The sequence below is a fragment of the Aegilops tauschii genome, chromosome 5, assembly GCF_002575655.3.
Source record: "Aegilops tauschii subsp. strangulata cultivar AL8/78 chromosome 5, Aet v6.0, whole genome shotgun sequence".
NCBI lineage: Eukaryota > Viridiplantae > Streptophyta > Magnoliopsida > Poales > Poaceae > Aegilops > Aegilops tauschii.
The window spans coordinates 326,093,988-326,165,445 of NC_053039.3; the positions used below are offsets into that span (position 1 = coordinate 326,093,988).

At 47.1% G+C, this 71,458-nt stretch overlaps 4 protein-coding genes and 1 long non-coding RNA gene across 5 annotated transcripts; all 5 read right to left on the reverse strand.

The window, feature by feature from the left end:
* Positions 1-17,455: 17,455 nt before the first annotated feature.
* On the reverse strand, positions 17,456-20,756 carry LOC109755377 (protein ACCELERATED CELL DEATH 6). Its single transcript, XM_020314290.4, has 3 exons — positions 19,928-20,756; positions 18,983-19,602; positions 17,456-18,876 (listed from the first exon to the last, which is right to left on the reverse strand). The coding sequence occupies exons 1-3, from the start codon at positions 20,595-20,597 to the stop codon at positions 18,148-18,150; spliced, it is 2,019 nt and encodes a 672-aa protein (XP_020169879.1). The 5' UTR covers positions 20,598-20,756; the 3' UTR covers positions 17,456-18,147.
* Positions 20,757-26,609: 5,853 nt separating this feature from the next.
* Positions 26,610-28,153, reverse strand: LOC109775762 (uncharacterized). Its single transcript, XR_012183672.1, has 3 exons — positions 27,136-28,153; positions 26,993-27,059; positions 26,610-26,907 (listed from the first exon to the last, which is right to left on the reverse strand). It is a non-coding gene; the product is annotated as an uncharacterized lncRNA (long non-coding RNA).
* Positions 28,154-28,174: 21 nt separating this feature from the next.
* LOC141022818 (zinc finger BED domain-containing protein DAYSLEEPER-like) lies at positions 28,175-33,595 on the reverse strand. Its single transcript, XM_073499089.1, has 3 exons — positions 33,516-33,595; positions 31,911-32,829; positions 28,175-28,184 (listed from the first exon to the last, which is right to left on the reverse strand). Exons 2-3 carry the CDS (start codon positions 32,825-32,827, stop codon positions 28,175-28,177), a joined length of 927 nt encoding a protein of 308 aa, XP_073355190.1. The 5' UTR covers positions 32,828-32,829; positions 33,516-33,595.
* Positions 33,596-33,807: 212 nt separating this feature from the next.
* Positions 33,808-43,144, reverse strand: LOC141022819 (zinc finger BED domain-containing protein DAYSLEEPER-like). Its single transcript, XM_073499090.1, has 3 exons — positions 42,963-43,144; positions 41,393-42,276; positions 33,808-33,870 (listed from the first exon to the last, which is right to left on the reverse strand). The coding sequence occupies exons 2-3, from the start codon at positions 42,272-42,274 to the stop codon at positions 33,808-33,810; spliced, it is 945 nt and encodes a 314-aa protein (XP_073355191.1). The 5' UTR covers positions 42,275-42,276; positions 42,963-43,144.
* A 110-nt stretch (positions 43,145-43,254) lies between these two features.
* LOC141022820 (zinc finger BED domain-containing protein DAYSLEEPER-like) lies at positions 43,255-52,589 on the reverse strand. Its single transcript, XM_073499091.1, has 3 exons — positions 52,408-52,589; positions 50,838-51,721; positions 43,255-43,317 (listed from the first exon to the last, which is right to left on the reverse strand). Exons 2-3 carry the CDS (start codon positions 51,717-51,719, stop codon positions 43,255-43,257), a joined length of 945 nt encoding a protein of 314 aa, XP_073355192.1. The 5' UTR covers positions 51,720-51,721; positions 52,408-52,589.
* Positions 52,590-71,458: the final 18,869 nt, after the last annotated feature.

The following is a 71,458-nucleotide window of genomic DNA, read 5'->3' on the forward strand; positions in this document are numbered from 1 at the left end:
GAGTTCTTTAGTAATTTGATTAATTGAACTTAATTTATCATGAACTTAGTTCTGATAGTATTTGCATATCTATGTCATAGATCAATAGCTCGCGATGTAGCTCCCCGTTTATTTTTGATATGTTCCTAGAGAAAAATAAGTTGAAAGATGATAGTAGCGATGATGCAGACTGGGTCCATGGTCTGAGGATTGTCCTCATTGCTGCATAGAAGAATTATGTTCTTGATGCACCGCTAGGTGACAGACCGCTTACAGGAGCAGATGCAGACGTTATGAACGTTTGACAAGCTCGATATGATGACTACTTGATAGTTTAGTGTGCCATGGTTTACGGCTTAGAACTGGGAATTCAAAAGAGTTTTGAATGCCACGGAGCATATGAGATGTTCCAAGAGCTGAAATTGGTATTTCAGACTCATGCCCATGTCGAGAGGTATGAGACCTCTGACAAGTACTTTGCCTACAAGATGGAGGAGAATAGCTCAGCCAGTGAGCATGTGCTCAGAATGTCTGGGTACTACAATCACTTGAATCAAGTGGGAGTTAATCTTCCAGATAAGATAGTGATTGACAGAGTTCTCTAGTCACTATCACCAAGCTACTAGAACTTCGTGATGAACTATAATGTGCAAGGGATAACGGAAAAGGTTCCCGAGCTCTTCGTGATGCTGAAATCGGCGAAGGTAGAAATCAAGAAAGAGCATCAAGTGTTGATGGTTAACAAGACAAGTAGTTTCAAGAAAAAGGGCAAAGGAAAAGAAAGGGAACTTCAAGAAGAATGACAAGCAAGTTGCCACTCCCGTGAAGAATCCCAAAACTAGACCTAAGCCTGAAACTGAGTGCTTCTACTGCAAGGGAAATGGTCACTGGAAGCGGAACTGCCCCAAATACTTGGCGGATAAGAAGGATGGCAAAGTGAACAAAGGTATATTTGATATACATCTTATTTATGTGTACTTTACTAGTGTTCATAGTAGCCCCTGGGTATTTGATGCCGGTTTAGTTGTTAAGATTAGTAACTCAAAACAGGAGTTGCAAAATGAACAGAGACTAGTTAAGGGTGAGGTGACAATGTGTGTTGGAAGTGATTCCAAGGTTGATACGATCACCATCGCACACTCCCTCTACCTTCGGCATTAATTAGTGTTGAGCCTAAATAAATGTTATTTGGTGTTTGCGTTGAGCATGAATATGATTGGATCATGTTTATTGCAGTACGGTTATTCATTGAAGTCAGAGAATAATTGTTGTTCTGTTTACCTGAATAAAACCTTCTATGGTCATACACCCAAATGGTTTATTGAATCTCTGTCATAGTGATACACATATTCATAATATTGATGCCAAAAGATGCAAAGTTGATAATGATAGTGCAACATATTTATGGCACTGACGTTTAGGTCATATTGGTGTAAAGCGCATGAAGAAACTCCATGCAGATGGTTTTTTTTAGAATCACTTGATTATGAATCATTTGATACTTGTGAACCATGCCTCATGGGCAAGATGACTAAAACTCCGTTCTGCGGAACAATGGAGCGAGCCACTGACTTATTGGAAATAATACATACCGATGTATGTGGTCTGATGAGTGTTGAGGCTCGCGGTGGGTATCGTTATTTTCTGACCTTCACAGATGATTTGAGCAGATATGGGTATATCTAGTTGATGAAACACAAGTCTGAAACATTTGAGAAGTTCAAAGAATTTCAGAGTGAAGTGGAGAATCATCGTAACAAGAAAATAAAGTTTCTACGATCTGATCACGGAGGCAAATATTTGAGTTACGAGTTTGGCCTTCATTTAAAACAATGTGGAATAGTTTCACAACTCATACCACCTGGAACACCACAGTGTAATGGTGTGTTCGAATGTCGTAACCGTACTTTATTAGATATGGTGCGATCTATGATGTCTCTTAACGATTTACCACTATTGTTTTGGGGTTATGCATTAGAGACAGCTGCATTCACGTTAAATAGGGCACCGACTAAATCCGTTGAGACGACACCGTATAAACTATGGTTTGGCAAGAAACCTAAGCTGTCATTTCTTAAAGTTTGGGGTTGAGATGCTTATGTGAAAAATCTTCAGCCTGATAAGCTCGAACCCAAATAGGAGAAGTGCGTCTTCATAGGATACCCAAAAGAAACTGATGTGTATACCTTCTACCACTGATCCGAAGGCAAGATCTTTATTGCTAAGAATGGATCCTTTCTAGAGAAGGAGTTTCTCTCGAAAGAACTGAGTGGGAGGAAAGTAGAACTTGATGAGGTAATTGTACCTTCTCTCGAATTGCAAAGTAGCACATCAGTGAAATCCGTTCCCGTGATGCCTACACCAACTAGAGAGGAAGCTAATGATGATCATCATCATGCTTCAGATCAAGTTACTACTAGACCTCGTAGGTCGAATAGAGCATGTTCCGCACCAGAGTGGTATGGTAATCCTGTCCTGGAAGTCATGTTATTAGACCATGGCGAACCTACGAACTATGAAGAAGCTATGATGAGCCCAGCTTCCGACAGATGGCTTGAGGGCATGAAATCTGAGATATGATCCATGTACGAGAGCAAAGTATGGACTTTGGTGGACTTGCCCAATGATCGGCAGGTCATTGAGAATAAATGGATCTTCAAGAGGAAGACAAACACTGATGGTAGTGTTACTATCTACAAAGCTCGACTTGTCGCAAAAGGTTATCGAAAAGTTCAAGGTGTTGACTACGATGAGATTTTCTCACCCGTAGCTATGCTTAAGTCTGTCCGAATCATGTTAGCAATTGCCGCATTTTATGATTATGAAATCTGGCAAATGGACGTCAAAGCTGCATTCCTTAATGGATTTCTTATTGAAGAGTTGTATATGATACAACCAGAAGGTTTTGTCGATCCTAAAGGTGCTAAATAAGTGTGCAAGCTCCAGCAATCCATCTATGGACTGGTGCAAGCATCTCGGAGTTGGAATATACGCTTTGATAAGGTGATCAAAGCATATGGTTTTATACAGACTTATGGTGAAGCCTGTATTTACAAGAAAGTGAGTGGGAGCTCTATAGCATTTCTGATATTATATGTGGATGACATATTGTTGATTGGAAATGATGTAGAATTTCTGGTAAGGATATTTGAATAAGAATTCTTCAATGAAAGACCTCGGTGAAGCTGCTTACATATTGGGCATCAAGATCTATAGAGATAGATCAAGACGCTTGATAAGACTTTCAATTAGTACATACCTTGACAAGATTTTGAAGGATTTCAAAATGGATCAGTCAAAAAAAGGAGTTCTTCCCTGTATTAAGGTGTGAAGTTGAGTAAGACTCAAAACATTACCACGGCAGAAGATAGAGGGAGAATGAAAGTAATTCCCTATGACTCAGCCATAGGTTTTATAAAGTATGCCATGCTGTGTTCCAGACCTATTGTGTACCTTGCCATGAGTTTGGCAAAGGGGGTACAATAGTGATCTAGGAATAGATCACTGGACAGGGGTCAAGATTATCCTTAGGTACCTAAAGAGGACTAAAGAAATGTTTCTCGATTATGGAGGTGATAAAGAGTTCATCGTAAAGAGTTAGGTCGATGCAAACTTTGACACTGATCTAGATGACTCTAAGTCTCAATTTAGATACTATTGAACGTGGGAGAAATTAGCTAGAGTAGCTCCATGAAGAGCATTGTAAACATAGAAATTTGCAAAATACATACGGAACTGAATATGGCAGACCCTTGACTAAACTTCTCTCAAGCAAAACATGATCACACCTTAGTACTCTTTGGGTATTAATCACATAGCGATGTGAACTAGATTATTGACTCTAGTAAACCCTTTGGGTATTGGTCACATGGCGATGTGAACTATTGGTGTTGAATCACATGGCGATGTGAACTAGATTATTGACTCTAGTGCAAGTGGGAGACTGAAGGAAATATGCCCTAGAGACAATAATAAATTCGTTATTTTATATTTCCTTATTTCATGATAAATGTTTATTATTCATGCTAGAATTTTATTAACCGGAAACTTGATACATGTGTGGATACATAGACAAAACACCGTGTCCCTAGTAAGCCTCTACTAGACTAGCTCGTTAATCAAAGATGGTTAAGTTTCCAAACCATGGACATGAGTTGTCATTTGATAACGAGATCACATCATTAGGAGAATGATGTGATGGACAAGACCCATCCGTTAGCTTAGCATAATGATCGTTCAGTTTTATTGCTATTGCTTTCTTCATGTCAAATACATATTCCTTCGACTATTGACCGGAGGAATGCCTTGTGTGCTATTAAATGTCACAACGTAACTGGGTGATTATAAAGATGCTCTACAGGTATCTCCGAATGTGTTTGTTGGGTTGACATAGATTGAGATTAGGATTTGTCACTCCGAGTATCGGAGAGGTATCTCTGGGCCCTCTCGGTATGCACATCATAAGAAGCCTTGCAAGCAAAGTGACTAATGAGTTAGTTACAGGATGATGTATTACGGAACGAGTAAAGATACTTGCCGGTAACGAGATTGAACTAGGTATGAAGATACCGATGATCGAATCTCGGGCAAGTAACATACCAATGGACAAAGGGAATAACGTATGTTGTCATAACGGTTCGATCGATAAAGATCTTCGTAGAATATGTAGGAGCTAATATGAGCATCCAGGTTCCGCTATTGGTTATTGACCGGAGAGGTGTCTCGATCATGTCTACATAGTTCTCGAACCCGTAGGGTCCGCATGCTTAACTTTCGATGATGATTTTATATTATATGAGTTATGTGTTTTGGTGACCGAATGTTGTTCGGAGTCCCGTATGAGATCACGGACATGACAAGGAGTCTCAAAATGGTCGATAGGTAAAGATTGATATATAGGACAATAGTATTCGGACATCGGAAGTGTTCCGGAGGGTACCGTGTACATATCGGGTCACTGAAAGGGGTTCCGGGCACCCCCGACAAAAGATATGGGCCTAATGGGCCAAGAGGGGGAAACACAACAGCCAGCAGGGGCTTCTGCGCCCCACATATGGGCCGAACCAGAGGAGAAGGAAAGAGGGGAAGAGAGAAGGAAGGGGAGGGATTCGTCTCCCCCTTCCTTCCCTCCTCCCTCCTCCTTCCTTCCCCCTCTGGAACTTATGGAAGGGGGGAGGCCGAATTGGGGAGGCGCCCAAGTAGAATTCCTCCTACTCGGGGCGCCCCCTTGCTGCTCCCCTCCCTCTCCCACCTATATATACATGAGGAGGGGGCACCTAGAACACACAACAACATCTGTTAGTCGTGTGCGACGCCCCCCACCACAGATTACACCCTCAGTCATATTCTCACGGTTCTTAGGCGAAGCCCTGCGCGAATCACTTCACCATCACCATCACCACACCGTCGTGCTGACAGAACTCATCTATTTCCTCGACACTTTGCTGGATCAAGAGTTCGAGGGACGTCATTGAGCTGAACGTGTGCAGAACTCAGAGGTGCCGTACGTTCGGTACTTGATCGGTCGGAACGAGAAGAAGTTCGACTACATGAACCGCATTGTCAAACGCTTCCTCTTTCGGTCTTAGAGGGTACGTAGACACACTCTCCCCCTCTTGTTGACATGCATCTTCTAGATAGATCTTGCGTGAGCGTAGGATTTTTTTTTGAAATTGCATGCTACGTTTCCCAACAGCTAGTGCTTTCCCCGGAGGAGGAGCTGTCGTCGCTGGAGGCGACGCGACCGTCGTGAAGGGCAAGCTCACCATCATCACTGTCACTGTCGCTTTCCGGGCAGCACCCGGAGCGCTGGCCACCTTCCCCGAACACCCTCACGTAGAGGGTCGCGACGCCGTCGTACCTGAAATGGAGGGTGCATCTCCCGTGCAAGCCCCGCGCACGGGCGAACTGCCACCCGCGGTTCAGGAACACGTTGCCAGCGGCGATGACTTCAACATCCACCCATGAGGCCTTGCTGCAGCAGCCGTCGGCCTGCAGGCAGAGGCCACCAGGCTCTCCGGCCGGCAGCGCGCTCGCGAAGAAACACGGAAGCTAGAACCAGATACCCGTTGGCCTCCCCAACCACACGATGAATTCCGGAGATGCGTCGGCTGAGTGGGAGCACGGTCATGGCGGTCGGGAAATCGCCATGCGCCTCTCCCCATCGCTAAGGTCGCCCCGTCCGCGGCAACTCCTACCGCGAGAAGAAGCACCACCACGGCCGCCGGAGGCAAAACCGGCCGTTGAAGGGGTGCGCCCGCGCCCCCGAGGGGCTGCCGCCGGAGTCGCCGCATGCTTTCGGGGCCGCCCACGGCCTCTCTTAGGCGGCGGCGAGCCTGGCCCCTCCTTGGGGGCCTTCCCTTTCTCTACCGTGAAAAACCTCCTCACAGGCGCCATGGGCGTTTCGGCAAGACGGCGGGACAAGAAGGAAGAAGGAGGAGCAAGCAGCGAGAAGACGGAGATGAGCAGGGGGCTCCGTGCCCCCTCCATTTATAGCCAGAGGAAGGCCAACCGCCGGCCTCCCATGATCCCTAGTAATGATGATTTTTTGCAAGGAACGGGGTGTTGTCAAGTCGAACGGTTGCCAAGGCAACGTGGGGAAGTGCAGGCGCCCACGTCCCATCAAGCGCCACATGTCGACCCAGTCCGCAGGCGATTGGGGCCCGCGGCGCTTTGCCCTTTCCCTTTGGCATCGCCCCGAAGCCAAGTCCGAGCACGCCTTGGACCCGGGGGCTACTGTCGGTGTTCTAGGAACCAGGGTACCCAGACTTTCCTGCCTGCAGCCCGTGGTGTGACTCCATTAACAGCCTGGTATGGCCCATCTTCAACATCGACAAGGCAAGACCCTCATGAGGGTCCAAGCCTCGCGAGGTGGACGACGCCAAGACCTCCAGAGGGAGCGGTCTCCCTGGCCTGGCTCCTGAGGAGCGGAGATTCCTATGCAGGCGCTCACTTCATGAGGTTAAGGTGACGTAAGCCATGACGACAAAGCCAGGCGGGCGCCAGCGGGCGCGGAGCAGCAGGTTTCCTCATCGGTGCTAAGGAGGCAAGCGCAGGCGCGGAGTCCCGAGGAATCAGCCAAAGGTTTCCATTCCCGTGCTACAAGACCAAGACCGCCAGGGCGGCAGGATGGAGGTCATCGCCGAGCCCACCATGGTGTCACAAGCAGAAGCTTTGCAGGCAAAGACCACCTTTCGTCAGGATAGGATGTACTTCTTGTCCCCCTTCAAACTGGTCGTTGTGGGATCCCTTCCCGCCTTCGTTTTGGAGGAAGAGGACCGAAGCCACTATAAATATAACCTAGCCACCACCATAGGAGGGGATCGAACCCGAACACTCACTAGCTCACACCAACACAAGAATTGACCTCCTGAGGTTGTTCTTCCTCTGTACTAGTTCATCCTCAGCCCCTCGCAAGGCCAATCCACCCCAAAGCATGAGTAGGGTCTTACACGGCAAGGTGGCCCGAACCTGGGTAAATTGCTGCATCCCCTTTCCTTTCCTGTTCATTGAGCTAGGCTGTGAGAGCAACGAGTTGGTAGGCTAGAGAGGTTGAGTTCTTCGCACGCACCCCAGAGTTTTAACCTTTTCGGGTCTGCGGAGCCCTGAATCCGACACAAGTATAGTAGGACACACTCAGCAGACTATAAGCCATCACACGTCACTAGAATCCCAGCTGGAGGGGAGAGAATGGAGGAAAGATAAGGGAGCGGGCGCTTCACTAGTCGCCCGACTACAGGGCAACAAACAAGAAAATGTAACCTATATGCATAGTGGCATGAGAGCTAAAAAGCAAGCTCTTCCAATCAAATGTGTTTCCTTGCCTTCTTTTACATGCAGACATTAAATGTTACATCCAATCTACTCCCTCAGATCTTAAATATTTGTCTTTTTAGAGATTTCAAATGGACGACCACATATGGATGTATGTAGACATATTTTAGAGTGTAGATTCACTCATTTTGCTCCGTATGTAGTCACTTGTTGAAATCTCTATAAAAACAAATATTTAGGAACGGAGGGAGTAATAGCTACCTTACAGTCAATGTATTACACTAATGGGCTTTTATGAAGGCTTTAAGTGACATGGCACTGATATATAGCCAGCAGTGGGCTTTCTTATTAGCCATGTTGTAAGCTATTCGAGGCACAGACACGAACCAAGCAGGGTGCATCCAAACTTGCCTGGTCATGCAAAAAGGAGTGCCTCCTCCGGCTACTGTCTGACACATTTTTTATTCAAGCATGTCGATTAGGTCACCAACCAAACAACCCCGGACAGATGGGAATGGATCTAGGCGCAAGCGGGTGTCGTCGTAAGTGAATCCTGAGCAACATCATCATCGGCGGTGGTGGCGGAGGTCGTACAGAGAGCACTCGATGCGGCACTACTCGACGATGTCGAGAGGTCACCATGTTGATGTAAGCTACTCCCACCATTCCCCTCAGGCCTTCCACTATGTAGTCGATGCCCAATGCATTAAAATATTACCGGCTAGGTAGCGATGCCTTGAGGATTTTATTTGGCACCATCTCACAATGTTGCGCTTGTAGCCTGATAAAAAGTGGGGCCCAGCTGCCCTATTCACCTGACTTTCTTCAACCTGGTTAGCTCCTGTAGTGGGCCATGAGCTACTTGCTTTGGCTCCCTGATTTTTTTATGACACCACCTGAGCAATGGAGGGCACCGGTGCCAAATGAATCAAAAATGGATTTGGCACCACTTTTGGCCTACATAGTGAAGGGCCTTACTATGCCCCAATCACAAGTTTCGCTACATTTTTTCCGATTAGGGGTTGCCCTCCAATTTCATTACTAAAATTGATAAGACATGGTTTTACTACATCTCCTAGAAATTTTTCTATGACATGGCCCCACCTCGCTCACCGCCGGTCGTCGCGATGGGCTTCTGGCTTTTGGAAGTGGGTGTCAGGCAAGAAGGCCAAGCACGACCACGAGGCAGGCTCGTCGTCCGCCTTGTCGGGAAGCGCGACCACTCACTCCACCTCGCCGGCGGCATTTTCGATCTCCCCTCCCGCGGCTCTGAGGTGCTTCCGGTCGTGTACGTCTGCCGCCGATACTGGCAGACTGGCACCCTGTTGACGTGGTCCGATGCCCACCTCTCTAATGGGTGGTATCTGAGCATGGATCGGGTGCCGACCCCCCCCCCCCCCCCCCCCCGTGCCGGCGAGCGGCCGCGCCCGCCTGGAGGAGATCACCCGCCGGCACGCCCACATCCCGCGCCAGTACCTCAGTACCTCGCCGACCGACGCTACGACATCGACTCGCTGCTCTGGGACACTTGGTTCCAATACAAGCATGACATGCGCCACCAAACCTAGTTTGCAGGCCGTGCTCGTAGCCCGCCCCGCGCGTCGTGTCTGCGCGCGCCGAGCCCACCCAAAGTGCGCGGCCTAACTCGTGTGCGCGGACTCACGCCGACACCCTCTCCCTCCTCCTCCTCGTTGCCGCCACCGCCGGCTTCCACCATGATAGCCGAGGAGAAGCGGCTGGTGTGGGTCGTCATGGAGGACTCCGAGAGGGAGTACAAACGTTGCGAGGAGGCGCAGTGGGTGGATCTTGAGGAGATGCTGGTGCTCTCAGCCGCCAGGTATGTATACGTGTCGGAGCTGGACGTTAAGAAGGAGATGAAGGAGGAGGTGATGGAGGACCGGTCGCCCACCCCGGTGTGGAACAAGGCGGTGTACGAGCAGTTGTGGTCGTGGATGCGGCACTGCTCGACGATGCCGAGAGGTCGCTATGTTGATGCAAGCTACTCCCACCATTCCCCTTACTATCGAAAACATATAATAGAACACCTGCACCCAGACCCTCCCTATCTAGCCATCCATTCTGCGCATCGCGATTCGTGCAAACACATTTCTCTTTTTTATTTCTCTCGCATAAAACATGCTTTGAAGGTCAAACCTTTGCAGTGTGGCAAAGTTTTCTATCTAGAATCTAGGATAAATCTTTCAGATTTTTTGGTCAAATATAAATATACAAATTATGATTTTTCTAGATTAAAAAAACATATTTTGTATATTTATGTTTGACAAAAAATTCTGAAAGATTTATCCTAGATTCTAGATCGAAAGCTTTGCCACGCTGCAAAGGTTTGAACTTCAAGACATGTTCTATGTGAGAGAAGCAAAAAAGAGAAAATTTTATATAGAAAGTTAGTTGTGTTGCACAGATCTTAAAGCAATATTGAACAGCCAGGATAGCAGGGCCCGGGTGCAGATGTTTTAAAAATCCACGTCCCCTTTACTATGCCCCAATCACAGGTTCCGCCACAACTCTTTTTTCGAATTGAGGGGTTACCTTGCCCCTTAATTGATAAGACATGGTTTCACTACATCTCCTAGCAATTTCTCTGAGATCTGTCTCTTGTCACATCTCCTAGAAATTTCATTGTGAGATGTAAATCCATTTTGACCTCGGATTTCGAATTTCACCCATAAAAAAGACTCCCTTTTTTCTGAAACTGAGACGGCTACTAATTCCAGCCGGCACTGGGTTTGATCCGATTCCTAGTCTGAGTCACCGGGCTTATATATTCGCGACCGCTGCTCGTTCCAATTCTAATCAGGGCTTTCCTTGATAAGGATCTGAAGGGCACAAACATGGCAGTGCGCAACAAGAAGATCAACACTGATAGGGTGCTGCACAGGCACCGCACCATCGCGAATAAGACGGGGTTCGGGTCAGACAAGAGGTTGTGCAGGCCAGCCCTCCCTGAGATGCCAGACGAGCTTGTTTTGGAGATCCTCCTCCGTCTCCCAGTGAGATCACTCCTCAAGTTCAAGTGTGCATGCAAGTACTGGCACGGCACCATCTCAGGCCCATCCTTCATCCGGATGCACCTTGAGCGCTCCGTGTCCAGCCAGCAGCGGCAATCCTGCTACCTCATCACCCCGCATTTGCTGGATCATGCCAGCAATGATCTATGGCCGAAGACATTCTCAAACAACATCCGCTTCTACAGATGGCAGCACGAGAGTTGTCAAGCCAGCGCCAGTCTAGTGTATGCAAGGAACTTTCAGATTCGGGTCGGTCTACAGGTTTGCACATTGCGACGGCCTTGTGCTGCTGCCCACGGATAATAACATGTATGTGATAGACCTTTGGATCGGAGTAGGCTAGTAGATCCGGTGAACCTACTTTGTCCAGCAGCGGATGAACTCGAGCCGGAGGTCATCGTGATGCTAGGGCACACGGCGATGGCAGAGATCGGTAGGGATTGTAGGTGGGGATTGTGGCAGCGATTAACCTCGTGAGTCGTGCCCCGGCCCCCACCTCTGTTTATATAGCGCGGGCCACAGGAGCCCACCAACCATGGTTTGGTTGGGTGCCCCCGATCAGGGCGCGAGTCAGGGGCCCGTTCAACCCGTTGGGTTCGAACGGGAGAGAGATCAACCTAACATTCTCCCTCTTGATCTCAACTTTACTTTTAACTTTATACTTTCTAGTTTATCTGTTTCATCACATATTGGTACATAGAGCATGTTTTATCATCACGGCTTAATTGCCGTTAGAATCATACAGCTACAACATACGTTATGTTCAGAAACAAATTCTGTTCCTTTTGGGCCTATCCAGGAATCATAAGGCTTTCCCTTAAACCCATGCCGGCTAAGTGTTCCTTGAACACATTGGGTGGTAAGCCTTTCGTTAGCAGATCCGCAAGCATATCCTTTGTCCTTATATGCTCGAGACTTATAGTTTGATCCTGGATTTTATCTTTCACAACATAATACCTTATCTCTATTGTTTTGGCAGTATTACTCGACTTGTTGTTGTGAGCATAGAATACTGCGGGCTGGTTATCACAGTACATCTTTAGTGGGTTTGTGAATGCAATCTACCACTTTCAAGTCGGGTACAAATTTCTTTAGCCATATCGCCTGCCCCGTGGCTTCGAAGCATGCTATGAATTCTGCATACATCGTGGATGATGCAACTATCGACTGTTTGGAACTTTTCCACGAAATAGCTCCCCCAGCGAGGATGAATATGTATCCAGACGTGGATTTTCTATCATCTCTGTCCCCCGCAAAATCTGCGTCTGAATACCCTTTTATCTCTAAGGAATCACTTCTCCTGTATATTAGCATGTAGTCCTTCGTGTCTTGCGCATAACGCAATGCTTTCTTTACCATCTTCCAGTGCTCTAGGCCTGGATTCTCTTGATATCTACTGAGTACCCCGGTGATAAAAGCTAAGTCAGGGCGAGTGCACACTTGTGCATACTGTAAGCTGCCAACTGCCGAAGCATATGGTACTGCTTTCATTTGATCGATCTCATATTGGTTCTTGGGACATTGGAATTTCCCAAAACTATCGCCCTTGACTATTGGAGCAGGTGTGGCTTTACTCGCATGCATATTATACTTTTTAAGAATCTTTTCTAAATATGCTTTCTGAGATAGTCCTAAGACTCCATTGTTCCTATCTCGGTGAATTTCTATGCCCAAAACATATGATGCTTCACCAAGATCTGTTATGTCAAAATTGGAGGATAAGTATTTCTTTGTTTCTTGTAGTAGACTAACATCACTACTAGCAAGCAGGATATCATCCACATACAAGATTAGGAAAATATATTTCCCATTTTTAAACATTGCATAAATGCAATTATCCTCAATATTTTCTTTAAATCCAAAACTTTTAATCGTTTGATTAAACTTTAGATACCACTGCCGAGAGGCTTGTCTTAATCCATAAATGGATTTCTTCAGGCGGCATCCCATATTTTCCTTGCCTTCCATGATAAAACCCTTGGGTTGTTTCATGTAGACCTTTTCTTTTAAATCACCATTCAGAAATGCCGTCTTAACATCCATTTGATGTAACTCTAAATCAAAATGAGCAACTAATGCCATTATGATTCTGAAGGAATCCTTACATGAGACTGGAGAAAATGTCTCATTGTAATCTATCCCTTCTCTTTGTGTAAATCCTTTTGCCACGAGTCATGCTTTATACTTTTCTATATTACCTTTAGAGTCATACTTAATTCTGTAGACCCATTTACAGCCTACTGTTTTGGCTCCTTTGGGAATTTCCTCTAAGTCCCAAACATCTTTGGAACTCATCGATTTCATCTCGTCTTCCATTGCCTTCATCCACTTCGATGAATGAGGGCTTCTCATGGCTTCTTCATATGAGGTGGGATCTTTTTCCATATGAACCATTTCTGTGTTATAAACTTTAAAGTCAGTAGAAATGGCTGACTTTCTTGGTCTTGTAGACCTTCTAAGGGCCTCCGTTTTTGGCACATTTTGTGCCTCAACTTCTGGCACTTCTTCTAAAATTTGCTGTTGCACCTCCCTTTCATGCTCAACAACGGGTTCAGTTGGCTCCTGACGGACAGGTTCCGGGTCTTCCCCCATAACTGTCATGGGTGGAGTTGCAACTGGTAGTGAGAAAAATGGCTCCTGAATCATCGGATTAGGTGCATGCACCCTCTTCTCCTCAAGATCAATTTTCCGAGCTACCAAGCTCCCCCTCATCATTTCGTCCTCTAAGAAGACTGCATGCCTCGTTTCTACAAACTTTGTATATCTGTCAGGGCAGTAGAAACGAAAACCTTTTGATTTGTCTGGATAGCCAATGAAGTGGCAACTTACTGTTTTGGGATCTAACTTTGCAATGTTTGGATTAAACATTTTGGCCTCAGCAGGGCACCCCCACACCCTGAAGTGTTGTAGGGAGGGCATCCTTCCTGTCCATAGCTCGTACAGTGTTTTGGGCACCGACTTGCTTGGTACTCTATCGAGAATGTGAATGGTGGTTTTAAGCGCCTCCATCCATAATCCCAATGGCAAGTTGGAATAACTCATCATGTTGCGCACCATATCCATAAGTGTACGGTTGCGCCTTTCAGCTACTCCATTCTTTTCTCTCAGAGTGGGATACATTAAAAGCACATGAGTTATCATATTTTTTCTCTTGCCAGAATTTCTCCCGCCATACGGGATTTTTGACATAATATTATGTCAGCTTTACCCCGTTACGCAGGTATTTTCCCAGACTTTTTCCGCCATGCAGGTTTTATCATAATCATCTTTTCCCGCCATGCGGGTAATTCCCTGTAAGGGAACATAAATGCCAGAATTGGCTCTTTTGACTGCATATTCAATCATCAAATTTAGGAATAAATCTGAATGCTCTTTGACACACATGCTTGATCCGACGTTGGTCAAATTAAACACGCATGTTACTTTTTTCATCTCAAATCATGTTGACTGAAAAAACAACTTCTTCATAGAGAGTACATGAAAGACATTCATCAACCAAGACTCTGAATGATTTATCTCTTTTCTTTTTATGCCATTCTTTAGAGAGAACATACTCCCTCACGTTATGACTTTTCTTGGTCATCTTTTGGGTCACAAGTACCCAGCCATTCGCTTTCACGAATGAAAGCATGCAAAACTTTTAGTCTGAGAAAACTTAGCCAATAATCAACAATGATGGGCATAAAAAATAACCCTACGTTGGTCTGGTTAAAAGAAATGCACATTAAACTTTTGAAACTTTCTTTTATATTCTAAATCACCATTGTGGCAGAATTAGAATAAACATCATCCTTATACATTAATTCCATATCACCGTTGGGCGGAAATGGAAATAATGCATATAACTTATAAACAATGTGATGATAGTATTTCTATTAAACAACTTTGCTAAGAATTAATCTTCACCATCAACTTTATTGCATCGGGAACAAGAAATATACATTTCTCTAGTTCAAGAGCATTTCTTGATCTTTATCCGTTCTCTGAAAATTGACCACTTTGATACAAAACTTATCAGAGATTTAAACTTTGAACATAAGACTCATAGAATTATAGCATTGTTATCATCAACGTTGGTCAGAAAATAACAATACCACATTTTAACTTTAAAACAAATATCTTTCTTTTGTCATAGTGCAAACTATCTGCATCTTATTTCACCCACGGGGGAAAAACATTGCTAAGAACATTTCTTCCAATTAAATTTTCCGTTGGTTCCAATTTAATTGGAGGATAAAACTTTTACTTTGCAGCGGAAACTTTATAATATTCTATTCAAAAATAATTCTGTACTCTTTTACTCTCTAAGCAATTTTAACCGGTTGGTTCAAAAATGCATTAGAGAAGCAACAATTTAATATCTTACTTTAGTTCGATTCACTTTTAAAAGAGCACCTTTAAATTTCAATAATAAAACATGATCATGTTATTAACAACGTTGGTCATAAAAATAACATAATCATATTCATTTTAATAATCTCTTCAACATGCTCTTAAAACCTTCATTCTATATAAACTTTTATTTTCTTTGTAAAAGAGCATTAATTATTTACGCAGCGGAAAAACATGAATAAAAATTCACGAACTTTTTACTTTTACAGAAACTTTTCTATGACCGAATAAAAAATCAAGAACTTTTTTAGTTCTACAGAAACTTTTACTTTATAAAATACATAAAATTTTCTTTTTCTGAAAATTTTCTATTCTCTGAATAAACAGTATTAGCTGCAGCAGAGAAAAATGCAGCTGGCCCGGCCTACCGCAGCCCAGCCGCCCTTGGCTCAGCGCGGCCCAGCCGCGCGGCGGCGCCCGCAGCTGCTGGGCTCGGCCTAGCGCGCGTGGCGGCCTTGCCGCAGCCGGCCTCCTGCCACTTACGGCCCAGAGGGCCCGTGGCCAGCTAGGGTTTGACTCCTGGCCGTCGGATTCAATCCGACGGTACAGCGCGCGGATCGGGCGAACAAAAACGCCCCCCGTCGATCCGGCCGTAACCCTAGCGCAGTCCGCCCCCACGCGCCTCTCTCGCTCGCTCTGGTGTGAGCACGGAGCTGCGCCCCGGCCTTCCTGTCCGGCCGCCGGCGGCGGCGGCGAAAGCCACCGCGCCACCGCGCCGCGCGCGCGTCCTCTTCCTTCCCCTTTCTCTGTTTCTCCCCATCTCCTGCAACAGAGAGCGTGAGAGAGAGCAGAGAGGCGCATGCCGGCCTTCCCGATGCGGCGGGTGGAGCCACGCCGGCCACCGGCGACGGCGTCGAGCCGCGCTGTGCGAGCCTTCCCTTTCCCCCTTCCTTTCTCTTTCTCTTTCTCTGTTTCACCCATCCACCACCTCCTTCTATTAGAGAGAGAGAGCCGTGAGCTGCGGTGCGCGATACGGCGGCGCCCTCCCTGTCACCTTTGCCGGCGTGCGCGAGCACCTCGATGGTGAACGCGCCGCCGTCAAACGGCTCGGTGGTGGTGCCTGTACTTTGCCCCTGTGGGGGGTTGGTTCTTCGTCCCTGTCGCCTCGGCTTGCCGATGCGCGACGGGATCGAGAGGAACAGGCGCGGCCTTACGGCGGCGCTCTTTTCTTCTTTGCCCTTCTAGGGTTCTTTGGGGAAGGGGGATCTCTTTTTCTGTTTCTTTTTCTGTTTTTGTTTCTTTGTACCGAAATTAACTAGCCCGGTCTGGTTGATACCATTGATAGACCTTTGGATCGGAGTAGGCTAGTAGATCCGGTGAACCTACCTTGTCCAGCAGCGGATGAACTCGAGCCGGAGGCCATCGTGATGCTAGGGCACACGGCGATGGCAGAGAGTAGGCGACGGTGGTGAACTTCCCGTGAGCACCGCGCTAACCCTAGATCGGTAGGGATTGTAGGTGGAGATTGTGGCAGCGATTAACCTCGTGAGTCGTGCCCCGGCCCCCACCTCTGTTTATATAGCGCGGGTCACAGGGGCCCACCAACCATGGTTTGGTTGGGCGCCCCTGATCAGGACGCGAGTCGGGGGCCCGTTCGATCCGTTGGGTTCGAACGGGAGAGAGATCAACCTAACAGTATGTTGTCAACCCCGCCACAAGGGACCTGCTTACTTTGCCCGAGAGCCCCCGGCGTATGCTCGAGCCATCCTCCTTCTACCGTGGGAATGTTGGTTTCGGTCGTGACCCTTGCACAAACAAGTACAAGGTAGTTCAGTGCTTTCGCCATTCCACGGATAATGGCCTAGGGAGCTACAGCACTGGAATGGAGGTTTTTACAATAGGAAGCAACATGAACAGCGGTTCTGCAGCATGGAGGGACGCCATGCCACCATACCCTGTTGGTAATTGGAGAAACGCGACTTTCTTCAAGGGGTCTCTGTTCTGGATCCTCCGCAAGCTCCGTCAGAGGGAGCCCCCGGAGACCCGTCTACTTCGGTTCTGCCTGCAGCCTGAAACGTTTAGCTTCACCCCGCACCCTCCGTGCCCTGCGCTTGACCACCAGAACTTTGCCATGAGTGAACTAGATGGTGAACTGTGCCTTGCTCAATATGAATCTTCACATCGGGTCGTGATCTGGATGACGAGCGATGGTGAGGATCCGAAATGGAACCGGCGATACGTCCTTGATGTGGAGCCATGCGTCACAATAGCTATTTCGCAGTCTGGACTTCTTTTGAAGAGAGTGAACCATATCATCTCACGGTACAACTTCCAGAATCAGAGCGTGGAGGATGTGGCTGGGTTGGAAGCTCTGGGGTACCATGGACCCGGGGCGCGTACTGTGGAGTACAAGGGAGCAAACTTGTTCTTCTTCGATATGATTCCGTACACAGAAAGTCTCATTCCCCTACACCATGCAAGATGAAGTGCGACACTGAATTTATGTAACAGTTATCTTGTGTATTATCCTCTTTTTTTTTCAAACATGTATGAATGGAAGTTGTATTTGAGCCACTGCGCACTAGTGGCAAATCCCTGACTGAATAAATGTTTGAGCGGCATATTACTTCTATTTACCTATGCTCATATTGATGTCCATTTAGAGTGGCAAAAGCAAAATGGACAAAAACCAGTGTGGCCAAAACAATAAATTTCCCATCACAAGTCACCTTGTAGATACTACAGGAGGTTATTATTAGCTCTGGGAGCATCGTATAAGATTGAAAAAGAAAACAAGAAAGACGTTACGGGGAAACCACAAATAATAAAATTAGTAGAACCAACCTCAACACAAGGAGTCCAAAAAACAAGCGATAATCTTGCTTATTAATATATAATATCATATTTGAGTAAAAAAATACATAGCCTCCTCTTCTTATAATCCAGTGGCCAGCTGGGTTTTGAATGCGCTGCAACTTCTTAAAAGTAGAAATCATGCCCACAAGACCCCTTGTGGATCGACCATGCTTCAAGCTCAAGTGACCAGTTTCTCTGCTACAGGTACATAATGCCACATGTGTCGCCATGCGTATTCTTGCCATCCAAAGATTACCATGAGGGGCCAAATTGTAAGCAACATTACCTTCGGCATCTCCGATCTTAGCATTACTGGCAATATTCCTACTCTACCACATACCACTATCATGAATTTGACAAGCTTCTCAACTAATGATGGCATGTAGAGGATTTCTAATGAAGAAAACACCACCATGACCATAATAGCAGTTCCAGAAATAACTGGGGTGATCATGATGTATATAGCCAATACGAAGGCCGTCCCCAAAGATAAGACTCCATTGAAAGATAACCATATGGATATATTGTAGTGCATGTAGCGCATGGGTATTTCAACTGTAGGTGTTCCTGCAAACACAAGGCTTAGGACGGCCAAAGACGAGCATATAAATGCCAGTGCATTCGCCATCAAGAATCCTTGGAATACTTTTTCGGTAGACAGAGTTGGTGTTCCTCCCTTAAGGTGGTCATCTGCTCTGTAACCCCCAGGTAAGGCGAAAGCAGCACCAAAAGCCATTGTTGTAATTAATACTAAGCCAAGGCCGAGAAATTGCGTTGAGTTTGATATTACCGCATCAATCTTAGCGTCAGATTGGGTACTAGGTCCCTTTTTCATGATATCTCGCCGACAGATATGAAGTGTAGCATCGGCAGATATGAGAGCTTGTTGTATCAAAATCCGCGAGTGCTGCAGATCAGAAAAAAAAAAGCAATATCAAGTTATCAACTTTCTATTTTTCTCTCTCTGAATCTAGGAAATAAGGTACTGAACGAAAGGAATGGACGTGGTTTACCAACAGGCAGTACAACCCGGTGGGAGTACTGCTAACTGAAATTTCTCGCGGGGTATGTTGCTTGTTGTTTGGTAGATTCAAATCTACTTCTTTGTTTGCGAAGAGACAAGTGAAACTCCACCAGTCCCCAACCTCCACAGCTAGATGTAGTGCAGTGTTTCCTTCATTATCTTGCTTGTTCATAATTGACGAAAACATGGGTGTCTGGCAGGCATACCGAACTATATCATATCTTTTCTTCATGACAGCAACATGGAGAAAAGTTCTTCCATGGGTGTCACGTAAGCTGGCGCAACCTGGGCACTTTAAAAGTAAGATGATGACAGATGAAAGTCTCCCCGCTAAAGCAGCGACATGTATGGGGAATGACCCTTGTTCGTCCGGTTGATATGCTGAATATGCATCCGCCTCCAATATTAGCATGGTAAGGTCCATTGGTGTTTCCACCACGTTCAGAAAACTTGTAATACTAGTTCCATTTATCACTGGCACGGCATATTGGGGAAGCATACCACGTGTCCCCGTTTCTAATGATACCGCAAAGTGTAGAGGTGTGTTTCCAAGTTGGTCTCGCTTTTTAGTAAGCTCCTTGTTCCAGTTCAGTAATAATTCTGTCATATCTGCAATTTGATCCTCTCTGTGTCAAACAGCGCTATAGGCAAAAATGCATGTGTAAAGGTACATTTGGAAATGTTTGATCATTGAGTAGAACTCTTTATTGTTATATGTAGAAGAATGACTTTGATAAATAAATATTTACCCTAGGTGTGAATAATTGCTATGCACTCAAGTGAAATTAATGCGTGTGTGAAAGAAAATCGCACACCCCTAAACTTGATCATTTTTTATGATCACAGCAGTGGCATAGAACAAACATGGCTATGCTTGATCATTTCGGTATGACGGAGGAATCTAATGCGCCAAGTTGGGAAGTGATTAAGGTACCTCTGCTTCGAAGAACTGCAGCATGAAGCGCATTCTGTCCATCTGGCCCGGAGTATGACAGCTTCTTGTCTCTCTCGTGGAGCTCCCGCGCAATTTCCTCATGTCGCAGAGAGACGGCGAGGAACAACGGCGAGGTTCCGTCGTCCGGGACGCGAGCGAGGAAGGGGTCCGCTGCCATTAGCTCAGCCACCGTGGGCATCTGACCGGCGCGTATCGCCTCGTGCAGGGCCGTCTCCCCGAGCCCGTTCTGCATCCTCACCAGCGTCTCCACCCTCCCGTCTTCGCCGGCGACCTCTTCCCCTCTCGCCAGCTCAACGAGGAGGGCGGCCATCGCGGCGTGGCCGGCCCTGGCGGCGCGGTGCAACGGCGTGCCGCCGCCGCCGTTGCGCGCGCCCAAGAGGTGCGGCGCCTTGTCGTAGACTGCCCTGGCTTTCTTCAGGTACCCGTAGGCTGCTACGATGTGGAGTGCGGAGTCCCCGTCTGGGGTGACCCCTTCCAGGAGCAAGGACGACGCCGGTGGGCGCGCGGGGCGGTCGACGTCGACGACGACCTCAATAGGCACGTCAGCCGCTCCTCCGTTCAGAAGGTTCGTCAGTTCGCTGCAGCTGCCATGGCATGCTGCCTCCAGCAGCTCGGGATGCATGCTAGGTGCGTTTGCCACAGCAGCCATGCTGCCGGTGTGTGTGTGTGTGTGTGTGTGTGTGTGTGTGTGTGTGTGTGTGTGTGTCACTGTCACCACAGTGACGACTCTAGGTAAGGAATTGCACAAAAGCAATCTAAATCAGGAGAGCATTCCTTTATGCTTGGCTTGCAAGGCCTTGTTTGCATCCGCCAACACTCAATGAATGGGCAGCAAAAAAAAATGAATGGGCAGCAAAAAAGTGGTTTATGCAGCCACTCAAAGTATCAGTCTGGCTCTGGTATGGTCATTCTGATTAATGAAAGAGCTTTGCTACACCTAGATAATTTATGACTGAGCTGGCCTGGCCTGATTGGATTGGTAGAAAAAAGGCCCAGAAAATGGTATCTGATCCAGTAACAATGCATACAGCTTCCTTTGCATGTTGTCTTCGTAACAATGGATGCTCTTTACCAAAAAGGCTTTCACCCCGCTTTATATAGACCATCTCCTCAAAATTATGCAGCTACGAGAAAACCAGCATTTGATGAACAATCACATGTCAAAGTCTGTTTCAATTAAAAAGAATCGTTCCAAAGCTCTAAAAAGGAGATGGTCAAGCAAGTTAATCACGTTAAGAAAGATGGTCGCAAGAGTGCTAATGCAGATTTGATTTTAAAAGATAAAGAGCCAAATTAAAGAATTGACATTGGTTACAAAAGGCAAAGAAGTGAAGCAATTGATTGTTGAACATCAAGATGCCAAAACTGAAGAAAATAAGTTGAGAGTGCATAGTGTCAGAAAGGAATTGTTATTGCTTGAAAAAGAATCACAGTCGAGGTGCCCACTCGGCTTATCAAATTGATGACATCAGCAGATGACGTGGCTTCACCAAAACGCAGGAAAAACCATGTAGTGGGGGCTCCTATTTAGATATAGAAGATGTCTATTCAAAGAGAAGATTCATATGATAAAACACATTATACATCAATACTAACAAATATGCAATAGTCGGCTTAAAAAAAGCAATGCACAGAGAAACAAGTAATCGAAAATATGCAGTAAAAAAATTATGGCATTCAATAGTTACTTAGTAAACCATGCAATAGATGAAGACATGTGGTACAACATGCAATATTAACATAATGAAACATATAGCAGACATATACCAGAAACACCAGACATGATATAAACCAGAGAGCAGCATGAGCAGGCCCTGGCTCCTCCTCCCTTTTCGGTGGTCAGGAGGACCGCGTCTCCTACGACGACGACGACCCATTCTTCGCCGAAGGGTGGGGCGGGAGGAGGGCTCGGGCAGGCGGCCCCTGCCATCCTCTCTCCCAGCGTACCCGTTGCTATGGGTCGCACTTGTCCGAGGAGTATGGGAGCCCGCAGCCGCCTACTCCGGTAACCTTGGTTGACCCTTCGCGGGTTTCAGCGCGAGGAGTTACTAGGGAGGAGGTCGTTGCTTTTGGCAGGATCCCGGACCCGGCCTCGACGGGGAGGCGGATGAGTGCTCGCATTCAGGAGCTTCCGGAGGTCGATGACATGCAGCAGAGGTGCGCTATGAGGGCGGCCAAGCTTCATGATGCTGAGATCTCTACTGGTATGTCCGTCAACATATCTAATTCTTTATTGCATTTTTCTAATGAGGAAATTATAAATAATGCAAACCAATTAGGAGTTTCACTAGGGGCTACTGATAGTGAGATTTCCAATTCGGTGAATGATTTGTTAGATTTGGAGGCGGAGCGTGCCTTAGAGACTATTCGTAATCTTGCCGCGGTTAAACCCATGAATGATAATGAGATTGATGCATTAGGGGTCAGAGTGCTCGATAATATGTGTGTGGATCTAGCACCCTCCAATCATGAGTCTGAGGACGATGATATGCCCATAGATAATGCAGTTGTTTGTACCGCTGAGCCCGGTTATGAGGATCGGGAGTCAGGACCTAGTAAACCAAAGCGCAAGTGGAAACGGAAAATTTATCCCGATTCTGCAGTTCGTAGGAGTGCTAGGATTCGGACTACTAAAAAATTTCATGATGAGTGATGAAAGGAATCTTTTGGAATAGCAGAGGTCTGAAAGACTTGGCTAAAAGAAGGTTTCTTGCTGAGGCATCTCTGGAGCATCGTTTAGATTTTATTGCTCTATCGGAAACTGGTAGAGACAACTTTGCGCCCCAGTTTCTTTCCTCTCTTGCGGGTGGTGTTGATTTTGATTGGCATTGCCTCCCTCCGCGAGGAAGAACGGGTGGTATCTTGCTGGGTGTGAGATGCGATTCGCTTGAAGTCCGTAGTGTAGTGATGGGCGACTTCGCGGTTAAGTTTCGAGTCAGGTCTAAGGTTGATGGTTTCAACTGGGCGTTGGTGGCGGTTTATGGTGCTGCACAGCCCGAGCTTAAACCGGAGTTTTTGGCGGATCTTGTTCGGATTTGTGGGTCCGAGCAGCTTCCAATCTTAGTTGGGGGTGATTTCAATATCATTAGGAGGAGAGAGGAGAAGAATAATGATAACTTTGACGGCAGGTGGTCGTTCATGTTCAATACTATTATTGAAAGCTTGGATCTGAGGGAGATAGAGCTTTCTGGTAGAAAGTTTACCTGGGCTAATTCTTTGCCCAACCCGACTTACGAAAAGCTTGATCGAGTTCTCGCGAGTGTGGAGTGGGAACAGAAGTTCCCGCTTGTGACGGTTCAAACTCTTTCGCGGGGTTTTTCCGATCACACACCCTTGTTCGTAGACTCAGGGGAGCCGAACCACGTGGGAAACAAAAACACCTTTTCTTTCGAGATGGCCTGGTTCGAACGCGAAGGGTTCTTGGACCTGATCGCTAGGGGATGGGCGAAGGGTGTAGGAGGTAGGACTGCGGTCGAGCGTTGGCAAAATAAGATTAGGAATTTGAGAAGCTTCCTACGGGGTTGGGCTAAGCACCTTAGTGGGGTGTATAAGATTGAGAAGGACAGGCTCCTCTCTCTTATACAGACCCTGGACATTAAGGCCGAATCCACGATTTTGATGCCTGCTGAGCTCCAGGTTAAAACTGAGGCAGAGAAGAGGTTGAAAGAACTTCTCCGCGAAGAAGAACTGAAGTGGGCTTTGCGGGCTAAGGTCCGCAAAGTGGTCCAAGGGGACGCGAATACTCAATTCTTTCATCTGATTGCTAATGGTAAGCACAGAAAGAAGAGAATATTCCAACTTGAACAAGATGAGGGCACTATTTTAGGACAAGATAACCTAAAAACTTATATAACCGAGTATTATAGGCAGTTATTTGGACCTCCGGAGGATAATTGTGTATCCCTCGATGAGTCCAGGACTGAGGATGTGCCTCAACTATCGGCTGCTGATAATGATATTCTGGTTGCCCCGTTCTCGGAGAAGGAGGTGTTTGATGCTATTGCACAGTTGAAAAATAATAAGGCTCCCGGACCGGATGGATTCCCGGTTGAGTTTTACAAGAAGTGCTGGCATATTATTAAGGGGGATTTGCTACCTATGTTTCATGATCTGTTCTCTGGACAGCTTCAATTATTTCACTTGAATTTTGAAACTATCACATTGCTTCCTAAGAAAACGGATGCTGTGAGAATTGAGCAGTTCAGGCCGATCTGCCTTCTCAATGTTAGTTTTAAAATCTTCACCAAGGTCGGGACTAATAGGCTCACACAGATTGCGCATTCTGTGGTGCATCAATCCCAAACTGCCTTCATGCCGGACAGAAACATCCTTGAAGGGGTGGTCGTCCTTCATGAAACGCTCCATGAAATCCATTCCAAGAAATTAGATGGTGTAATTTTTAAGGTGGATTTCGAGAAAGCGTACGATAAGGTTAAATGGCCATTTCTCCAACAGGCATTGCGTATGAAAGGTTTTGATGAAGCCTGGCGCCGCCAGGTTGAATCATTTACGCAAAAAGGGAGTGTGGGAATTAAAGTGAATGGCGATATTGGTCATTACTTCCAGACACATAAAGGCCTAAGACAAGGAGATCCGATGTCCCCTATCCTGTTTAACATTGTGGTTGATATGTTAGCCATCTTGATAGGAAGGGCTAAGGAGAATGGTCAAGTAGGTGGCTTGGTACCTCATCTGGTTGATGGAGGTGTATCCATCCTTCAGTACGCTGATGATACAATCATCTTTATGGAGCATGACTTGGCCAAGGCGAGAAATATGAAGCTGGTGTTATGCCTTTTCGAACAATTGACCGGGTTAAAGATTAACTTTCATAAGAGCGAGTTGTTCTGCTTTGGTAGAGCCAAAGACGAACAGGAGGCTTATAGGCAATTGTTTGGGTGCGACTTAGGGGATTTACCTTTCTCTTACCTAGGTATTCCAATCCACCATCGAAAGCTGACTAACAGAGAATGGAAGTGCATCGAAGACCGGTTTGAGAAGAAACTGAGTTGCTGGAAGGGCAAGCTCATGTCATACGGAGGCCGATTAATTCTGATTAATTCGGTGCTCACGAGTATGCCTATGTTTCTCTTATCGTTCTTTCAAGTCCTAGTTGGTGTTAGGAAAAGACTGGACTTTTATCGATCGCGTTTCTTTTGGCAAGGTGATGATCTAAAAAGAAAATACAGACTTGCAAAATGAGATATCATCTGTAGACCGAAAGACCAAGGGGGTCTTGGTATTGAAAATCTTGAAGTTAAGAACAGATGCCTTCTTAGCAAGTGGCTGTGGAAGCTTTCTTTTGAGACTGATGCCATGTGGGCCCAAATCCTTCGCAGCAAGTACCTACAGACAAAATCCTTGTCCCAGGTCACAGTCAGGCCAACTGACTCGCCTTTCTGGAAAGGACTGATGAAAGTCAAACAATCTCTGTTTAATAGGACAAAGGTTGTTATTGGCAACGGCGCTAGTACACGCTTCTGGGAGGATACTTGGCTCGGCGAGACACCCTTGGCCATTCAATATCCGTCTTTATATCGCATTGTTCAACGACGTGAGGTGTTCGTTGCTACGGTGTTTCAATCTATCCCCCTTAATATTCAGTTCAGACGGTCGTTAGTGGGCAATCGTTGGGAAGATTGGCTCCTTCTAGTTCGGAGACTAATGGATGTACAGCTTTCTCAACAACCCGATGAATTACGCTGGAAACTGACTAGGTCTGGAGTATTCACGGTTAAATCAATGTATATTGATGTAATTAATTCGAGCTCCATTCCTACCTCCAAGCATGTTTGGGCTGTCAAAGTTCCTTTGAAAATAAAAGTGTTTATGTGGTTTGTCCATAAACAGGTTATTTTAACCAAGGATAACTTGATTAAGCGTAATTGGACAGGACCTACGAGGTGTAGCTTCAGTGATCGAGACGAGACGATCAAACATCTCTTTCTTGATTGCCCGTTTGCCAGAGTCCTTTGGCGGACGGTTCACATTGCCTTTAATATTACTCCACCGAATTATGTCACTACGTTATTTGGGACATGGCTCACTGGGATTGAGCCTGACTTAGCGAGACATATTCGTGTTGGAGTTTGCGCTTTGTTGTGGACTATCTGGACTTGCAGAAATGATTTGGTTTTTAACAGAACATCACGTATTCACTTTTTGCAGGTTATTTTTCGAGCCATGGCCGTGATCCGTTCATGGTCGCTACTCACTCCGATGGAGGCCAGGGAGCATTTGGTTACTGGATCTATCCGCTGGGAGATGGTAGCTCGGGATATCTTCAACCGGTTTGGATGGCGGTCATGTAATAGGATAGGCAATTAGTTTACCTATCTATCTTTAGCCAGCCGGTTGTGGCGTCTTATCTTGGCTAGTTTGTGTTCTAGCCTCTTTAGCTCTGTGTGAGCTGTCTTTTTAGTACTTTTCAGTCGGAGATTTTGAAACCTTGTTGGAACCTTTTATTTAATTAATAAGATGGCCGTATGCATCACTCTGATGCAGAGGCCGGGGCGATCCCCCTTTTCGAAAAAAAAGATGAGCAGGCACGCTGGTGAATCATAGTTTCAGAAGAAGTCTGACCTTGCTCGACGAACAAGCCAAACTGGCGCACAAACCACCAAATGGTATTCTAGTCAAAGTAAACTAATATAGGGCTGGAGAAAATGGAATGAATGCAATGCGCTTGAAGAGGATACGAGTAAGCATCCAAACAAAACAGCCAAGGATAACCAGATGAAATGTATACAAGGAATAGTGCTCTAACTTTTGCACCAAAATAAATCATCAGATGGCGTACAAAGGCCTGACCACTTCCATTTGTAACTAGAACTACTAATATATGAACTTAGCATGCTCCAAAGATTCCAAGTTATCGGATGAACTTATCAGACTGCCGCAAAATTGTCTGAAGTCTAGACAAAAGTCATGTGAGAGGATTCCATTGCCGTTCTTGAATACTGCAGTGGAAAGGCAACACTGAGCCATTGCTAGTAGCACATGTTACATTCATAAATTAGGAAAAAGAGAAGGAAATCAGCTTACATGGAACATTCGGAAGGTCGGAGTATTCACTCAAAAAGAGCACCGTTTGGCATTTCGCTTAAAGAACCTATGATAACATAAAGGCTGAGGTTAGTGCAGGCCTGTAATCAGATAACAATCGGAAAAGCAAGTGTATGTCGTACCATAAGATGTGAGCCAATCCTGAGTACAGACAGTCTCCTCAACCCAGTGTTTACTAGACTGACAAATTGTTCGTCTTGCAGTCCTTATTGCTACACCGCATTCAGTACTGGCTGGTATTGCCAATATATCACGTGCCATCCGAGCGATTGTGGGGTAGGTCAGACTATGTTCCTTCCACCATTGTAGAACGGTTTGCTCAGCCGTACAGGGACCTGGCTCTTGCAAGTACTGATGAAGCTCTATCATTGGACGCGTGCTAAATGGATAGGTAATATGATGATAATATTGCATCAGCATATCATCTCCCTTCACAACAATGTTCCTGCTAGTTTTAGGCCCAGATGTGATGCTAGTGTCTTCCACCTGATCAGAATATTCATAGAAGAGGTTGATCAACATGTCATGCACTTCCTGAAAATAATCTTCTATATCCTTGTCCAATTCGTGCCTCAAGCAATAATTGTACAACTTCGGACGCAGACAAGACTTGATGCATTCCAGACGCTTTGAAGGATCCATGATCACAGGTAGACAGATATTTAAGCAATAGAGATTCCAGCATTCTGTAAATTTCTGTTGCATCTCTTTTAGCTCTTTCGAAACTGTTTTGTCCCCATAAAAACTATCCTCTGGATGTAGAGCTCGTTTTGCACCCCATAACTGGTCAAGGAGGTCGGCTGGGCAATGACAAGTGTTCATCTCATCCATGTATATATGCAACCTCTGCAATATCTTACAGATACGTTGCGCGTTGCTCCACTCTTCAGCTGAAGGTGCATATCCACAGTTCAGAAACCGTACGGCTGAAGGGATGTGGCCCTTTGTGTACTTGGAACACTTTGTTGACTTCTCCATGACTTTGTGCAGTTCATCCACCCCCACATGTATGACCTTATTAACTAGATGAGTTGGAGACCGTGCCACAAACAAGCTACGGTTTGCAGACATAGATGAGGTATGTTTTGCAGACATACACGAGCTCCGGTTTGCCAAGCGAAGGTTCCATTCTTGGAGACTGGCTTTGTGGACCTGCGAGGTTCAGTAGTAACTTCATCCGAAGCTTCATGATCATCATCATTAACTTCCTCCCCAGTCGGTGTAGGCACCACAGAAACATTTTCCCGCGCTGCGCTACTTTCCGGTTCGGAAGGAGTGACTATCACCTCATCAAGTTCCACTTTCCTCCCACTCAATTCTTTCGAGAGAAACTCCTTCTCTAGAAAGGACCCGTTCTTGGCAACGAAGATCTTGCCTTCGGATCTGAGGTAGAAGGTATACCCAATAGTTTCCTTAGGGTATCCTATGAAGACGCATTTCTCCGACTTGGGTTTGAGCTTTTCAGGTTGAAATTTCTTGACATAAGCATCGCATCCCCAAACTTTTAGAAACGACAGCTTAGGTTTCTTCCCAAACCATAATTCATACGGTGTCGTCTCAACGGATTTCGACGGAGCCCTATTTAAAGTGAATGCGGCAGTCTCTAGAGCATAGCCCCAAAATGAGAGCGGTAAATCGGTAAGAGACATCATAGATCGCACCATATCCAATAGAGTGCGATTACGACGTTCGGACACACCATTTCGCTGAGGTGTTCCAGGCGGCGTGAGTTGTGAAACGATTTCACATTTCCTTAAGTGTGCACCAAATTAGTGACTCAAATATTCTCCTCCACGATCTGACCGTAAGAACTTTATTTTTCTGTCACGTTGATTCTCAACCTCACTCTGAAATTCCTTGAACTTTTCAAAGGTTTCAGACTTGTGTTTCATTAGGTAGACATACCCATATCTACTTAAGTCATCAGTGAGAGTGAGAACATAACGATATCCTCCGCGAGCCTCAACACTCATTGGACCGCACACATCGGTATGTATGATTTCCAATAAGTTGGTTGCTCGCTCCATTGTTCCAGAGAACGGAGTCTTGGTCATCTTGCCCATGAGGCATGGTTCACACGTGTCAAATGATTCATAATCAAGAGACTCCAAAAGTCCATCTGCATGGAGCTTCTTCATACGCTTGACACCAATGTGACCAAGGCGGCAGTGCCACAAGTATGTGGGACTATCGTTATCAACTTTACATCTTTTGGTATTCACAGTATGAATATGTGTAACATCACGTTCGAGATTCATCAAGAATAAACCATTGACCAGCGGGGCATGACCATAAAACATATCTCTCAAATAAATAGAACAACCATTATTCTCAGATTTAAATGAGTAGCCATCTCGAATTAAACGAGATCCAGATACAATGTTCATGCTCAAAGCTGGCACTAAATAACAATTATTGAGGTTTAAAACTAATCCCGTAGGTAGATGCAGAGGTAGCGTGCCGACGGCGATCACATCGACCTTGGAACCATTCCCGACGCGCATCGTCACCTCGTCCTTCGCCAGTCTCCGTTTATTCCGTAGTTCCTGTTTTGAGTTACAAATATGAGCAACCGCACCGGTATCAAATACCCAGGAGCTACTACGAGTACTGGTAAGGTACACATCAATTACATGTATATCACATATACCTTTTGTGTTGCCGGCCTTCTTGTCCGCTAAGTATTTGGGGCAGTTCCGCTTCCAGTGACCACTTCCCTTGCAATAAAAGCACTCAGTCTCAGGCTTGGGTCCATTCTTTGACTTCTTCCCGGTAACTGGCTTACCGGGCGCGGCAACTCCCTTGCCGTCCTTCTTGAAGTTCTTCTTACCCTTGCCCTTCTTGAACTTAGTGGTTTTATTCACCATCAACACTTGATGTTCTTTTCTGATCTCCACCTCCGCTGATTTCAGCATTGAATATACCTCGGGAATGGTCTTTTCCATCCCCTGCATATTGAAGTTCATCACAAAGCTCTTGTAGCTTGGTGGAAGCGACTGAAGGATTCTGTCAATGACCGCGTCATCCGGGAGATTAACTCCCAGCTGAGACAAGCGGTTGTGTAACCCAGACATTCTGAGTATGTGCTCACTAACAGAACTATTCTCCTCCATTTTACAGCTGAAGAACTTGTCGGAGACTTCATATCTCTCGACCCGGGCATGAGCTTGGAAAACCATTTTCAGCTCCTCGAACATCTCATATGCTCCATGTTTCTCAAAACGCTTTTGGAGACCCGGTTCTAAGCTGTAAAGCATGCCGCACTGAACGAGGGAGTAATCATCAGCACGCTGCTGCCAAGCGTTCATAACGTCTTGGTTCTCTGGGATTGGTGCTTCACCTAGCGGTGCTTCTAAGACATAATCTTTCTTGGCTGCTATGAGGATGATCCTCAGGTTCCGGACCCAGTCCGGATAGTTGCTGCCATCATCTTTCAGCTTGGTTTTCTCTAGGAACGCGTTGAAATTGAGGACAACGTGGGCCATTTGATCTACAAGACATGGTGTAAAGATTTTAGACTAAGTTCATGATAATTAAGTTCATCTAATCAAATTACTCAATGAACTCCCACTCAGACAGACATCCCTCTAGTCATCTAAGTGAAACATGATCCGAGTTAACTAGGCCGTGTCCGATCATCACGTGAGACGGACTAGTCAAGATCGGTGAACATCTCCATGTTGATCGCATCTTCTATACGACTCATGCTCGACCTTTCGGTCCTCCGTGTTCCGAGGCCATGTCTGTACATGCTAGGCTCGTCAAGTCAACCTAAGTGTATTGCGTGTGTTCCGAGGCCATGTCTGTACATGCTAGGCTCGTCAACACCCGTTGTATTCGAACGTTAGAATCTATCACACCCGATCATCACGTGGTGCTTCGAAACAACGAACCTTCGCAACGGTGCACAGTTAGGGGGAACACTTTCTTGAAATTATCATAAGGGATCATCTTACTTACTACCGTCGTTCTAAGCAAATAAGATGCAAAAACATGATAAACATCACATGCAATCAAATAGTGACATGATATGGCCAATATCATTATGCTCCTTTGATCTCCATCTTCGGGGCACCATGATCATCTTCGTCACGGGCATGACACCATGATCTCCATCATCATGATCTCCATCATTGTGTCTTCATGAAGTCGTCACGCCAACGATTACTTCTACTTCTATGGCTAACGCGTTTAGCAACAAAGTAAAGTAATTTACATGGCGTTATTCAATGACATGCAGGTCATACAAAATAATAAAGACAACTCCCATGGCTCCTGCCGGTTGTCATACTCATCGACATGCAAGTCGTGATTCCTATTACAAGAATATGATCAATCTCATACATCACATATATCATTCATCACATCTTCTGGCCATATCACATCACATAGCACTTGCTGCAAAAACAAGTTAGACGTCCTCTAATTGTTGTTGCAAGTTTTTACGTGGCTTGTATAGGTTTCTAGCAAGAACGTTTCTTACCTACGTAAAACCACAACGTGATTTGCCAATTTCTATTTACCCTTCATAAGGACCCTTTTCATCGAGTCCGTTCCGACTAAAGTAGGAGAGACAGACACCCGCTAGCCACCTTATGCAACTAGTGCATGTCAGTCGGTGGAACCTGTCTCACGTAAGCGTACGTGTAAGGTCGGTCCGGGCCGCTTCATCCCACAATACCGCCGAAACAAGACAAGACTAGTAACGGCAAGAAGAATTGGCAACATCAACGCCCACAACTGCTTTGTGTTCTACTCGTGCATAGTAACTACGCATAAACCTGGCTCTTGATGCCACTGTTGGGGATCGTAGCAGAATTTTAAAATTTTCCTACGCTCACCAAGATCCATCTATGGAGTATACTAGCAACGAGGGGAAAGGAGTGCATCTACATACCCTTGTAGATCGCGAGCGGAAGCGTTCCAATGAACGTGTCTGCTTCTCAAGATATGTGTCTGCTTCTCCCATTCATCATCAATGTAATGAACACTCAAGCATAGGAACGCTGAGAACAGATCATAGTGCCACACATAAGCACTCAAGCAAACCCGACTGCGTAAACTTGCCAACTTCTCCTTCAGCTTGGTCTTTTCTTTGTCAAACAGTTCCCTGGAGTACCTGTACATGTCAACTTTGGCCGGCATCTTCACCATAGGATTCAAGCTAGCAACAAACTTACAGAATCTATCATGGATCTGTATCGATGGCGGGTACCCGTGGACAGAAAATATCCTGACAAGTTCCTCATGGGGCTCAATCTGACCAACCTTCAGATTCTTCTGATTCATGTTAGCGAGAATGTCCTGGTCAGGCACTGCAGGTTCCTCATGGGACTGATTCTTCCGATCTTTGTCAGTGGGAGTGTCACATGAAGCAAGATTCTTCTGCTCATGTGTCCCAAGCTCCCCGTGAGACAAATTCTGATCAACCTTCTGACTTTCCTCATTCGTATCGATGAGAATGTCAATCAGGACAGGAAACTTCTCCTGGGGCAATGCCTTTGCTGCGTCTGAGGATTTATGTTGGCCCGCCGACAAGAACGGGGGCTTGTGTTGCATTGGCCTCTTCTGGGCTCTGGGAGTGCACTTGGCCTGGTGCTTTCGCAGGTTGCCGGTGCCGCTGCTGAAGACCTGGTGGCAGTGCATGCACTCGGCCCGCGCGAGCTTCCCGTCGATGTAGATGGGCGTGAAGTCGTCCCACACCTTGGATCGGAGCCTTTTCAGCTTCAGACCCGAGAACACTGGGCCAGGGGCGCTGCCTGTGCTCTCCTCTTGTTCATCCATGGCATTGGAATTGTCAGGCTCTTCTTCCATGCCTACGCATCAAGAAAGGCAGAACCCATGAGTAACGGAGTCGCCTGAGTAAACTGTCCTAGCTTAATTGCACAGAAATGTTGCAAAGAGAATGTGACTCGCTGAACAGACAGACACAAACCAAATGCGGCGCAAGATTATTTTCCACGAGTGGGGCAACACTAATAGAATCGGTGCATATGGAGTGCAGGGGACTCGAACAGATCGGACTCATGAGGGAAGTAGACAGGTAACATCAGAACCGCAGGGCGACAGGCACTACTTACAGTATTACAGAGCACAGCAGCTACCAACGCCGTTCAAGCAGCAAACGGGAATAAACAGACATATTTGGAGAAGGCATGCTACAAAGACATGATATCTACTACGAGTACTTGCTTCAACCCGGATGCTGTAGCGTCTAGATACATCCATTTCCGAGACAAGTAATTCCGAACGGAGGGAGTAGAACATTACCATTTCACTAATGACTAATCTCTCCCCTTCCTTTCCGGCGCGGCCGGGACCGGGACCAGGACCATCACACTCCTCATCCAAACCAAACGGTTCATCGCAATTTTTCTCCAAGCGCATCGCATTCGACAGGAACGATCGAACGGAGAAACCAGAAGTACGATCCGACGAAGGGGGAAAAAAGCAAGTAGCGGTGCATTATCCAGCAAGAAAAGGGAAACTAAGAAGAGCGTACCGGTGCTCGCAATCCCAGGGTACGGGAGAGACTCCGCCGATCGGATACGACGCGACGGTATCGCTCCGCCGCGGCCTGCTTCTCCCTGGACCTCAGAATCCTAAACGAGACGAGGAGGGGGGCTGAGGGGAGGGTAATCGATTTTATTTTATTTTTGATCTATCTTGGTGGGCGGTGGCGGCAGAAACGAGAGGGAAACTGAGGGAGTGGCGAAACATTCGCGCCGCCGCTTTTCCTTTCCTCCCCGGCGAGTGCGCACATTCTGGGCTCAAATTCCTCGTGAGCCCATACCTCAAACCTTGAACAGGAAGCCCGGCACTTCGGCTCGGGCCGGACCGGCTGGACCTTGTGCTAACTGCACAGAACACAAAAAGAATATTTTTTAGAGCAACTCCAAAGGGCCGACCCATTTCGTCCGCCTGCGTCTGTTTGGGTCGGCGCGGATAAAAGTGGCGGCCCAACGCGCCGACCCAAACCCAGATCACGTCCGCGTCGCGTCCGCGCCGACGCATTTGCGGCCCAAATTTGCGCCCCAAATGCGTCGGCGCGGACGCCGAACGGACGCTTCGCGCGTCTTCTCGCTATCCGCCGCGTCCCCACATGGCGGCCGTCCAACTACCCGCTGTCCACGCGGTCAGCTTAATTTATGACGACCGGCCTACGCGTCAGCGACGGCGCTCGTCCTTTTTTAAGCCGACCGTGCGGCGGGGCTTGTTGGGGATCGTAGCAGAATTTTAAAATTTTCCTACGCTTATCAAGATCCATCTATGGAGTATACTAGCAACGAGGGGAAAGGAGTGCATCTACATACCCTTGTAGATCGCGAGCGGAAGCGTTCCAATGAACGTGGATGACGGAGTCGTACTCGCCGTGATTCAAATCACCGATGACCGAGTGCCGAACGGACGGCACCTCCGCGTTCAACACACGTGCGGTGCAGCGACGTCTCCTCCTTCTTGATCCAGCAAGGGGGAAGGAGAGGTTGATGGAGATCCAGCAGCACGACGGCGTGGTGGTGGATGTAGCGGGTCTCGGCAGGGCTTCGCCAAGCTTCTGCGAGAGGGAGAGGTGTAGCAGGGGAGGAGGAAGGCGCCCAAGGCTGTAATACTACTGCCCTCCCTCCCCCCCCCCTTTTATATAGGCCCCCTGGGAGGGGGGGCGCCGGCCAGAACCCATCTGGATGGGGGGGCGGCGGCCAGGGGGGTAACTTACCCCCCAAGTCAAGTGGGGCGCCCCCCCCACCCTAGGGTTTTCAACCCTAGGCGCAGGGGGGAGGCCCATGGGGGGCGCCCCAGCCCACTATGGGCTGGTTCCCTTCCCACTTCAGCCCATGGGGCCCTCCGGGACAGGTGGCCCCACCCGGTGGACCCCCGGGACCCTTCCGGTGGTCCCGGTACAATACCGATAACCCCCGAAACTTTCCCAGTGGCCGAAACTGGACTTTCTATATATAATTCTTCACCTCCGGACCATTCCGGAACTCCTCGTGACGTCCGGGATCTCATCCGGGACTCCGAACAACTTTCGGGTTTCCGCATACTCATATCTCTTCAACCCTAGCGTCACCGAACCTTAAGTGTGTAGACCCTACGGGTTCGGGAGACATGCAGACATGACCGAGACGCCTCTCCGGTCAATAACCAACAGCGGGATCTGGATACCCATGTTGGCTCCCACATGTTCCACGATGATCTCATCGGATGAACCACGATGTCGAGGATTCAATCAATCCCGTATACAATTCCCTTTGTCAATCGGTATGTTACTTGCCCGAGATTCGATCGTCGGTATCCCAATACCTTGTTCAATCGATAAGTCTCTTTACTCGTACCGCAATGCATGATCCCGTGACTAACGCCTTAGTCACATTGAGCTCATTATGATGATGCATTACCGAGTGGGCCCAGAGATACCTCTCCGTCATACGGAGTGACAAATCCCAGTCTCGATCCGTGCCAACCCAACAGACACTTTCGGAGATATCCGTAGTGCACCTTTATAGTCACCCAGTTACGTTGTGACGTTTGGCACACCCAAAGCACTCCTACGGTATCCGGGAGTTGCACGATCTCATGGTCTAAGGAAAAGATACTTGACATTGGAAAAGCTCTAGCAAACGAAACTACACGATCTTTTATGCTATGCTTAGGATTGGGTCTTGTCCATCACATCATTCTCCCAATGATGTGATCCCATTATCAATGACATCCAATGTCCATATTCAGGAAACCATGACTATCTGTTGATCAACGAGCTAGTCAACTAGAGGCTTACTAGGGACACGTTGTGGTCTATGTATTCACACATGTATTACGATTTCCTGATAACACAATTATAGCATGAACAATAGACAATTACCATGAACAAAGAAATATAATAATAACCATTTATTATTGCCTCTAGGGCATATTTCCAACAGTCTCCCACTTGCACTGGAGTCAATAATCTAGTTACATTGTGATGAATCGAACACCCATTGCGTCCTGGTGTTGATCATGTTTTGCTCTAGGGAGAGGTTTAGTCAACGGATCTGCTATATTCAGGTCCGTATGTACTTTACAAATATCTATGTCTCCATTTTGAACACTTTCACGAATGGAGTTGAAGCGACGCTTGATATGCCTGGTCTTCCTGTGAAACCTGGGCTCCTTCGCAAGGGCAGTAGCTCCAGTGTTATCACAGAAGAGAGTCATCGGGCCCGATGCATTGGGAATCACCCCTAGGTCGGTAATGAACTCCTTCATCCAGACTGCTTCCTGTGCTGCCTCCGAGGCTGCCATGTACTCCGCTTCACATGTAGATCCCGCCACGACGCTTTGCTTGCAACTGCACCAGCTTACTGCTCCTCCATTCAAAATATACACGTATCCGGTTTGTGACTTCGAGTCATCCAGATCTGTGTCGAAGCTAGCGTCGACGTAACCCTTTACGACGAGCTCTTCGTCACCTCCATAAACGAGAAACATATCCTTAGTCCTCTTCAGGTACTTCAGGATATTCTTGACCGCCGTCCAGTGTTCCATGTCGGGATTACTTTGGTACCTTCCTACCAAACTTACGGCAAGGTTTACATCAGGTCTGGTACACAGCATGGCATACATAATAGACCCTATGGCCGAGGCATAGGGGATGACACTCATCTTTTCTCTATCTTCTGTCGTGGTCGGGCATTGAGCCGTGCTCAACTGCACACCTTGCAATACAGGCAAGAACCCCTTCTTGGACTGATCCATATTGAACTTCTTCAATATCTTGTCAAGGTATGTACTCTGTGAAAGACCAATGAGGCGTCTTGATCTATCTCTATAGATCTTGATGCCTAATATATAAGCAGCTTCTCCAAGGTCCTTCATTGAAAAACACTTATTCAAATAGGCCTTTATACTTTCCAAGAATTCTATATCATTTCCCATCAATATAATGTCATCCACATATAATATGAGAAATGCTACAGAGCTCCCACTCACTTTCTTGTAAACACAGGCTTCTCCATAAGTCTGTGTAAACCCAAACGCTTTGATCATCTCATCAAAGCGAATGTTCCAACTCCGAGATGCTTGCACCAGCCCATAGATTGAGCGCTGGAGCTTGCATACTTTGTTAGCATTCTTAGGATCGACAAAACCTTCCGGCTGCATCATATACAACTCTTCCTTAAGGAAGCCGTTAAGGAATGCCGTTTTGACGTCCATCTGCCATATCTCATAATCATAGTATGCGGCAATTGCTAACATGATTCGGACGGACTTCAGCTTCGCTACGGGTGAGAAAGTCTCATCGTAGTCAACCCCTTGAACTTGTCGATAACCCTTAGCGACAAGTCGAGCTTTGTAGATGGTCACATTACCATCCGCGTCCGTCTTCTTCTTAAAGATCCATTTGTTTTCTATGGCTCGCCGATCATCGGGCAAGTCAGTCAAAGTCCATACTTCATTTTCATACATGGATCCTATCTCGGATTTATGGCTTCTAGCCATTTGTCGGAATCCGGGCCCGCCATCGCTTCTTCATAGTTCGAAGGTTCACCGTTGTCTAACAACATGATTTCCAGGACAGGGTTGCCATACCACTCTCGTGCGGAACGTGTCCTTGTGGACCTGCGAGGTTCAGTAGTAACTTCATCCGAAGCTTCATGATCATCATCATTAACTTCCTCCCCAGTCGGTGTAGGCACCACAGGAACATTTTCCCGCGCTGCGCTACTTTCCGGTTCGGAAGGAGTGACTATCACCTCATCAAGTTCCACTTTCCTCCCACTCAATTCTTTCGAGAGAAACTCCTTCTCTAGAAAGGACCCGTTCTTGGCAACGAAGATCTTGCCTTCGGATCTGAGGTAGAAGGTATACCCAATAGTTTCCTTAGGGTATCCTATGAAGACGCATTTCTCCGACTTGGGTTTGAGCTTTTCAGGTTGAAATTTCTTGACATAAGCATCGCATCCCCAAACTTTTAGAAACGACAGCTTAGGTTTCTTCCCAAACCATAATTCATACGGTGTCGTCTCAACGGATTTCGACGGAGCCCTATTTAAAGTGAATGCGGCAGTCTCTAGAGCATAGCCCCAAAATGAGAGCGGTAAATCGGTAAGAGACATCATAGATCGCACCATATCCAATAGAGTGCGATTACGACGTTCGGACACACCATTTCGCTGAGGTGTTCCAGGCGGCGTGAGTTGTGAAACGATTTCACATTTCCTTAAGTGTGCACCAAATTAGTGACTCAAATATTCTCCTCCACGATCTGACCGTAAGAACTTTATTTTTCTGTCACGTTGATTCTCAACCTCACTCTGAAATTCCTTGAACTTTTCAAAGGTTTCAGACTTGTGTTTCATTAGGTAGACATACCCATATCTACTTAAGTCATCAGTGAGAGTGAGAACATAACGATATCCTCCGCGAGCCTCAACACTCATTGGACCGCACACATCGGTATGTATGATTTCCAATAAGTTGGTTGCTCGCTCCATTGTTCCGGAGAACGGAGTCTTGGTCATCTTGCCCATGAGGCATGGTTCACACGTGTCAAATGATTCATAATCAAGAGACTCCAAAAGTCCATCTGCATGGAGCTTCTTCATACGCTTGACACCAATGTGACCAAGGCGGCAGTGCCACAAGTATGTGGGACTATCGTTATCAACTTTACATCTTTTGGTATTCACAGTATGAATATGTGTAACATCACGTTCGAGATTCATCAAGAATAAACCATTGACCAGCGGGGCATGACCATAAAACATATCTCTCAAATAAATAGAACAACCATTATTCTCAGATTTAAATGAGTAGCCATCTCGAATTAAACGAGATCCAGATACAATGTTCATGCTCAAAGCTGGCACTAAATAACAATTATTGAGGTTTAAAACTAATCCCGTAGGTAGATGCAGAGGTAGCGTGCCGACGGCGATCACATCGACCTTGGAACCATTCCCGACGCGCATCGTCACCTCGTCCTTCGCCAGTCTCCGTTTATTCCGTAGTTCCTGTTTTGAGTTACAAATATGAGCAACCGCACCGGTATCAAATACCCAGGAGCTACTACGAGTACTGGTAAGGTACACATCAATTACATGTATATCACATATACCTTTTGTGTTGCCGGCCTTCTTGTCCGCTAAGTATTTGGGGCAGTTCCGCTTCCAGTGACCACTTCCCTTGCAATAAAAGCACTCAGTCTCAGGCTTGGGTCCATTCTTTGACTTCTTCCCGGTAACTGGCTTACCGGGCGCGGCAACTCCCTTGCCGTCCTTCTTGAAGTTCTTCTTACCCTTGCCCTTCTTGAACTTAGTGGTTTTATTCACCATCAACACTTGATGTTCTTTTCTGATCTCCACCTCCGCTGATTTCAGCATTGAATATACCTCGGGAATGGTCTTTTCCATCCCCTGCATATTGAAGTTCATCACAAAGCTCTTGTAGCTTGGTGGAAGCGACTGAAGGATTCTGTCAATGACCGCGTCATCCGGGAGATTAACTCCCAGCTGAGACAAGCGGTTGTGTAACCCAGACATTCTGAGTATGTGCTCACTAACAGAACTATTCTCCTCCATTTTACAGCTAAAGAACTTGTCGGAGACTTCATATCTCTCGACCCGGGCATGAGCTTGGAAAACCATTTTCAGCTCCTCGAACATCTCATATGCTCCATGTTTCTCAAAACGCTTTTGGAGACCCGGTTCTAAGCTGTAAAGCATGCCGCACTGAACGAGGGAGTAATCATCAGCACGCTGCTGCCAAGCGTTCATAACGTCTTGGTTCTCTGGGATTGGTGCTTCACCTAGCGGTGCTTCTAAGACATAATCTTTCTTGGCTGCTATGAGGATGATCCTCAGGTTCCGGACCCAGTCCGGATAGTTGCTGCCATCATCTTTCAGCTTGGTTTTCTCTAGGAACGCGTTGAAATTGAGGACAACGTGGGCCATTTGATCTACAAGACATGGTGTAAAGATTTTAGACTAAGTTCATGATAATTAAGTTCATCTAATCAAATTACTCAATGAACTCCCACTCAGACAGACATCCCTCTAGTCATCTAAGTGAAACATGATCCGAGTTAACTAGGCCGTGTCCGATCATCACGTGAGACGGACTAGTCAAGATCGGTGAACATCTCCATGTTGATCGCATCTTCTATACGACTCATGCTCGACCTTTCGGTCCTCCGTGTTCCGAGGCCATGTCTGTACATGCTAGGCTCGTCAAGTCAACCTAAGTGTATTGCGTGTGTTCCGAGGCCATGTCTGTACATGCTAGGCTCGTCAACACCCGTTGTATTCGAACGTTAGAATCTATCACACCCGATCATCACGTGGTGCTTCGAAACAACGAACCTTCGCAACGGTGCACAGTTAGGGGGAACACTTTCTTGAAATTATCATAAGGGATCATCTTACTTACTACCGTCGTTCTAAGCAAATAAGATGCAAAAACATGATAAACATCACATGCAATCAAATAGTGACATGATATGGCCAATATCATTATGCTCCTTTGATCTCCATCTTCGGGGCACCATGATCATCTTCGTCACCGGCATGACACCATGATCTCCATCATCATGATCTCCATCATTGTGTCTTCATGAAGTCGTCACGCCAACGATTACTTCTACTTCTATGGCTAACGCGTTTAGCAACAAAGTAAAGTAATTTACATGGCGTTATTCAATGACATGCAGGTCATACAAAATAATAAAGACAACTCCCATGGCTCCTGCCGGTTGTCATACTCATCGACATGCAAGTCGTGATTCCTATTACAAGAATATGATCAATCTCATACATCACATATATCATTCATCACATCTTCTGGCCATATCACATCACATAGCACTTGCTGCAAAAACAAGTTAGACGTCCTCTAATTGTTGTTGCAAGTTTTTACGTGGCTTGTATAGGTTTCTAGCAAGAACGTTTCTTACCTACGTAAAACCACAACGTGATTTGCCAATTTCTATTTACCCTTCATAAGGACCCTTTTCATCGAGTCCGTTCCGACTAAAGTAGGAGAGACAGACACCCGCTAGCCACCTTATGCAACTAGTGCATGTCAGTCGGTGGAACCTGTCTCACGTAAGCGTACGTGTAAGGTCGGTCCGGGCCGCTTCATCCCACAATACCGCCGAAACAAGACAAGACTAGTAACGGCAAGAAGAATTGGCAACATCAACGCCCACAACTGCTTTGTGTTCTACTCGTGCATAGTAACTACGCATAAACCTGGCTCTTGATGCCACTGTTGGGGATCGTAGCAGAATTTTAAAATTTTCCTACGCTCACCAAGATCCATCTATGGAGTATACTAGCAACGAGGGGAAAGGAGTGCATCTACATACCCTTGTAGATCGCGAGCGGAAGCGTTCCAATGAACGTGTCTGCTTCTCAAGATATGTGTCTGCTTCTCCCATTCATCATCAATGTAATGAACACTCAAGCATAGGAACGCTGAGAACAGATCATAGTGCCACACATAAGCACTCAAGCAAACCCGACTGCGTAAACTTGCCAACTTCTCCTTCAGCTTGGTCTTTTCTTTGTCAAACAGTTCCCTGGAGTACCTGTACATGTCAACTTTGGCCGGCATCTTCACCATAGGATTCAAGCTAGCAACAAACTTACAGAATCTATCATGGATCTGTATCGATGGCGGGTACCCGTGGACAGAAAATATCCTGACAAGTTCCTCATGGGGCTCAATCTGACCAACCTTCAGATTCTTCTGATTCATGTTAGCGAGAATGTCCTGGTCAGGCACTGCAGGTTCCTCATGGGACTGATTCTTCCGATCTTTGTCAGTGGGAGTGTCACATGAAGCAAGATTCTTCTGCTCATGTGTCCCAAGCTCCCCGTGAGACAAATTCTGATCAACCTTCTGACTTTCCTCATTCGTATCGATGAGAATGTCAATCAGGACAGGAAACTTCTCCTGGGGCAATGCCTTTGCTGCGTCTGAGGATTTATGTTGGCCCGCCGACAAGAACGGGGGCTTGTGTTGCATTGGCCTCTTCTGGGCTCTGGGAGTGCACTTGGCCTGGTGCTTTCGCAGGTTGCCGGTGCCGCTGCTGAAGACCTGGTGGCAGTGCATGCACTCGGCCCGCGCGAGCTTCCCGTCGATGTAGATGGGCGTGAAGTCGTCCCACACCTTGGATCGGAGCCTTTTCAGCTTCAGACCCGAGAACACTGGGCCAGGGGCGCTGCCTGTGCTCTCCTCTTGTTCATCCATGGCATTGGAATTGTCAGGCTCTTCTTCCATGCCTACGCATCAAGAAAGGCAGAACCCATGAGTAACGGAGTCGCCTGAGTAAACTGTCCTAGCTTAATTGCACAGAAATGTTGCAAAGAGAATGTGACTCGCTGAACAGACAGACACAAACCAAATGCGGCGCAAGATTATTTTCCACGAGTGGGGCAACACTAATAGAATCGGTGCATATGGAGTGCAGGGGACTCGAACAGATCGGACTCATGAGGGAAGTAGACAGGTAACATCAGAACCGCAGGGCGACAGGCACTACTTACAGTATTACAGAGCACAGCAGCTACCAACGCCGTTCAAGCAGCAAACGGGAATAAACAGACATATTTGGAGAAGGCATGCTACAAAGACATGATATCTACTACGAGTACTTGCTTCAACCCGGATGCTGTAGCGTCTAGATACATCCATTTCCGAGACAAGTAATTCCGAACGGAGGGAGTAGAACATTACCATTTCACTAATGACTAATCTCTCCCCTTCCTTTCCGGCGCGGCCGGGACCGGGACCAGGACCATCACACTCCTCATCCAAACCAAACGGTTCATCGCAATTTTTCTCCAAGCGCATCGCATTCGACAGGAACGATCGAACGGAGAAACCAGAAGTACGATCCGACGAAGGGGGAAAAAAGCAAGTAGCGGTGCATTATCTAGCAAGAAAAGGGAAACTAAGAAGAGCGTACCGGTGCTCGCAATCCCAGGGTACGGGAGAGACTCCGCCGATCGGATACGACGCGACGGTATCGCTCCGCCGCGGCCTGCTTCTCCCCGGACCTCGGAATCCTAAACGAGACGAGGAGGGGGGCTGAGGGGAGGGTAATCGATTTTATTTTATTTTTGATCTATCTTGGTGGGCGGTGGCGGCAGAAACGAGAGGGAAACTGAGGGAGTGGCGAAACATTCGCGCCGCCGCTTTTCCTTTCCTCCCCGGCGAGTGCGCACATTCTGGGCTCAAATTCCTCGTGAGCCCATACCTCAAACCTTGAACAGGAAGCCCGGCACTTCGGCTCGGGCCGGACCGGCTGGACCTTGTGCTAACTGCACAGAACACAAAAAGAATATTTTTTAGAGCAACTCCAAAGGGCCGACCCATTTCGTCCGCCTGCGTCTGTTTGGGTCGGCGCGGATAAAAGTGGCGGCCCAACGCGCCGACCCAAACCCAGATCACGTCCGCGTCGCGTCCGCGCCGACGCATTTGCGGCCCAAATTTGCGCCCCAAATGCGTCGGCGCGGACGCCGAACGGACGCTTCGCGCGTCTTCTCGCTATCCGCCGCGTCCCCACATGGCGGCCGTCCAACTACCCGCTGTCCACGCGGTCAGCTTAATTTATGACGACCGGCCTACGCGTCAGCGACGGCGCTCGTCCTTTTTTAAGCCGACCGTGCGGCGGGGCTTGTTGGGGATCGTAGCAGAATTTTAAAATTTTCCTACGCTTATCAAGATCCATCTATGGAGTATACTAGCAACGAGGGGAAAGGAGTGCATCTACATACCCTTGTAGATCGCGAGCGGAAGCGTTCCAATGAACGTGGATGACGGAGTCGTACTCGCCGTGATTCAAATCACCGATGACCGAGTGCCGAACGGACGGCACCTCCGCGTTCAACACACGTGCGGTGCAGCGACGTCTCCTCCTTCTTGATCCAGCAAGGGGGAAGGAGAGGTTGATGGAGATCCAGCAGCACGACGGCGTGGTGGTGGATGTAGCGGGTCTCGGCAGGGCTTCGCCAAGCTTCTGCGAGAGGGAGAGGTGTAGCAGGGGAGGAGGAAGGCGCCCAAGGCTGTAATACTACTGCCCTCCCTCCCCCCCCTTTTATATAGGCCCCCTGGGAGGGGGGGCGCCGGCCAGAACCCATCTGGATGGGGGGGCGGCGGCCAGGGGGGTAACTTACCCCCCAAGTCAAGTGGGGCGCCCCCCCCACCCTAGGGTTTTCAACCCTAGGCGCAGGGGGGAGGCCCATGGGGGGCGCCCCAGCCCACTATGGGCTGGTTCCCTTCCCACTTCAGCCCATGGGGCCCTCCGGGACAGGTGGCCCCACCCGGTGGACCCCCGGGACCCTTCCGGTGGTCCCGGTACAATACCGATAACCCCCGAAACTTTCCCAGTGGCCGAAACTGGACTTTCTATATATAATTCTTCACCTCCGGACCATTCCGGAACTCCTCGTGACGTCCGGGATCTCATCCGGGACTCCGAACAACTTTCGGGTTTCCGCATACTCATATCTCTTCAACCCTAGCGTCACCGAACCTTAAGTGTGTAGACCCTACGGGTTCGGGAGACATGCAGACATGACCGAGACGCCTCTCCGGTAAATAACCAACAGCGGGATCTGGATACCCATGTTGGCTCCCACATGTTCCACGATGATCTCATCGGATGAACCACGATGTCGAGGATTCAATCAATCCCGTATACAATTCCCTTTGTCAATCGGTATGTTACTTGCCCGAGATTCGATCGTCGGTATCCCAATACCTTGTTCAATCGATAAGTCTCTTTACTCGTACCGCAATGCATGATCCCGTGACTAACGCCTTAGTCACATTGAGCTCATTATGATGATGCATTACCGAGTGGGCCCAGAGATACCTCTCCGTCATACGGAGTGACAAATCCCAGTCTCGATCCGTGCCAACCCAACAGACACTTTCGGAGATATCCGTAGTGCACCTTTATAGTCACCCAGTTACGTTGTGACGTTTGGCACACCCAAAGCACTCCTACGGTATCCGGGAGTTGCACGATCTCATGGTCTAAGGAAAAGATACTTGACATTGGAAAAGCTCTAGCAAACGAAACTACACGATCTTTTATGCTATGCTTAGGATTGGGTCTTGTCCATCACATCATTCTCCCAATGATGTGATCCCATTATCAATGACATCCAATGTCCATATTCAGGAAACCATGACTATCTGTTGATCAACGAGCTAGTCAACTAGAGGCTTACTAGGGACACGTTGTGGTCTATGTATTCACACATGTATTACGATTTCCGGATAACACAATTATAGCATGAACAATAGACAATTACCATGAACAAAGAAATATAATAATAACCATTTATTATTGCCTCTAGGGCATATTTCCAACAGTCTCCCACTTGCACTGGAGTCAATAATCTAGTTACATTGTGATGAATCGAACACCCATTGCGTCCTGGTGTTGATCATGTTTTGCTCTAGGGAGAGGTTTAGTCAACGGATCTGCTATATTCAGGTCCGTATGTACTTTACAAATATCTATGTCTCCATTTTGAACACTTTCACGAATGGAGTTGAAGCGACGCTTGATATGCCTGGTCTTCCTGTGAAACCTGGGCTCCTTCGCAAGGGCAGTAGCTCCAGTGTTATCACAGAAGAGAGTCATCGGGCCCGATGCATTGGGAATCACCCCTAGGTCGGTAATGAACTCCTTCATCCAGACTGCTTCCTGTGCTGCCTCCGAGGCTGCCATGTACTCCGCTTCACATGTAGATCCCGCCACGACGCTTTGCTTGCAACTGCACCAGCTTACTGCTCCTCCATTCAAAATATACACGTATCCGGTTTGTGACTTCGAGTCATCCAGATCTGTGTCGAAGCTAGCGTCGACGTAACCCTTTACGACGAGCTCTTCGTCACCTCCATAAACGAGAAACATATCCTTAGTCCTCTTCAGGTACTTCAGGATATTCTTGACCGCCGTCCAGTGTTCCATGTCGGGATTACTTTGGTACCTTCCTACCAAACTTACGGCAAGGTTTACATCAGGTCTGGTACACAGCATGGCATACATAATAGACCCTATGGCCGAGGCATAGGGGATGACACTCATCTTTTCTCTATCTTCTGCCGTGGTCGGGCATTGAGCCGTGCTCAACTGCACACCTTGCAATACAGGCAAGAACCCCTTCTTGGACTGATCCATATTGAACTTCTTCAATATCTTGTCAAGGTATGTACTCTGTGAAAGACCAATGAGGCGTCTTGATCTATCTCTATAGATCTTGATGCCTAATATATAAGCAGCTTCTCCAAGGTCCTTCATTGAAAAACACTTATTCAAATAGGCCTTTATACTTTCCAAGAATTCTATATCATTTCCCATCAATATAATGTCATCCACATATAATATGAGAAATGCTACAGAGCTCCCACTCACTTTCTTGTAAACACAGGCTTCTCCATAAGTCTGTGTAAACCCAAACGCTTTGATCATCTCATCAAAGCGAATGTTCCAACTCCGAGATGCTTGCACCAGCCCATAGATTGAGCGCTGGAGCTTGCATACTTTGTTAGCATTCTTAGGATCGACAAAACCTTCCGGCTGCATCATATACAACTCTTCCTTAAGGAAGCCGTTAAGGAATGCCGTTTTGACGTCCATCTGCCATATCTCATAATCATAGTATGCGGCAATTGCTAACATGATTCGGACGGACTTCAGCTTCGCTACGGGTGAGAAAGTCTCATCGTAGTCAACCCCTTGAACTTGTCGATAACCCTTAGCGACAAGTCGAGCTTTGTAGATGGTCACATTACCATCCGCGTCCGTCTTCTTCTTAAAGATCCATTTGTTTTCTATGGCTCGCCGATCATCGGGCAAGTCAGTCAAAGTCCATACTTCATTTTCATACATGGATCCTATCTCGGATTTATGGCTTCTAGCCATTTGTCGGAATCCGGGCCCGCCATCGCTTCTTCATAGTTCGAAGGTTCACCGTTGTCTAACAACATGATTTCCAGGGCAGGGTTGCCATACCACTCTCGTGCGGAACGTGTCCTTGTGGACCTGCGAGGTTCAGTAGTAACTTCATCCGAAGCTTCATGATCATCATCATTAACTTCCTCCCCAGTCGGTGTAGGCACCACAGGAACATTTTCCCGCGCTGCGCTACTTTCCGGTTCGGAAGGAGTGACTATCACCTCATCAAGTTCCACTTTCCTCCCACTCAATTCTTTCGAGAGAAACTCCTTCTCTAGAAAGGACCCGTTCTTGGCAACGAAGATCTTGCCTTCGGATCTGAGGTAGAAGGTATACCCAATAGTTTCCTTAGGGTATCCTATGAAGACGCATTTCTCCGACTTGGGTTTGAGCTTTTCAGGTTGAAATTTCTTGACATAAGCATCGCATCCCCAAACTTTTAGAAACGACAGCTTAGGTTTCTTCCCAAACCATAATTCATACGGTGTCGTCTCAACGGATTTTGACGGAGCCCTATTTAAAGTGAATGCGGCAGTCTCTAGAGCATAGCCCCAAAATGAGAGCGGTAAATCGGTAAGAGACATCATAGATCGCACCATATCCAATAGAGTGCGATTACGACGTTCGGACACACCATTTCGCTGAGGTGTTCCAGGCGGCGTGAGTTGTGAAACGATTTCACATTTCCTTAAGTGTGCACCAAATTAGTGACTCAAATATTCTCCTCCACGATCTGACCGTAAGAACTTTATTTTTCTGTCACGTTGATTCTCAACCTCACTCTGAAATTCCTTGAACTTTTCAAAGGTTTCAGACTTGTGTTTCATTAGGTAGACATACCCATATCTACTTAAGTCATCAGTGAGAGTGAGAACATAACGATATCCTCCGCGAGCCTCAACACTCATTGGACCGCACACATCGGTATGTATGATTTCCAATAAGTTGGTTGCTCGCTCCATTGTTCCGGAGAACGGAGTCTTGGTCATCTTGCCCATGAGGCATGGTTCACACGTGTCAAATGATTCATAATCAAGAGACTCCAAAAGTCCATCTGCATGGAGCTTCTTCATACGCTTGACACCAATGTGACCAAGGCGGCAGTGCCACAAGTATGTGGGACTATCGTTATCAACTTTACATCTTTTGGTATTCACAGTATGAATATGTGTAACATCACGTTCGAGATTCATCAAGAATAAACCATTGACCAGCGGGGCATGACCATAAAACATATCTCTCAAATAAATAGAACAACCATTATTCTCAGATTTAAATGAGTAGCCATCTCGAATTAAACGAGATCCAGATACAATGTTCATGCTCAAAGCTGGCACTAAATAACAATTATTGAGGTTTAAAACTAATCCCGTAGGTAGATGCAGAGGTAGCGTGCCGACGGCGATCACATCGACCTTGGAACCATTCCCGACGCGCATCGTCACCTCGTCCTTCGCCAGTCTCCGTTTATTCCGTAGTTCCTGTTTTGAGTTACAAATATGAGCAACCGCACCGGTATCAAATACCCAGGAGCTACTACGAGTACTGGTAAGGTACACATCAATTACATGTATATCACATATACCTTTTGTGTTGCCGGCCTTCTTGTCCGCTAAGTATTTGGGGCAGTTCCGCTTCCAGTGACCACTTCCCTTGCAATAAAAGCACTCAGTCTCAGGCTTGGGTCCATTCTTTGACTTCTTCCCGGTAACTGGCTTACCGGGCGCGGCAACTCCCTTGCCGTCCTTCTTGAAGTTCTTCTTACCCTTGCCCTTCTTGAACTTAGTGGTTTTATTCACCATCAACACTTGATGTTCTTTTCTGATCTCCACCTCCGCTGATTTCAGCATTGAATATACCTCGGGAATGGTCTTTTCCATCCCCTGCATATTGAAGTTCATCACAAAGCTCTTGTAGCTTGGTGGAAGCGACTGAAGGATTCTGTCAATGACCGCGTCATCCGGGAGATTAACTCCCAGCTGAGACAAGCGGTTGTGTAACCCAGACATTCTGAGTATGTGCTCACTAACAGAACTATTCTCCTCCATTTTACAGCTGAAGAACTTGTCGGAGACTTCATATCTCTCGACCCGGGCATGAGCTTGGAAAACCATTTTCAGCTCCTCGAACATCTCATATGCTCCATGTTTCTCAAAACGCTTTTGGAGACCCGGTTCTAAGCTGTAAAGCATGCCGCACTGAACGAGGGAGTAATCATCAGCACGCTGCTGCCAAGCGTTCATAACGTCTTGGTTCTCTGGGATTGGTGCTTCACCTAGCGGTGCTTCTAAGACATAATCTTTCTTGGCTGCTATGAGGATGATCCTCAGGTTCCGGACCCAGTCCGGATAGTTGCTGCCATCATCTTTCAGCTTGGTTTTCTCTAGGAACGCGTTGAAATTGAGGACAACGTGGGCCATTTGATCTACAAGACATGGTGTAAAGATTTTAGACTAAGTTCATGATAATTAAGTTCATCTAATCAAATTACTCAATGAACTCCCACTCAGACAGACATCCCTCTAGTCATCTAAGTGAAACATGATCCGAGTTAACTAGGCCGTGTCCGATCATCACGTGAGACGGACTAGTCAAGATCGGTGAACATCTCCATGTTGATCGCATCTTCTATACGACTCATGCTCGACCTTTCGGTCCTCCGTGTTCCGAGGCCATGTCTGTACATGCTAGGCTCGTCAAGTCAACCTAAGTGTATTGCGTGTGTTCCGAGGCCATGTCTGTACATGCTAGGCTCGTCAACACCCGTTGTATTCGAACGTTAGAATCTATCACACCCGATCATCACGTGGTGCTTCGAAACAACGAACCTTCGCAACGGTGCACAGTTAGGGGGAACACTTTCTTGAAATTATCATAAGGGATCATCTTACTTACTACCGTCGTTCTAAGCAAATAAGATGCAAAAACATGATAAACATCACATGCAATCAAATAGTGACATGATATGGCCAATATCATTATGATCCTTTGATCTCCATCTTCGGGGCACCATGATCATCTTCGTCACGGGCATGACACCATGATCTCCATCATCATGATCTCCATCATTGTGTCTTCATGAAGTCGTCACGCCAACGATTACTTCTACTTCTATGGCTAACGCGTTTAGCAACAAAGTAAAGTAATTTACATGGCGTTATTCAATGACATGCAGGTCATACAAAATAATAAAGACAACTCCCATGGCTCCTGCCGGTTGTCATACTCATCGACATGCAAGTCGTGATTCCTATTACAAGAATATGATCAATCTCATACATCACATATATCATTCATCACATCTTCTGGCCATATCACATCACATAGCACTTGCTGCAAAAACAAGTTAGACGTCCTCTAATTGTTGTTGCAAGTTTTTACGTGGCTTGTATAGGTTTCTAGCAAGAACGTTTCTTACCTACGTAAAACCACAACGTGATTTGCCAATTTCTATTTACCCTTCATAAGGACCCTTTTCATCGAGTCCGTTCCGACTAAAGTAGGAGAGACAGACACCCGCTAGCCACCTTATGCAACTAGTGCATGTCAGTCGGTGGAACCTGTCTCACGTAAGCGTACGTGTAAGGTCGGTCCGGGCCGCTTCATCCCACAATACCGCCGAAACAAGACAAGACTAGTAACGGCAAGAAGAATTGGCAACATCAACGCCCACAACTGCTTTGTGTTCTACTCGTGCATAGTAACTACGCATAAACCTGGCTCTTGATGCCACTGTTGGGGATCGTAGCAGAATTTTAAAATTTTCCTACGCTCACCAAGATCCATCTATGGAGTATACTAGCAACGAGGGGAAAGGAGTGCATCTACATACCCTTGTAGATCGCGAGCGGAAGCGTTCCAATGAACGTGTCTGCTTCTCAAGATATGTGTCTGCTTCTCCCATTCATCATCAATGTAATGAACACTCAAGCATAGGAACGCTGAGAACAGATCATAGTGCCACACATAAGCACTCAAGCAAACCCGACTGCGTAAACTTGCCAACTTCTCCTTCAGCTTGGTCTTTTCTTTGTCAAACAGTTCCCTGGAGTACCTGTACATGTCAACTTTGGCCGGCATCTTCACCATAGGATTCAAGCTAGCAACAAACTTACAGAATCTATCATGGATCTGTATCGATGGCGGGTACCCGTGGACAGAAAATATCCTGACAAGTTCCTCATGGGGCTCAATCTGACCAACCTTCAGATTCTTCTGATTCATGTTAGCGAGAATGTCCTGGTCAGGCACTGCAGGTTCCTCATGGGACTGATTCTTCCGATCTTTGTCAGTGGGAGTGTCACATGAAGCAAGATTCTTCTGCTCATGTGTCCCAAGCTCCCCGTGAGACAAATTCTGATCAACCTTCTGACTTTCCTCATTCGTATCGATGAGAATGTCAATCAGGACAGGAAACTTCTCCTGGGGCAATGCCTTTGCTGCGTCTGAGGATTTATGTTGGCCCGCCGACAAGAACGGGGGCTTGTGTTGCATTGGCCTCTTCTGGGCTCTGGGAGTGCACTTGGCCTGGTGCTTTCGCAGGTTGCCGGTGCCGCTGCTGAAGACCTGGTGGCAGTGCATGCACTCGGCCCGCGCGAGCTTCCCGTCGATGTAGATGGGCGTGAAGTCGTCCCACACCTTGGATCGGAGCCTTTTCAGCTTCAGACCCGAGAACACTGGGCCAGGGGCGCTGCCTGTGCTCTCCTCTTGTTCATCCATGGCATTGGAATTGTCAGGCTCTTCTTCCATGCCTACGCATCAAGAAAGGCAGAACCCATGAGTAACGGAGTCGCCTGAGTAAACTGTCCTAGCTTAATTGCACAGAAATGTTGCAAAGAGAATGTGACTCGCTGAACAGACAGACACAAACCAAATGCGGCGCAAGATTATTTTCCACGAGTGGGGCAACACTAATAGAATCGGTGCATATGGAGTGCAGGGGACTCGAACAGATCGGACTCATGAGGGAAGTAGACAGGTAACATCAGAACCGCAGGGCGACAGGCACTACTTACAGTATTACAGAGCACAGCAGCTACCAACGCCGTTCAAGCAGCAAACGGGAATAAACAGACATATTTGGAGAAGGCATGCTACAAAGACATGATATCTACTACGAGTACTTGCTTCAACCCGGATGCTGTAGCGTCTAGATACATCCATTTCCGAGACAAGTAATTCCGAACGGAGGGAGTAGAACATTACCATTTCACTAATGACTAATCTCTCCCCTTCCTTTCCGGCGCGGCCGGGACCGGGACCAGGACCATCACACTCCTCATCCAAACCAAACGGTTCATCGCAATTTTTCTCCAAGCGCATCGCATTCGACAGGAACGATCGAACGGAGAAACCAGAAGTACGATCCGACGAAGGGGGAAAAAAGCAAGTAGCGGTGCATTATCTAGCAAGAAAAGGGAAACTAAGAAGAGCGTACCGGTGCTCGCAATCCCAGGGTACGGGAGAGACTCCGCCGATCGGATACGACGCGACGGTATCGCTCCGCCGCGGCCTGCTTCTCCCCGGACCTCGGAATCCTAAACGAGACGAGGAGGGGGGCTGAGGGGAGGGTAATCGATTTTATTTTATTTTTGATCTATCTTGGTGGGCGGTGGCGGCAGAAACGAGAGGGAAACTGAGGGAGTGGCGAAACATTCGCGCCGCCGCTTTTCCTTTCCTCCCCGGCGAGTGCGCACATTCTGGGCTCAAATTCCTCGTGAGCCCATACCTCAAACCTTGAACAGGAAGCCCGGCACTTCGGCTCGGGCCGGACCGGCTGGACCTTGTGCTAACTGCACAGAACACAAAAAGAATATTTTTTAGAGCAACTCCAAAGGGCCGACCCATTTCGTCCGCCTGCGTCTGTTTGGGTCGGCGCGGATAAAAGTGGCGGCCCAACGCGCCGACCCAAACCCAGATCACGTCCGCGTCGCGTCCGCGCCGACGCATTTGCGGCCCAAATTTGCGCCCCAAATGCGTCGGCGCGGACGCCGAACGGACGCTTCGCGCGTCTTCTCGCTATCCGCCGCGTCCCCACATGGCGGCCGTCCAACTACCCGCTGTCCACGCGGTCAGCTTAATTTATGACGACCGGCCTACGCGTCAGCGACGGCGCTCGTCCTTTTTTAAGCCGACCGTGCGGCGGGGCTTGTTGGGGATCGTAGCAGAATTTTAAAATTTTCCTACGCTTATCAAGATCCATCTATGGAGTATACTAGCAACGAGGGGAAAGGAGTGCATCTACATACCCTTGTAGATCGCGAGCGGAAGCGTTCCAATGAACGTGGATGACGGAGTCGTACTCGCCGTGATTCAAATCACCGATGACCGAGTGCCGAACGGACGGCACCTCCGCGTTCAACACACGTGCGGTGCAGCGACGTCTCCTCCTTCTTGATCCAGCAAGGGGGAAGGAGAGGTTGATGGAGATCCAGCAGCACGACGGCGTGGTGGTGGATGTAGCGGGTCTCGGCAGGGCTTCGCCAAGCTTCTGCGAGAGGGAGAGGTGTAGCAGGGGAGGAGGAAGGCGCCCAAGGCTGTAATACTACTGCCCTCCCTCCCCCCCCTTTTATATAGGCCCCCTGGGAGGGGGGGCGCCGGCCAGAACCCATCTGGATGGGGGGGCGGCGGCCAGGGGGGTAACTTACCCCCCAAGTCAAGTGGGGCGCCCCCCCCACCCTAGGGTTTTCAACCCTAGGCGCAGGGGGGAGGCCCATGGGGGGCGCCCCAGCCCACTATGGGCTGGTTCCCTTCCCACTTCAGCCCATGGGGCCCTCCGGGACAGGTGGCCCCACCCGGTGGACCCCCGGGACCCTTCCGGTGGTCCCGGTACAATACCGATAACCCCCGAAACTTTCCCAGTGGCCGAAACTGGACTTTCTATATATAATTCTTCACCTCCGGACCATTCCGGAACTCCTCGTGACGTCCGGGATCTCATCCGGGACTCCGAACAACTTTCGGGTTTCCGCATACTCATATCTCTTCAACCCTAGCGTCACCGAACCTTAAGTGTGTAGACCCTACGGGTTCGGGAGACATGCAGACATGACCGAGACGCCTCTCCGGTAAATAACCAACAGCGGGATCTGGATACCCATGTTGGCTCCCACATGTTCCACGATGATCTCATCGGATGAACCACGATGTCGAGGATTCAATCAATCCCGTATACAATTCCCTTTGTCAATCGGTATGTTACTTGCCCGAGATTCGATCGTCGGTATCCCAATACCTTGTTCAATCGATAAGTCTCTTTACTCGTACCGCAATGCATGATCCCGTGACTAACGCCTTAGTCACATTGAGCTCATTATGATGATGCATTACCGAGTGGGCCCAGAGATACCTCTCCGTCATACGGAGTGACAAATCCCAGTCTCGATCCGTGCCAACCCAACAGACACTTTCGGAGATATCCGTAGTGCACCTTTATAGTCACCCAGTTACGTTGTGACGTTTGGCACACCCAAAGCACTCCTACGGTATCCGGGAGTTGCACGATCTCATGGTCTAAGGAAAAGATACTTGACATTGGAAAAGCTCTAGCAAACGAAACTACACGATCTTTTATGCTATGCTTAGGATTGGGTCTTGTCCATCACATCATTCTCCCAATGATGTGATCCCGTTATCAATGACATCCAATGTCCATAGTCAGGAAACCATGACTATCTGTTGATCAACGAGCTAGTCAACTAGAGGCTTACTAGGGACACGTTGTGGTCTATGTATTCACACATGTATTACGATTTCCGGATAACACAATTATAGCATGAACAATAGACAATTACCATGAACAAAGAAATATAATAATAACCATTTATTATTGCCTCTAGGGCATATTTCCAACAGGGCCATCCTTATCCAAACTCGCCGTCCACGTCTGCCCACCTTTGCTCCCTCGTCGCCGGCAAACCCTAGCCACCACAACCACAGTGAGATGGGCCTCTTCTCCGGCGCCAGCGGCAGCAAGGCCAAGGGCAAGTCCCCCGCCAACCCTTTCCTCTCAGAGTTCCTCCCACCTCCGCCGGCGCCTCGCCCGCAGAGGCAGCGCGTGAACGTGCCAGTGCACCAGGCGGAGTGGCACTGGCAGAACCGCCAGCCTCTGCCGTATCCGGACGTGACGCTGCCGCACGACTGGCATCTGGATCCAGATAGGATCCCAGTGCCGGCGGCGCCGCGGACGGCTCGTGCTCATGCGGAGGAGGTGCTGCGCCGGAGCAGCGCCTCGACAAGGCCTACGCAACCGACTCGCCCAACTGGGCGAGGTGGTTCGCTTTCGAGCACGAGGAGGCGAGGCGACGGGGCGTGCGCGAGGTCGACCGGAGGCCAACGCCGCTCGTCGTCCGCAAGGAGGACCAGGCGGCGGAGGACGCCTACCAGGCGGCCCTTGCGGCCGTCTACCGGGAGAGCGAGGAGGACGAGCGGAGGCGGAAGAGGAGGCCCAGTACGAGGCGGCAATGGCGCAGGCCCTTGCTCTCTCCGCGGCGGGCGACAGCGTGGTGCCGCCGGTGGCCCCGCCATCCCCCATCAAGCCGGAGCCGCAGCCGGAGCCCGAGCCCATCGCGCGCTTCTCCTGGAGGGGAGTGGTGCGCGAGTGGGTGTCCACGCCACCGGTTTGGCTGGGGGCGACGCCGGCGCAGGAGCAGGCGTACCTCGAGATGTGGCGCCAGCGCCGGCTGGCAGAGGAGCGCCGTCGCGGCGAGTACGAGGAGATGCTCGAGCGCGACCTCGAGGAGGAGGCGCGCCAGGCCGCGGCTGCACAGGCGGCCGCACCCCCCCTGCCCCGGCACTGCCTGCGCCGGCACAGCCCGACATGGCGGCGCTCTGGAACACGGCGTTCGCCTGGGCCGGGCCGGCGACGACGCTCATCGACCTCACGGACCCCGAGGACGACGACGGCGCCGCCTAGGGCAGCGCGCCGCCTCGTAGTTTAGGCTATTTTTTTAATGTAAATGTGGACGCGTGGACTCTCGCCGGCCTTCGTGGCCGGCTTTAATGTTTAATTAATGCTGTTTTTTTTAATATGCATGCGTTCATTTTTTTTTGGCGCCGTCAAAATGGGTTTCAGGCCAGCGTTGGGCGCACGCGCCAACTCAAATGCGGAAGCGGGCATCCGTGTTCGTCTGGCCGACCCAAACGGACAAAAAGCGGACGAAATCGCTGTCCGTTTGGGTCGGGCCGTTGGAGTTGCTCTGATGTCACAATTTTTTTATTACTCTCTATTTTTCCCAAGTGTAGGAACAAATGCACGAGTTAGGTAGCACAGTGGACAGCGGAGTACTATAGTACGTAGGGACTGCGATGCACTCTAGCCGGTCAATACTACACACAGTACTACCTGGCGACACCGCCTGTCGCGCTTTCCTGGGGCAGCTCACGCTGGCAGCTGCCATGCCATTGCCACATCCATCCACTCGTCGTAGCAGTCGGCAGCTACAGGCCGAGGCTACAGCCCACACGCATCTTGATCTCGTCGCAGCAATAAAGCAGATGCGGCACCGCGGAGTACTGCACGGGGATCTGAGTCAGTCTGTCTGTCCGACGCGCGAATTCCACCTCACGTCTCATCTCCTAGTGCGCGCCCGGCCAAGATTTCCCCGGCTTTCCTGCGTACGGGCCGGCCCGTCAGCCAGCTGATTAATTAGCGTGCGCTGCATGCCATTATGATGACCTGCATCGCGGATCGGTCGACGGATTATCTTCGTGCCGGGGCTCCCCCACGGGAATCAGAGCGTCTTCAACTTTAATCTCTCGTGGCGGCCAAAGGAGCGGAAAGGAAAGGGGAAAGGGGGGGAACGAAAGCGGGGTGGCGTCGTGGTCGTGGGGTTCCGGGGTGGCGTCGTGGTCGTGGGGTTCCGGGGCGGCCTCGCCGTGCGTCTCCGACCCCGAGCGAGTGATGCCCTGATGATCGAGACGGAGACCCTTGCCTTTTGTACACCATGCCGTGTGTAGTATCGTGGTGTGTATCTTTGCTCCACTCATCTTTCTAGGTGGTTTCCATGATTGGTTCTGATGGGGATACGGGGGCACGTACTGCTACGTATTGGGCCGCACGCGCGACGGTACCGGTGCTCGTGTCTCTACGCCAGGGTGCAAAACGTGACCGTTCCTCCGGGCGTTTTGTAGTAGCCGCGGTGCGCTTAGGGCATCTACAATGCAGGCACTTACGATGGACGCCAGGGTTTGATTCCTGATAGTTTCGCTTTAATCCCGTTCGATCCCAGGATTTAGGCTGGCATCGACGCCAAACCAGTCGTTGAGCACTTTGTTTCTTTTTTTCCACGCTAGCCCCTTTTTGCAGCAGCGAAAGCAAATTGGAGCGTTAAAAAAATCAGCAAATCCAATTGGAGCGCCCGTGGAAGGCTCCCTGCGTTGGAAACTCAGACTCTTGTAGCGATGCTATGGGTTAAATATTAAAAAATAATCTTTAAGCGCCTCATTAAGCGTCTATGCATTGTAGATGCCCTTAGATGGCGATCTGGGCGACGACGGTCTGCGCGACGGTTTCCTTGCAGAACGCCGGTGAAGCCACGGCCTCCGCCCCCTCTGTCTGCTACTCTGACGGCGAATGAAGGGGGAGGATCCCATTATTCTTCCATGGTGTTCTGTAGATAGGGTCTATGAGCATAATTGGTTTGATGCCAAAAATTGGCATGCCAAATTTTGGCCAGAGATTGGTTGCTTGCCAATTTTCATTGCCAATCTTAAAAAAAGTTGTCAAATATTGGCAACTTTTGATTTTGCCAAATGTTGGCTTGCCAAATGTTGGTAGCAAACCAATTATGCTCTATGTTTCTTTGGTGGCGCTGGAGTGAGGACAACGGCGCCGCGTCAAATAAATCTGATTCGCCTTCTTCCTCTCCATGACGACGATCTTTATGACGACGTCGAGAAGCCGGTAGCCTCGTCTTCTTGCCGGCTATTTCAGACGGTGAGATCGATTGTTCTTTGTGTTGTTTGTGGCTTCCGTCTCTCGCGGCGGTGCCATCGGTCAGGACAAGATAATGATCCAGAAACAAGTTTTGTGGTCCGATGGCGGCAGTTCCAACGTTCTCCCCCGACTTTATCGGGGGGATCGATGGATCCGGGTCTAGGCCAGCATGGGGATGTTCCCCGACCTACATGCCACAGCGACAAGTGCCTTGCTGCATGCAGCAGGTCTGTTCATCGGTTTGAAAGCCATTTTGGCGATGATGCTGCCCTGGATCTTGAGATGTTGGAGGTTGTGTTTCTCTTCTAGTGAGCGCTTTGGTGACACTGGAGTGTGGAGGCAACTGTTGGTGATCTCTGGGAACTTTTTGTAAATTTTATTTTCTTGGGATCCTTGCTGTATAATTTTTGGGACATATGTCTTCGTCCAATTTGTCTAGCGGTCTTCACGTGTGTTTGTACTGATTGTACTATGTATATTTAATATAATGCTTGGTTGTCAAAAAAAAGATGCTGATTAAAACCAACCACACCAAAATTTTGGTGACGGTCAGAATTTCTCCTCTTGTTTGGATGGTTGTCAATATTTTGACGTTGATTTTCAGAACACACAATCTTGCAAATTTTCGAAACACACAATTGATTGTTTTTGGGTCGTTGCTTGATTTGAACCTAATATATGTTTGCGATTCGGAAAATACTAAAAAATCAAATGTGTAATGATTATGAGGGTGTGACCATCAGATAAGGGCATTCCTTCCCCATCATGGTTCCAGTGACAACCCTATTGTAAACCCTACCGAGTTTCATTGCACATATATTGTTGTCAGCATATTTATCTCAGTCGAGGCACACCTTTGTCTACGCTATCGCTGAAGGAAATATGCCCTAGAGGCAATAATAAAGTTATTATTTATTTCCTTATATCATGATAAATGTTTATTATTCATGCTAGAATTGTATTAACCGGAAACATAATACATGTGTGAATACATAGACAAACATAGTGTCACTAGTATGCCTCTACTTGACTAGCTCGTTGATCAAAGATGGTTGAGTTTCCTAGCCATAGACATGAGTTGTCATTTGATTAAAGGAGATCACATCATTAGGAGAATGATGTGATTGACTTGACCCATTCCGTTAGCTTAGCAATTGATCGTTTAGTTTACTGCTATTGCTTTCTTCATGACTTATACATGTTCCTATGACTATGAGATTATGCAACTCCCGAATACTGGAGGAACACTTTGTGTGCTACCAAACGTCACAACGTAACTGGGTGATTATAAAGGTGCTCTACAGGTGTCTTCGATGGTGTTCGTTGAGTTGGCATAGATCGAGAATAGGATTTGTCACTCCGATTGTCGGAGAGGTATCTCTGGGCCCTCTCGGTAATGCACATCACTATAAGCCTTGCAAGCAATGTGACTAATGAGTTAGTTACGGGATGATGCACTACGGAACGAGTAAAGAGACTTGCCGGTAATGAGATTGAGCTAGGTATTGAGATACCGACGATCGAATCTCGGGCAAGTAACATACCGATGACAAAGGGAACAACGTAGTTGTTATGCGGTTTGACCGATAAAGATCTTCGTAGAATATGTAGGAGCCAATATGAGCATCCAGGTTCCGCTATTGGTTATTGACCGGAGACGTGTCTCGGTCATGTCTACATAGTTCTCGAACCCGTAGGGTCCGCACGCTTAAAGTTCGGTGACGATCGGTATTATGAGTTTTTGTGTTTTGATGTACCGAAGGTAGTTCGGAGTCCCGGATATGATCACGGGCATGACGAGGAGTCTCGAAATGGTCAAGACGTAAAGATCGATATATTGGACGACTATGTTCGGACACCAGAAGTGTTTCGGGAGGTTTCGGACATATACCGGAGTACCGGGGGGTTACCGGAACCCCCCGGGGAGTATATTGGGCCTAATGGGCCCTAGTGGGAGAAGAGGAGGGGCGGCCAGGGCAGCCGCGCGCCCCCTCCCCCTCTAGTCCGAATTGGAGAAGGAGGGGGTGGTGCCCCCCTTTCCTTCTCTCCCTTCCTTCTCCTCTCCTACTCCTACTTGGAAGGGGGGGGGGAGTCCTACTCCCGGTGGGAGTAGGACTCCTCATGGGGCGCGCCATAGGAGGCCGGCCCCCTCCCCCTGAAGGAAATATGCCCTAGAGGCAATAATAAAGTTATTATTTATATTTCCTTATATCATGATAAATGTTTATTATTCATGCTAGAATTGTATTAACCGGAAACATAATACATGTGTGAATACATAGACAAACATAGTGTCACTAGAATGCCTCTACTTGACTAGCTCGTTGACCAAAGAGGGTTGAGTTTCCTAGCCATAGACATGAGTTGTCATTTGATTAAACGAGATCACATCATTAGGAGAATGATGTGATTGACTTGACCCATTCCGTTAGCTTAGCAATTGATCGTTTAGTTTATTGCTTTCTTCATGACCTATACATGTTCCTATGACTATGAGATTATGCAACTCCCGAATACCGGAGGAACACTTTGTGTGCTACCAAACGTCACAACGTAACTGGGTGATTATAAAGGTGCTCTACAAGTGTGTACGAAGGTACTTGTTGGGTTGGCATAGATCGAGATTAGGATTTGTCACTCCGATTATCGGAGAGGTATCTCTGGGCCCTCTCGGTAATGCACATCACTATAAACCTTGCAACCAATGCAAGTAATGAGTTAGTTGCGGGATGATGCATTACGGAACGATTAAAGAGACTTGCCGGTAACGAGATTGAACTAGGTATTGAGATACCGACGATCGAATCTCGGGCAAGTAACATACCGATGACAAAGGGAACAACGTATGTTGTTATGCGGTTTGACCGATAAAGATCTTCGTAGAATATGTAGGAGCCAATATGAGCATGCAGGTTCCGCTATTGGTTATTGACCGGAGACAAGTCTCGGTCATGTCTACATAGTTCTCGAACCCGTAGGGTCCACACGCTTAACGTTCGGTGACGATCGGTAATATGAGTTTATGTGTTTTGATGTATCGAAGGTAGTTCGGTGTCCCGGATGAGATCCGGGACATGACGAGGAGTCTCGAAATGGTCGAGACGTAAAGATCGATATATTGGATGACTATATTCGGACTTCAGAAAGGTTCCGAGTGATTCGGGTATTTTTCGAAGTACCGGAGAGTTACGGGAATTCGCCGGGGAGTATATGGGCCTTATTGGGCTTTAGGGGAAAGAGAGAGGGGAGGTTGCGCGCCCCCAAGGCTTAGTCCGAATTGGACTAGGGGGAGGGGCGGCGCCCCCTCCTTCCTTCTCTTCTCTTTTCCCTTTCCTTCTCTCCTACTCCTACTACTTGGAAGGGCTCCTAGTTCTACTAGGAAAAGGGGAACCTACTCCCGGTGGGAGTAGGACTCCCCTAGGGCGCGCCATAGAGAGGGCCGGCCCTCCCCCTCCTGCACTCCTTTATATACGGGGGAGGGGGCACCCCATAGACACACAAGTTGATTGTTCCAAGCCGTGTGCGGTGCCCCCCTCCACCATAATCCACCTCGGTCATATCGTAGCAGTGCTTAGGCGAAGCCCTGCGTTGGTAGCATCATCATCACCGTCATCACGCCGTCGTGCTGACGGAACTCTCCCTCGAAGCTCTGCTGGATCGGAGTTCGTGGGATGTCATCGAGCTGAACGTGTGCTGAACTCGGAGGTGCCGTGCGTTCGGTACTTGGATCGGTCGGGCCGTGAAAACGTACGACTACATCAACCGCGTTGTTCTAAACGCTTCCGCTTTCGGTCTACGAGGGTATGTGACAACACTCTCCCCTCTCGTTGCTATGCATCACCATGATCTGCGTGTGCGTAGGATTTTTTTTGAAATTACTACGTTCCCCAACAGTGGCATTCGAGCGAGGTTTTATTCGTAGATGTTATATGCACGAGTAGAACACAAGTGAGTTGTGGGCGATACAAGTCATACTGCTTACCAACATGTCATACTTTGGTTCGGCGATATTGTTGGATGAAGCGGCCCGGACCGGCATTACGCATACGCTTACGCGAGACTGGTTCTACCAACGTGGTTTGCACACAGGTGGCTAGCGGGTGTCAGTTTCTCCAACTTTAGTTGAACCGAGTGTGACTATGGCCGGTCCTTATGAAGGTTAAAACAGCACTAACTTGATGAAATATCGTTCTGGTTTTGATGCGTAGGTAAGAACGGTTCTTGCTCAGCCTGTAGCAGCCACGTAAAACTTGCAACAACAAAGTAGAGAACGTCTAACTTGTTTTTGCAAGGCATGTTGTGATGTGATATGGTCAAGACATGATGCTAAATTTTATTGTATGAGATGATCATGTTTTGAAACCGAGTTATCGGCAACTGGCAGGAGCCATATGATTGTCGCTTTATTGTATGAAATGCAATCGCCATGTAATTGCTTTACTTTATCACTAAGCGGTAGCGATAGTCGTCGAAGCAATAGTTGGCGAGACGACAACGATGCTACGATGGAGATCAAGGTGTCGCGCCGGTGAAGATGGTGATCATGATGGTGCTTTGGAGATGGAGATCAAAGGCACAAGATGATGATGGCCATATCATATCACTTATATTGATTGCATGTGATGTTTAACTTTTATGCATCTTATTTTGCTTAGATCGACGGTAGCATTATAAGATGATCTCTCACTAAATTTCAAGGTATAAGTGTTCTCCCTGAGTATGCACCGTTGCGAAAGTTCGTCGTGCCGAGACACCACGTGATTATCGGGTGTGATAAGCTCTTCGTTCACATACAACGGGTGCAAGCCAGTTTTGCACACGCAGAATACTTGGGTTAAACTTGACGATCCTAGAATATGCAGATATGGCCTCGGAACACTGAGACCGAAAGGTCGAGCGTGAATCATATAGTAGATATGATCAACATAGTGATGTTCACCATTGAAAACTACTCCATCTCACGTGATGATCGGACATGGTTTAGTTGATATGGATCACGTGATCACTTAGATGATTAGAGGGATGTCTATCTAAGTGGGAGTTCTTAAGTAATATGATTAATTGAACTTTAATTTATCATGAACTTAGTCCTGGTAGTATTAGCATATCTATGTTGTAGATCAATAGCTCGCGTTTAGCTCCCCTGTTTTATTTTTGATATGTTCCTAGAGAAAATAAGTTGAAAGATGTTAGTAGCAATGATGCGGATTAGATCCGTGATCTGAGGATTATCCTCATTGCTGCACAGAAAAATTATGTCCTTGATGCACCGCTAGGTGACAGACCGATTGCAGGAGCAAATGCAGACGTTATGAACGTTTGGCAAGCTCAATATGATGACTACTTGATAGTTTGGTGCACCATGCTTTACGGCTTAGAATCGGGGCTTCAACGATGTTTTTGAAATGCCACGGAGCATATGAGATGTTCCAAGAGTTGAAATTAGTATTTCAGACTCATGCCCATGTCGAAAGGTATGAGACCTTTGACAAGTACTTTGCCTACAAGATGGAGGAGAATAGCTCAGCTAGTGAGCATGTGCTCAGAATGTCTGAGTACTACAATCACTTGAATCAAGTGGGAGTTAATCTTCCAGATAAGATAGTGATTGACAGAGTTCTCTAGTCACTATCACCAAGTTACTAAAACTTCGTGATGAACTATAATATGCAAGGGATAACGGAAATGATTCCCAAGCTCTTCGTGATGCTGAAATCAACGAAGGTAGAAATCAAGAAAAGCATCAAGTGTTGATGGTTGACAAGACCACTAGTTTCAAGAAAAGGGCAAAGGGAAGAAGGGGAACTTCAAAAAGAACGACAAGCAAGTTGCTGCTCCCGTGAAGGAGCCCAAAGCTAGACCCAAGTCTGAAACTGAGTGCTTCTACTGCAAAGGAAATGGTCACTAGAAGTGGAACTGCCCTAGATACTTGGCGGATAAGAAGGATGGCAAAGTGAACAAAGGTATATTGGATATACTTGTTATTGATGTGTACTTTACTAGTTTTTATAGCAACCCCTCGGCATTTGATACTGGTGCAGTTGCTAAGAGTTGTAACTCGAAACGGGAGTTGCAGAATGAACAGAAACTAGTAAAGGGCGACGTGACGATGTGTGTTCGAAGTAGTTCCAAGATTGATATTATCATCATCGCACACTCCCTATACTTTCAGGATTAGTGTTGAACCTAAATAAGTGTTATTTGTTGTTTGCGTTGAGCATGAATATGATTTGATCATGTTTATTGCAATACGGTTATTCATTTAAGTTAGAGAATAATTGTTGTTCTGTTTACATGAATAAAACCTTCTATGGTCATACACCCAATGAGAATGGTTTGTTGGATCTCGATCGTAGTGATACACATATTCATAATATTGAAGCCAAAAGATGCAAAGTTAATAATGATAGTGCAACTTATTTGTGGCACTGCCGTTTAGGTCATATTGGTGTAAAGCGCATGAAGAAACTCCATGCTGATGGGATTTTTGAATCACTTGATTATGAATCACTTGATTCTTGCGAACCATGCCTTATGGGCAAGATGAATAAGACTCCGTTCTCCAGAACAATGGAGCGAGCAACTGACTTATTGGACATAATACATACTGATGTATGCGATCCGATGAGTGTTGAGGCTCACGGCGGGTATCGTTATTTTTTGACCTTCACAGATGATTTGAGCAGATATGGGTATATCTACTTGATGAAACATAAGTCTGAAACATTTGAAAAATTCATATAATTTCATAATGAAGTGGAAAATCATCGTAACAAGAAAATAAAGTTTCTACGATCTGATCGTGGAGGAGAATATTTGAGTTACGAGTTTGGTCTTCATTTGAAACAATGTGGTATATTTTCGCAACTCACGCCACCTGGAACACCACAGCGTAATGGTGTGTCCGAACATCGTAACCATACTTTATTAGATATGGTGCAATCTATGATGTCTCTTACCGATTTACCACTATCGTTTTGGGGTTATGCATTAGAGACAGCTGCATTCATGTTAAATAGGGCACCATCTAAAACCGTTGAGACGACACCATATGAACTGCAGTTTGGCAAGAAACCAAAGTTGTCGCTTCTTAAAGTTTGGGGTTGCGATGCTTATGTGAAAAGGTTTCATCCTGATAAGCTCAAAACCCAAATCGGAGAAATGTGTCTTCATAGGATACCCAAAGAAGACAGTTGGGTACACCTTCTATTACAGATCCAAAGGCAAGACATTCGTTGCTAAGAATGGATCCTTTCTAGAGAAGGAGTTTCTCTCGAAAGAAGTGAGTGGGAGGAAAGTAGAACTTGATGAGGTAGTTGTACCTTCTCCCTTATTGGAAAGTAGTTCATCACAGAAATGAGTTCCAGTGATTTCTACACCAATTAGTGAGGAAGCTAATGATGATGATCATGTAACTTCAGATGAAGTTACTACCAAACCTCATAGGTCAACCAGAGTAAGATCCGCACCAGAATGTTACGGTAATCCTGTTCTGGAGGTCATGCTACTTGACCATGACGAACCTACGAACTATGAGGAAGCGATGATTTGCCCAGATTCCGCGAAATGGCTTGAGGCCATGAAATCTGAGATGGGATCCATGTATGAGAACGACTTGCCCGATGATCGGCAAGCCATAGATAATAAATGGATCTTCAAGAGGAAGACGGACGCTGATAGTAGTGTTACTATCTACAAAGCTAGACTTGTCGAAAAAAAGTTTTGCCAAAGTTCAAGGTGTTGACTATGATGAGATTTTCTCACTCGTAACGATGCTTAAGTTTGTCCGAATCATGTTAGCAAATTGCCACATTTTATGAAATCTGGCAAATGGATGTCAAAACTACATTCCTTAATGTATTTCTTAAAGAAGAGTTGTATATGATGCAACCAGAAGGTTTTATCGATCCTAAAGGTGCTAACAAAATGTGCAAGCTCCAGCGAATCATCTACAGACTGGTGCAAGCATCTCGGAGTTGGAATATGCGCTTTGATGAGTTGATCAAAGCATATAGTTTTATACAGACTTGCGGTGAAGCCTGTATTTACAAGAAAGTGAGTGGGAGCACTACAGCATTTCTGATAAATATATGTGAATGACATATTGTTGATCGAAAATAATGTAGAATTTTCTGGAAAGCATAAAGGAGTATTTGAAAGGAGTTTTTCAAAGAAAGACCTCGGTAAAGCTACTTACATATTGAGCATCAAGATCTATAGAGATAGATCAAGACGCTTGATAAGTTTTTCAATGTGTACATACCTTGACAAGATTTTGAAGTAGTTCAAAATGGAACAGTCAAAGAAAGAGTTCTCGTGAAAGTGCGTTATATCGACTAGAGGGGGGGTGAATAAGCGATTTTTATAAATTCTTCACTGAGAAATTTGTGGGTGAGGAAATTCCTTAGCGAAGAACTACTTGCAGCGGAATAAGTACTCAAAAGTATGCATAGCAGAACACAAGCATAGTCATCATGATGAAATGAAAACAAGCACATAGTACAGAAAGCGTAAACACAGGATAACACAGGATGAAGACAAACAGAGTGAGGAAATTGAACTGAGGAGATTGAGAATGTCTTCAGTCAAAGTCTTCAAACATAGATATGAACTATTGAACAACATAGGAATGAGGAAATGAAAGAGTTGAGGAAATAGAACCAGTTGGGTTGGTGAAGACAATGATTTGGTAGACCAGTTCCAACTGATGTCTCAGTTGTACGTCTGGTTGGAGCGGCTAGGTATTTAAACCTGAGGACACCCAGTCCTGGACACACAGTCCTCATCGTATTCTCCTTGAACTAAGGTCACACAGACCTCGTCCAATCACTCATGGTAAGTCTTCAGGTGACTTCCGAACCTTCACAAACTCGGTCACTCGGCGATCCACAATTTCCTCTTGGATGCTCTAGACCATGACGCCTAACCGTCTGGAAGAAGCACAGTCTTCAAAGGTAACAAGCGTCGGGTCCACGCAGGATCAATCTCTTCAGTGATGCTCAATCACTTTGGGTTTGTAGGTGTTTGGGTTTGGGGGTTTTCCTCACTTGATGATTTTCGCTCAAAGTCCTCGGAGGATGGGATGCTCTCAAATGACAGGTGTCAGTTTCTCTCGGAGCAGCCAACCAGCTAGTGGTTGTAGGGGGCGGCTATTTATAGGCTAGGGAGCATCCCGCATGATAAGACATAAATGCCCTTCAATGATATGACTGTTAGGTGGGTAGATATTTTGGGACAGCTGGCGCACAGCACAGCAACGGTCGGAAATTTGAGTATCAAATTCCTCAGGGCTATCATGTTCCTCACTGTGTAGGCAATCCGCACTGGCGAATTCCTAACTCCTCAGTCAGAACAAATTCCTCAGAGACCAGAAGAACTTCGTCTCTGTCACTGAAGAATATAACTGAACTGTATGAGATTTCCAATGGCTTCACTCGAAGGGATTGGTAGGTGTAGGATTTGAGTTGAGCATCACATGGAAATTTTTCCTTAGTATTTCCTCGACCCCCTTTAACAGTACGGTGTTTCCTATGACTCAAGAAAGAGAAAATGAAACTACGAAAACAAAAGTCTTCACGCTTCATGTTCCTCAAATGAATACCAAGTCTTCAAGGTCACACCAATTTCTTCACTTTCAAAGTCTTCAGAAAGTCTTCAGAAATCCAAAGTCTTCAGTCGAAGAACTTCATTTTTAGGGGTCGACTTTCTCTGTAATTATCAAACTCCTCATAGACTTATAGATCTGTGTACACTCACAAACGCATTAGTCCCTTAACCTATAAGTCTTCAATACACCAAAATCACTAAGGGGCACTAGATGCACTTACAATCTCCCCCTTTTTGGTGATTGATGACAATATAGGTTAAGTTTTCAACGGGGATAAACATATGAAGTGTAAATACTGATATTGAGGAATTTGATTGCAAGATATAGAAGAACTCCCCGTGAGGATGTGCATAGTGAGGAATTTGCTTTTGAAGCAATGCACACTTGAAGAGTTGAATCATGGAGATCTCCCCCTATATCTTGTAATTCATACACGCATTTGACATAATATATGAAGAATTTGAAATGCATGATGAAATATGGTGACTGATGTAATTCAGTATGCGTGCAATAACATTAACGAGGAATAAGCATGCAGAAGAAACAGCAAAAGTATCAGGTCACCATAGAGTTTAAGTTTACAACTCGATCCAGCAAAGTCTTCAAAAGAACGAGAGTTGCAACTTAGAAAAAAACGCCCATATAATAGACCCGCTTGAAGACTAACTCAAATTTCCCCCCCTTTGTCATCAAATGACCAAAAGGGTCGAAAATGAGGACTAACGCCCCTGAAGAATATCAAGGTGATGAAGGAGCGTCAACGTTGTTGGGGTCGGTTGTTGGAGTAGGGCCTGCCGCAGTGTCGTCCAAATCTTCATTTTCATCAGTGTCACGTGATGAAGAATAGGAGCTGGCCACCAAGGTAGGAACCTTGACCTTCTTGTACTTCTTCGGAGGAGGTGCAGCCCAGTCAAGATCGTCCTTGAGACCCATTGTCTTCAGATCTTCTTCACTATAGACTTGAGACAGAACAGCCCAGGTGCGGTTGAGGATTTCATGAAGGTAGTAGTGGTTTTTCTTCACTGCATTGTGGGTAGCAGTCATGTTGTGAAGAATTGAACCAAACTGACGCTTGACCCACTTATGATTGCGATCAACCTTCTGGTGAGGACTGAGGAGTAGCTCACGGTCAGTCATCACCCTGGGTGTTGTGCCTTGAGGATTTTGCTTGGGTGCATTGGCGGCAGAATCATGGGTGGCAGAGTCATCATTGGTGGAGTTGGATGCAGCCTTGCGAAATTGTCCATCCAATGGACGACTGCCTTCATCAATTACAGCAGTAGCCTTGCCCTTTTCATCAGCTGAGGAAAATGTCCATTTGAGGACTTCAATTGGGGGCAAGTAGCTGCAATGGTTCAGTGTATCAGCTTTATAGTTGAGTGAAGACCTTGTCCTGATGAATCTCATAATCCAAGGTGCATAAGGCTTCAACTCAAATGGTGACATGGCGACATTAGCCAGAGTCCTCATGAAGAAATCATGGAAGTTGATGGGAATTCCATGAATGATATTGAAAAGCAGATTCTTCATGATGCCAACGACTTCTTCTTCATTTGAGTCGTGGCCCTTGATTGGACTCAATGTCTTCGTCAGAATGCGATAGACAGTCCGAGGCACATACAGCAATTCCTTCACAAGGAATTTTGTTCTTGAGGTCTGACCTGGCTTCAAAGGCTTCATCAGCACTTGCATGTAGTGATCGGTTAGCTCAGGTTCATTGTAGACGCAACAAGCACTTTTAAGGGGCGGACTGAGAGGTAAGGCACGAAGCAATTCAGTAGCTGGTGCCTTGTAGTGAGTGTTTTCAGACATCCAGTCCAGCACCCATGAATTCACATCTTCAGAATTTCCGATGATGTGCAGCGTTGCATAGAATTGAAGAATAAGTTCTTCATTCCAATCAGAAATGTCAGTGCAGAAATTTAACAGTCCAGCGTCATGAAGAATACTGAGGACTGGCACGAAGCACGGCAGAGATTCCATATCCACGTGAGGAATGTGCTCATGATCGAAGACTTTGTCTTTGTTGAACAGCACTGAGGAATAGAAATTTGCCTGGCTGGCAGTCCAGAAACGCCTCTTCCTTATGCGAGCAGAGTCATAAGGGTTGTAATCAGTGAAGAATACATGCTCGCCAAAGAAGGCATCAGTCTTGAAGTTTTGCTTCCTGGAGAAAGGATCCTTTGGTTTGGGCAGAGGAGTGTCAGTGAGTTGCATCACAACCTCAGGAATCACAATATCAGGTTCTTCAGGCTGAGGAATTTCTGGTTCCTCTTCAGTGGCAGCCTGGTTCTGGAATTCTTCATTTTTAGTTTCTTCAGCACTAGCGGCTGGAATGTCTTCATGAGCTTCATCAGATCCCATTTGAACTGTAGTGACTGGGGACTGAGGAATTTGCTGCAGTGGAGTGAAGAGTGGAGAATTGGGGTGCTGACTTTCCCAAAAGTCGTCATTCATCAAAGGGGTGGTACAGCCAATGTCCACATCTTCATCTTCAATTTCTTTAACGCCGGCCTCTTCAGCAGTAAACTGAGGCACAGGCGAGGAAACTGCTGGGGTTGAAGGGATTTCATCCACTTCAATTTCTTCATCCATCTGCTTTGACGTAGCAGCAGAAGGAGTTTCTTCATCAGATCCGCTAGGGATCACATATTCTTCACCAAAAGGAACAAGGTCCTTTGATGGCATGGTTGAGATTGGAATAGCATCAATCGGGTTTGCAAAAGAGCTGGTCATAGGCTTCATTTTCTTCGGAGCAGAAGAATCTGAAGAAGCTGATGCTTTCCTTTTCTTCACAGCTGCACGCTCTGCAGCCTTGGTCTTCTTCACATCAGATGCAGATGGAAGGATTGGAGTTGGAGTAGGCGCAGGAGGACCAGAGGAATTTGGTTCATTTTCTTCAGGCACAACTGATGCAGTTGCCCTGACCTCTTCATTTTCTTCAGGCGCACCGCTAGTGGGTGCCCTGGAACTCACATTATCTTCAGCAGCCTGATTGTCATCAGCAGTGCTGGCATGTTCTTCAGTTTGCTGAGCAGATGCCTCAGCCTGAGTGACTTCAATATGCACAGGAGGAGCGGCACTTGAAGTGAGTGTCTTCATCAGATTGACGAACCTGACCCTGTCTCCTTTCCAATCAGCATAGTAAGCGTTGAAATCATCGCTAAGGATTTTGATTTCAGACTGGAGCTTTACAAGTTCATCAGTTGTCATAGAGACAACGTTGTTCTTCAGGAACTTCTCCTTCCTGTACTGTGCTTTCTTTAGTTGCCTGGCCTTCTCATATTTCCATTTTTCTTCGCTGATGAAATGGGTCAGCATGTGACTTTGGCCAGGTGTCAACTTGAAATCAGGCATAGGAGTGTTTGGGTCCTTGTGCCAGAGATCAATATAGTTGAGGATCAGCTTTGGATCCAAAAGCAGTGGCACTTCTGGCCCTTGGCTCTAGCGGCCCTGACTTGCCTGTCTGTGATGATTTCAGCAAGTTCTTCATCATCAGCTTCGTCTTCATCAGACGGTACTTGGAAGGCGACCTGCTTCTTCTGAGGACTTGGGCGAGAGCCTCGTCCAGCAGTTGTCTTTGTCTTCAGCAGAGAGGGTCCTATTGAAGACTTTGGTGCAGCTGAGGAACTAGCTGAAGCTCCTGAGGCAATAGAGATGCCTGTAGTCCTTTGGCACGTGGCAAGATGTACAGGTGCTGAGGATTTTGTCGGAGCAGCTGAGGACTTTGGAGGAGCAGGAGCGGCTTGAGGAATTGGCCGTGAGGGCTGAGCTGAGGAAATTGGCCGTGAGGGCATTGAAGAAGAGGCACTTGGCTTGTGCGCAGGCTTCTTTGCCATGGATTTCTTCGCCCGTACAGAGGCCTCAGCAGCAGCAGCAGTGGAATCTTCATTGAATTTCTTCACTACATCTTTTGCCTGTTTGGCCAACTTGGCTTGGCACTTG

Excerpts from the sequence above, each read along its gene's own strand:
- LOC109755377 (XM_020314290.4), bottom strand. The coding sequence starts at position 20,597 with ATGGCTGCTGTGGCAAACGCACCTAGCATGCATCCCGAGCTGCTGGAG. Across the intron at positions 19,603-19,927 it reads TGCAGTTCTTCGAAGCAGAG|ATATGACAGAATTATTACTG; the intron begins GTACCTTAATCA and ends ATCAAATTGCAG. Across the intron at positions 18,877-18,982 it reads CCGGGTTGTACTGCCTGTTG|CACTCGCGGATTTTGATACA; the intron begins GTAAACCACGTC and ends TCTGATCTGCAG.
- LOC141022820 (XM_073499091.1), bottom strand. The coding sequence starts at position 51,719 with ATGGAAGAAGAGCCTGACAATTCCAATGCCATGGATGAACAAGAGGAG. Across the intron at positions 43,318-50,837 it reads ATATCTTGAGAAGCAGACAC|TTAGCACAAGGTCCAGCCGG; the intron begins GTTCATTGGAAC and ends TGTTCTGTGCAG.
- LOC141022819 (XM_073499090.1), bottom strand. The coding sequence starts at position 42,274 with ATGGAAGAAGAGCCTGACAATTCCAATGCCATGGATGAACAAGAGGAG. Across the intron at positions 33,871-41,392 it reads ATATCTTGAGAAGCAGACAC|TTAGCACAAGGTCCAGCCGG; the intron begins GTTCATTGGAAC and ends TGTTCTGTGCAG.
- LOC141022818 (XM_073499089.1), bottom strand. The coding sequence starts at position 32,827 with ATGGAAGAAGAGCCTGACAATTCCAATGCCATGGATGAACAAGAGGAG.